Raw genomic sequence first — 72,089 nt, forward strand, 5'->3', positions numbered from 1 at the left:
GGAATGCTGACATTCCTGTTTTCAAAGTCTGGTCTTAGCAAGTATGTAAAAGAGTCTCAGGATTATCCCATCATGGGTTTTGTATTAGATATCAATGCAAGTTGCAAAGAGGAAACTAGCCATGAGCAATTTCCTCTAGACGATGAATGGAACTCTTTGAGCAGTCATTGGTTATTCTAATCCAAATTAGTCTCATTGCTTTATTCCAGGAGCTGGCCTATAGTTGTGCTCAGACAAAACTTGTCACTCTCTCAATTGCTGGAATGGGCTATGACCCGTAGGTGAGCAGATTTCTTGAGTTTTTCTACTCCTCACAACAGGGAAGCTGAGGTCATAATGTTTGAGAATCATCTAAAGTGGGGGCCCACAATCTTGCTGAGCTTGTGGGCACTTTTGGAAACTTGAGAATGGGAAGTGGGAGCAACCACAAAATGGCTGCCATTGGAAGGGATGGCAAATTACGAAATGGCTGCCATGGCATGCTGGGGCCACCTGTTAAGAGGGGGCAAGCCAACCGTCCTCCAACAATGGACGCAGCTGTTTCTGAATGGTTGCTCTATGCCTACACAAAGGTGTTGCCTCCAAGATTCTTATGAAGCACCTCCTATGAAGTGGAAGAAGAAGAAGAAATAATTCCTATGCAGTAATTGCTTTAATAGGTGGATCTACACATGAAAATACTATGAAAAATAGCATAAGATATAACCTTATAAATAGGGTTGCCAACCTCCAAGTACCAGCTGAAGATCTCCCACTATTACAACATTTCCAGCCAATAGAGATCAGTTCACCTGGAGAAAATGGCCATTTTGGAAGGTGGATTCTCTGGCATTATACCCCATTGAAGTCCCTCCCCTCCCCAAACCCCTCTCTCCTCAGGCTCCAACCCAAAAATCTCCAGGTATTTCCAAAACTGGAACTGGCAACCCTACTTATAAAGGAAAAGAGAGACAAATCACTGAACAACGTAGACGCAATCATTTTTTGCTGGTAACCTGAATGTGTCTTTCTTGTGCTCTCTGGAGGTGTCATTGAATATACTAAGTTTGCCCCCACTGTGGAACTCCAACTAAAACTGTCTACTGAGCAAAATTGTCTCCTGCTTTCCTGAGACATATAGTGAGCATTAAAGTAGCACTCCCTAAAAGAAGAAACGGGGGGGGGGAGTAGGGGGAGGGAAATTAAGCTGCTAAAAGCTAATGTCAGCGTTAATAATTAACAACTGTCTTCCCGCAATTCTATTCCAAAATTTCAATTTCACATGTTCTTCAGGGTGTTTTTCTAGCTATTACTTCTTACATTTTCTTCTCAGGTAGTGTGTTACAAAATTATTCTGGCAAACTGTTTGCACGACCAATCGTTCTGGGAACCAGTAGCAGTTCTTTCCCCTTGCTCTGAAGGCAGTCACTTTAACCATGTTTCATTCTTGAATAAAAGGTTTTCTGAAGTGAGTGCGTTAAAAAAAAATCTAAGTGTTTAGCTTATGACCTCAAGTAGTTCCTAAGAAAATGACCACTTTGGTATGGGACTGTGAAAGAAATTATTGTCAGGGGTGCAACTAGGAACAAATTCACTTTGCATGAGTCCTGTGTACATTCCAAATACAAAACAGCAAAATACAGACAAAATGCTGTTTCTGCAGAGCAGGCAGTGATTCCCATACTGCCGCTCTTCATTCACAATGGGATTGTCATATGAATACCAGAGTTTCTAGAAATATGCATCATCTAAGGGTAGAGAGGGGCATACTAGAATCATGATAAAAAGGGGTGCCCTGTGCTGACATCTCCTTACTGTGTCTTTCCTACAAAGTATCTGCACAACATAGATATTTTCTAAATCAATAAGCAATTTAACATTTGAGCTGACAACTCATGGAGTGGCAGCAAAAGTTATGAAATGTATGTAGGAAATAGAAGTTTCCATAGAGGAGATCTGTCATCTTAAGAACTCTTTCCTGAGAGTAAGCCCTACTGAATAGGCTTGAGTAGGATTCTGTGTAGACTGTAGCTAATAATAAAGGGCTATGTGGATAGGCAAAATGGCCAGCCACAGCTATCATGTTGGGTTCTGCAAGCCTCGTGAACCATGTTGGGTTGAGTACAATTTTGGTTTGCTGTAGTGGCCCAAAATTGTACACAAAAACTCGAGGGGAGGAGGCACTGGTGAAGATGGTAAGGAGCGGGTGACAAGGAGGTGGGAAATGAGAGTTGGTGCCAAAGCCAGATCTGGCAGCAAAGAGATGGGGCTGGCAGTGAGGGGGAGAAGCCAGGGTGGTGTGAAGGACAGGGAGAGAAACAATGAGACTCCCACCCACAATTGTTCCTGGATCCCCCGACTTAATAGATCTCATTAGTCACACCTGCTTGGAATCTCTTTTTATTCCACCTATTGCTACTTGCAACTATTTAATCATTATCTAAATGCCAATTTTAATATAATAAAAGGCATGGCCCTTGCACTGTGATTTACATTCTTTTATTCACACCTATCTTCTCAAACAGCAGTTGTTCATGCAACAGAAATGGATGAGTGCCTTCCATACCTTACTGCTTTAAAGCTCCAACTACAAGGATTATCTGACATTTCTGTCTTCACAGTATCTCAATCATCCCTGAATTGTCAGAATTGCTACAATAGTCCCCCAACCACCCACCCATGCATTGAGATCCATCACAGAGGGAAGTTTTTCAAAGGCAACTTTGCTGAAAAACAGTTGTCTGTTTCACCCTGAGAAAGAAACTAGGGGGGAAGAGGAACCTAGGGTGGTAAATGAAATTGTGAAGAAGGATTTGAAGGAGGAAAGGAAGGATGGTGATTAACCAGTACAGCTCCCAGCTTATGGTTGAAAGTTACATGATCCAGCAAGCATGATGAAGTGAAGTAGGCCTGGGTCTTGTCAGTGACTTGATGGAAGACATTCCTGGAACCCTACTATGTTTTAAGCTGGAAGAAAGGCATGATATAAATATAAAAGGCAGTGCTTGGAGAAAGATTTGAAGGCTACCAGCACAATAGTATTTAATGCAGCATTATGCTTATAGAGTGATCTCCCATACATCACATGTGTACCTTCCAAGGAGCTTGAAGCTGCATATATGATCCTCCCTGCCTGTTTTATTCTTTCAGCCACCCGGTGTGGTAGCTGAGACTGAGAGATAGCGACTGGCCTAGGGGTTCCTCATTCTGCATCATGGCTGAATCAGAATCTGAGCCAAAGTTTCCCAGTACACTACCCACTACACAGGCTGGCTTTTAGTGGATGGTCAGTTAAGGGTCAAAACTAAGCAACACATTTTGAGAGGCAGTAGACATTGGAATCTTTCCTGAGAAAAGCTTCGATTCAAATGAAAGGAGGAGGGAAACCATTGGAGAAAGGGAAGAAGAGGACTGGGTAAGAAGCAAGACCAATTCATGTGACGTCGGAGAATTTAGAGATGAAGAAAATAACTGAAAAGGGGAGAATGAGTGAGTGCGGTTCTATTAACCCTGAACGCAAAGGGAAATGAAGGAGGATGCTGAGGGATGAGATGCCAGGAGTCTCTCGGATCAGCACTCTAAAGCAAAAGGATAGGATGCTCTGTCAGGAACTGCAGTGCATCTTGTGATATTAGAGGAAATGATGTGTTATTTGTTGTTGTTGTTTTTAAATTGAATGTTATACTCCTGATTGTAAAAATAATCCTAAATGTGAATCAGCTAGAGTTCTGTATGCTTGCTGACAATGAGGATGATTGCTGGCTATGATCAGTCATCTTCTTCACAAGTGTTGCTACCAAAATTCATTCAAAGTGGAATTTTAAGCAAAGGTAGAATACCTTAAGCAAAGGTAGAAACCCTAACCCTGGTATTCCTTGAGCTGGAGCAGAGTGCTTTCCACCACACATGCTCTGTTGCTCTACTACAGACTACCATATAAGGACTTCCCCTTCCAGGAGGCTGAGCATACTATTTCATAAACAGTCAGTTTTGAGTTTTGTTATATTCTATATATCTAATTTTACCATCATTCTCATCTCTAGAAAAATACGTTAAGATTGAACCTATTCATTAAGTTCTACCATCATGTCTTCATGTTAAAACCTTAAAAAACAATATATTGTTTACATTACATCATTACATCTTAGTCAGCATAATATACCCTTGGAGTATAAAGTGTGGAGAGCATTTCTGCACTTGAAGTCATTGAAAAGGCAGGAAGTGCTGCGAGTACTCTGCTCTGTAGTCTTTAAAAAGGCAGGAAGTGCTGAGAGCACTTTGCTCTGTAGTCATTGAAAAGGCTGGGAAAGGTCATTGAAAAAGGCAGAAAGTGCAGAAAGCAAATCTGCACTGACACTTAAATCTTTGATATTCTCTTGTAAAGAATATCCAGGCTCTTTTTCCTTTTAGAAGGAAAATGAAGCCTCTGCTGTGTAGTTTGGTGAATACTTCTGCATATGTACAACACTAATACCACAGTTCATACATTCTAATATGTCAAAGCCTGTAACAAGACCCAACAAGAGATGGATTGACTCAATAAAGGAAGCCACAGCCCTCAGTGTGCAAGACCTGAGCAAGGCTGTCAAAGATAGGACATTTTGGAGGACATTGATTCATAGGGTCGCCATGAGTCAGAAGCGACTTGACGGCACTTAACACACACCCATAGATTGAAGGAAGATGTTGCCACTGCTATAATTTATTATTGATTGAGTGCACTAATAGAAAGATATTGGGGAAATCCAATCTCTGTCATCCTTTCTCATAGGGGTGGGGCTCCAGCTCCTTTATTTATTAATTAATTAAAATATTTACACTCCACCTTTCCTCATGCATCAAAGCAGGTTTTGAAAGACACCTTGAAGCTGGAAAGTGTTCCCAAAAAGGCAAACCAAATGAAACAGGGGCTGGACTCAAGGAATGTCTAAAGTTTCTGGGGCTTTTCAGTTTGGGGGGTGGAAGGGATTAAGGAAAAGAGATGGTAGAGGTTTTAAACAGTATGCATGCTGTTCAGAAAGTGGATAGAGAGAACTTGGAAAGGGGATAGAGAGAAGATATAGCAAGAAGTTCTATGTCATATGGAACAGACAATGTTAAAGTTTCAGGGATTCCAGTCTTTGCTGAATATAGTAACTTTGCATTTCATTGCATTGTGATATTAGCTATGTGACCCCTGAGCGACTGTAACATATATTACATTGAGTCAATGTATAGAAGAGATAAACAGGACAGACCTCTTTGTTTCTCTTTATTTGTTGTCAGCTTGTCTCACTGATTGCTGTATAAATAGTTTGTCTTAATGTGTATGTTTATTTGTATTCTGCCTGACTCACTGTGAATGTAATAATTTTGTTTTTAGAATAATGTGTGTGCATGTGTAAAGTGCCGTCAAGTCACAGCCGACTTATGGCGACCCCTTATGGGGTTTTCATGACAAGAGACTAACAGAGGTGGTTTGCCAGTGCCTTCCTCTGCACCTTCCTTGGTGGTCTCCCATCCAAATACTAACCAGGGCTGACCCTGCTTAGCTTCTGAGAGCTGACGAGATCTCCCTCATTGATGTGTGAGCTCCTGATCAGACTGCCTAGGTGTTTTCTGCTTTGTACCTGCTACAAGGCTGGAGGTTGTCTTACAGGGTCAGGTTGCATATTGGTAATAAGTAACCTACTTGTGCTGCAGCTTGCAGCTGCTTTCGTGCTAGCCACAGGCTCTAAACTAAATCTTCTCAATTACCAGTGAGGTCACGGTCAAGTCTTTCAAGTGTCCTACTCACCCAATACAGAATCACTCACAGTTCATTTGTCCTTGCATATACACAGATGGATGCATCTTTTAAAGAACTCTTGTGTGGATACTAGTGTGTGCAGTCAGATACTAGGATGGGAAGCCAGCCCCCAAAGTCATCCAGTTTATCCAGCATCAGATTGAGTAGGCTATATCCAAGGCAATCAAAGGCTTTCTGAAAACACCTCCTGGAACTGTCAACATCATGAATGAATTGTTGGGAATTTAACCAAACCTGCCTGCATGCCTCCTGTTCCCTGGAAAAAAGAACCTTCCAGAGCACTTAGCCCAGTGTCTATTCAGGAGAGCTGCCTGGGCCAATCACACATCCTTCTCGGAGGGGAGGGAAATTTTAAATGGCTGCCATTTCGTGTCATTTGTGTTGTGTTTCTCCTTGGAGAGATGGGTCCAGCTTGGGCTACACTGGACTCTTTTCTTGACAGACTAATTTGATTCATTTTGATTATTATTACTATCAGCTAGGCTCCATCCTTTTTCCACAGGGACTCATGACATTCAAAAAGAGGACCACAACTGATTTTATTTTTGCAATCAAATAGAGAAAATGTCCAAGGAAAAAGCCCTTGAACCCTACTGTCCTGCTTCCAGACTTTTTGCCTTGCCTTTCCCAAAAAATGAATCCGGCTATGCATTATTCTTATTTTACACAATTGGTTTCTTCAATGACTGCCCTACACTGGGGTGGGGGGATGTACTAAAGTGAATGACAGGCTAGCCCATTAGAAACAATGGGAGAGGCTACACAGCCCATTTAAGAGAATAGGAGCCTGGAGTGTCCATACATTTGCATGGGCTGCAGAGTTGCAAAGAAAGTGTGGAATGGATTTTCCAGCAAGGTCTCTAAGCCCAGATACATGACTCTAGGACTGGAATGACAGCCCCCCAAGTGGATTGACAGCCCCTGGGACTAGCACAAGTGTTTGAGGGCTGGATTGACAGACCCACAAGTGGATTGACAGCCCCTGGGAAAAGCACAAGTGTTCTGGGGCTGGAATGACAGCCCCCCAAGTGGATTGACAGCCCCTGGGGCTAGCACAAGTGTCCTGGGGCTGTCATTCCCACCCCAGAACACCTGTGCTAGTCCCAGGGGCTGTCAATCCACTTCTGGGGGTGTCATTCCCACCCCAGAACACTTGTGCTTGTCCCAGGGGCTGTCAATCCACTTGGGGGCTGCCATTCCAGTCCCAGAGTCATGTATCTGGGTTTAAAGACCTTGCAGGAAAATCCAGTCCACATTTTGCAATTCTGTTTGGGCTGTCATGTATTTCAATAGAGTCCATGCAAGTCTATGGACACTCCAGGTTCCTATTATCTTAAATGGGCTGTGCAGCCTCTCCCATTGTTTCTAATGGGCTAGCTACCGTGTCATTTGTTTTAGTGCATGGGGGGGGGGGCTACTTTTCAACGTCAGTCCTGGAAATTGTCAGGAAAAAATAAAGGCCAGAGTGCTGCTGAGCATGGACAAAAGACAGTGCTATTGCTAGTAATTTTAGAAATTTTTTACCCATTCTTCTTTTTTTACTGCTACCAGGAATCCCCTTCACTTCCTCCTGAGCTGTTTTCACACATTACAAAAATTAAACGCAAACTTACAATCAAACACGTAGTCCATTTGCTTTACACTTGACTACTGTTCATTTGAGCCTTTTTCACGATGACAAAATCTGGATACCCGGAGCGGGTTTGGCATGGAAAAATGAAAAAAATCGCCACGTCAGACCGCACTCCCCTACCCAACCCATCACTCGTGTTCGAGAACCGATCCTTTGCGTGTTCAGATTATGCAAGCAATCGGGACCACAGGAGGAGGGGGGGGAGCATGGTCCTTGATCAGCCGGAACAATCAACGTGCGCATTTGCTCACGTGTCGCGTCTCTGACCTCCGTAGGCTGCGGGCGGGGCACACGCCGATTCCTTGAAGCAGCTAGAGGCGCGAGATCGGTTCCTGCCTGGGAAGGGTCCCTTCCCTACGTTACCGCAGCGGCCATCCCCGGTATGAATCTGCACGTGCGAAGGAGGCTGGAGCTGCGCGCCACCCAGACCCTCTCCTCCATGGACGCGTTCGCGAACGGCGGTTCCTTTTCCCATTTTAGGCATGCCCGGCAACCATCTCCGGTGCACGCCTACCCATGTAACGTGTGAAGGCAGGCCTTGGCCAGACGGCTTCCCCGCCCGCCCCGTTCCCCCCAGAACCAATCACGCCTGCAGCGGCCGAGGAGCCGAGGCGCCTGCCTCCGGCGCCCTCCTCCTCCTCTTCCTCCTCCTCCTCCTCCTCCTCCTCGCGCCTCTCCATCATGTAGGCAGTCGGGGCCGCTTCCCTCTTTGCATGGAGCTGGCCTCTTGACGTCAGCCCTATGAATATTGCACGAAGGAGCCGGCTCGCGAGCGCGGCGGCGGCGGCTCGGTGTAGGCCAGGGCTGTTCCCCGCGGGGGAGCCCGGCGCCGGGCAGGAGGCGCTCATCGCCGCCGCTTTGGAGCACGAGGAGATCCGGCGCTTCCTGGCCCAGGGCGAGCGGGCGGCGGGAGGCCGGCCTGGCGCGCGGCCGGGCTCGGCGCTGCAGGGCGAGGAGGGCGTCCTCGGCTGCGCTTTCCTGCCCCACCGCCAGGGGCCCCCCGCGGAAGGTGAGCTCGGCGGGCGGCACTGGGGCAGGAGCCGCGGGAGGCTGCCGGGGAACTCCTGCGCCGCCGCCGCCGCCGCCGCCGCCAACGCGCTGCAGCCGCCGCCGCCGCCGCCGCCCGCCGCCCCCCTCCTGCCAGCCGGCATGGCTGCGAAGGAGAGGCAGAAGAGCAAAGTGACCAAGGAGAGCGTCACCCTGTTGCCTTGCTTTTACTTTGTGGAGGTGAGTCCAGCCCGGAACCCGTGGCGGTGGTGGTTGGAAAATCGGTTTCTGCCTTGTAGGGAGACCCCCGTTCGTTTCCCTTGCCATCTCCTTGCTGGACAGCTCTAAAGCGCAAAGATCACTTGTATGCTGGTGTGGGTGTGAGAGAGAGAGAACTGACATGTCGGTGTCAGTGTTTTACTACTAGGATTTCAATTGGGGGGGGGGAGATAATTGGCTGTGATGTCTGGCATTCATGCCTGAAAACAAATGGTGTCTCCTGATCTCATCTTTAGTTGGCTGGGAGGTGGGAGTCTTCTGTTAAAAAAACAAAAAAAATACCAGGAGAGATGCTTCAGCCAAGGCCATCCAAAACCAGCCTTGATGCGTGTCATTTTCCCTTGGGAGAATGCAGTTCCTAAAAACTGACGGGAATTTTGCAAATGGAGGGGGCGGGTTGGTGGGATCACGTCACGTGCGCAGGATCATCCCGCTAGGAGGGCATGGGGGTATAGGCGTACCTGTACCGAAAATGGGAACATGGCCGGGTACCTGGGTAGTCGCAGCTGCACTGCATAAAAGGTATTGTGTGTGTATGTATCAGATCTGTTATGGCTGCTGAAGGCTAAAGATCCGTTGTAGCTGCTGTTTGTTATGATGACACAAGCAACTCCATGCCTTCACTTTGGCTGCTTCTGACGGCACAGTAGGTTGAAGCACTTGCTGCAATGTGTGTGTTTTTTTTTTTACAACCAAGAGGCCATAAAAAGGCTCTCAGATTTGTTGACAGCTCAGTAAGCAAGTGGAGCATCCTTGTGAGGACAGGGATCATGAGAGAAGAAGTATGTATGTGTGAGTGATTCAATCTATTTTGCTTTAGAGGCAAATCAACAGCAGACAAGTCAACACCTCAGGTCATATCCTGCCTCCCTTCAATAGCAACCATGTTGACCTGTCAGGATAGCTCTGTCCATAATAGCAAATAGCCATTTCCAGAACCTGAGTGTCACAGGTTAGTTGCAATGATCACGTGGCGTTTAAAGCCGTTTGAATTGGCAGCTGGATCCCAGCATCTGCAAGTAAAGGGTGGTATTAGAGGAACAAGATTTAAGGTGCTAACCACTGATTCTTTAAAACTTGGCCCTGAATAAGTACAGTCATTCTCATTATTATTCAAGTAACACAAGATTGTCATAGCTACCTGTCAAAGCAAAAATACTTAGCTGAAAAAAGATGACCAAAGGGGTGTGTGAGAATCATCCCATTTCAGAATCACTTTAATGAATTATTCCCCCTAAAGCTTCTATTTTAGTCTTTTTTATTTCATAAACTAGACATTTGAAAACTGTCCTTGGAGTATATACAGAACATTAACTCAAAGAAGACAGAAGGGCAGTTTGTTACTGAACGTGGCTTGTGTGGTAAAATGGCGATAGAACGTTCTAAGTAGGCCCACTCATGGTCCTTTCCTACCAGTCTTATGTGATGGGAATCGCAACTACCCACACGATGTCTCCATACGCTTCCAACGCTGAGGCAGTGGGCCCTGAGGTGCTTTCAAGGAACATCACAGTAAGGGGTGCTTGATTTGTGAATCATCAGATCCATTGCTTCCAGTGCTGCTTTCACTCAACCAGGTGGAGGAGCCGTTAAAGAGAAATTGGAGGCCGTTGCAGTCTCATGGATTAATGCAAAATTAATTCAAGGGCTACTTCCACACAGGGATGATGTTTTGGTTAGGAGCTTCCACACAGCATCATCTTTGTTCAGAGAATGACTCCTGGGGCTTTTCCTTTTAGGATGAAGCAAACCCCCCCCCCAAAAAAAACCCAACCATACCCCCAAAGCTTTGCTCTGGTTCAATTGGCAAGTGGACTACATATTTAATTGTTTTACTAGGTTGATAACTGCACACATCTTATATGGGAGGCATAAATAAACCAGGATGTTTGTGTAATTGGTAATATATTAAACTGTATATGTGTATATATATGTATATGTGTGTGTGTGTGTGTGTGTGTATACATATATATATATACATATATATACACACACACACACACACACACACACATATATATATATATATATATATATATATATATATATATATATATATATATATATATATATATCTGTAAATGTGTGTATGTTTGACATGGGTTTCAATTGACCACTATAGGCCGAAACGCATCTGGCAGGTGGTTATAGATATCAACCTTGAGGAATGCCATTGTGCTGTTTTAATGTTTTTAAATAATTTTTATCTAGACATAGCGCTCCAAATAAATTATATTTTCATTATTTTTATATTTCATTTATCCAACCCAACCTTGGTTACCCAGCTTCAATTGGGAAGCTGCAGGGTGGCTGTGGGTGGATGGGATGGAGCTAGAGTTTGCCTTCAAAATAATGGAGCTAAGCTCTCCTTTCCTATCTCGCTCTCCCCTTTAGCCCGTTATTTTTTTTTAAATTTCATAGCTGAGTCACTATGTAGAGTTTCACCTTGTGTCAGCTGTGAAGGAGAAAAGAAGGGGAGAGGGGTTGTTTGGGGCTGTTCAGGGCTGTGGGCCCCCCAGAAGGATTCTTGTCAAATGGGCACTTCTCTGCTGATGTGACAAAGGGGGTGGGGATGGAGTCAGCAGGAAGTGGCAATGGAGGATATGGACACTGTCCCTGCCTGCTTTCACCCCACTCACTTGTGCTTCCTTGTGGAAGTGCCATTTTGCACCCCCATGTGGAAGCGGTCCAGGACCCGAACAGCTTTGCCAAAATTAAGCATGATAATATTTTATATTAGTCTTGAAGTTGTTCGCTGATTTCAAAATATCCAGTAGAATATGGTGAAGTTATGCGATGAACAGAATCATGGAGTGCAACTCTTTCTAAACAGTATCGTTTGAAAGTATAACTGGACGATATGGGGGACATGACAGATAAAGTGCTACTCGACTCAAATCTAAGGGACATTATGTTGCCTTGCTTCATGTTTCCCACCCCCTTAACTGGCAGCCAGTCAAATGGACAGAGGAAACTCAGAACACAATGATGTCGTATATCGTGCATTTCCTTTCCATACATATATGATTTAGGAAAAATAAACAATAGACATAGAATGTTGACTTTCAGCGGCAGTGGTGCATCCTTACCATTGTCTAGTTCCCACCCCCTCCGGTTGTAAGATTGCATTTTTCAGTGGTCTCTATAAAGAATGTCCTGTACATAGTCATACAGTTCTAGAGTGAGAAGGGGTTGCAGGCCATCTTGCCCAACCCCCTCCTCAATCCAGGAAATCAAAAGTGACAGCATCCCTGATGGACTGCTGTCCAGCCTCTGCTTGAAAAGAGTTTCCCACTCTCCTCAGTAATTTGTTCTGTGGTAAAGTCGTTCTTACCATTAGACAGTTTCTCCTAATGTTCAGCCAGAATTTACCTTCCTGTAACTTAAACCCATTAGATCTAGAAAACTAGCATGTCAAAAGAAAGTCTAGTAGCTGAATGTTCTTCCTTACATGGCCCATTTACATGGGTAAGGAGGGGGAGTTACATATGGGAGGTAGTATTGAAACCCATTAGATCTAGAAAACTGGCATGTCAAAAGAAAGTCTAGTAGCTGAATGTTCTTCCTTACATGGCCCTTTTCCATGGGTAAGGAGGGGGAGTTACATATGGGAGGTAGTATTGAAAGAGGTCCACAGTCTGGAGAGGTACAGTCTCAAGAAAGGTAACCTGTGCAGATTATTTTGAGATACAATACAGTTTTACCAGAGCATACCTGGAACTCACTATCACTCTGACAGAACCCCACAGAATCATTCTAATACAGCTTCCGAGAAGCCGTCTGTAGCTTGCAAGATTGTATACAATTGTATAACTTGCATTGAACAATGAAAATAATTATAACACTGCTGACTGCTATGTAATGAAAGAGAGCAAGAGAAGGAAACCAGTGTGGTAGTTAGAGCAGTGGGTCCTTCAATATTTTGAGTCTGTGGGTACTTTTGAACTTTTGGGAAAGTGTAGTGGGAGTTGCCATGGGAGTTGTGATGAATCACAAAATGGCTGCGCTGTGAGGGGGGATTACAAAATGTTGGGAGGTTTCAGACTAAGTGTTCTTTTTTGATGATGGGGATAGCTATAATAAAAAATGATACTCTCTGCAAATCCAAATATGATCTTCTCAGGTACCTCCTGTTCCAATTAGTTAGAGAAAAGACAGAATTAACTGTTTGTTTTTGGGGAAGAAGCAAGTGGGTGCTAGGAAATACATCGGTGTGACCACTGTGTCCATGGTCGCCATGCTGGAGATCATTGAGTTAGAGTGTTGGACTAGGAGTTAAGGTATCTGGATTCAAATCTGGCCATTCAGTGAAACTGGTTGGTTGATCTTGGGCCTGTCATTCTCTCTCAGACTAACCTACCTGGAAAAGTTGTTGTGAGAATAAAATGAGGAATGGAGAGCCATATAGACTACCTTGAGCCAGTGAAAGAAAGTTTATTTAGTTGATTTTTGCCAGGCCCCTTTATTCCTACAAGGAGCTCAGGGTAGCATCTCCTAATTTCACCCTCACAACATTCCCAAGAGATATATTAGGCTGAGAAAAGGTGACTGGAGTTCATCTAGTGAGCTTCATGGAGAATTGAATTCTGGTCATGATCAGATACCATAACTATTATATCATGCTGGCTCTTGAAAACACAAAAAGTCAAACCAGTGCTGTTTTGGTGCAAAGAAAGTGTTCTTTTAAATTGGGTATTTCAGGAGCAGAATAGTCTTGAATTATTCTGGACACTGTCTCAGTAAGAATTCTCCTTTTTGGATTTTGCAGATACTTGTTCCTCTCAGAATTGCTCTGGGATCATTTTAACGGCATTCCTGAGTCAAACTAGGTCAATCAAATTTTACTCTGGGGCCTAATTTCTTTCACACACATATACTCACACATATCAAAAGTACCTGCTTCTTTACATTTGGGAAGATGGGGGTTCCAGGGTACACACAGACAGCACTCCTGAGTATGAAGCCCCTTCTATTAGGATTAGGGACTTTTTGTAACTTTGCTGGTTACCGGTATATACCGAATAAAGGTTGTCTAAGCCCTTTCTTATTAAAATTTGATGGTTTACCAAATTCCTAACTAAATATTAAATCATCATTTGCGGTTTTGTGGATTTGCCAGAGCTTTATACTGTCATGGATGTTAGAAGTTAAATTTGTTTAGAAAAATAGAACTATATTTCAAGCATATAAAGTACATTTGTAAAGTATATAGTCTCATTGAGGTGGTAAATTGATATCTGCAATATGCCATTTCTGATGGCAGGTGAGGGATTTGCATTATTAAATACTCCTCTGTACAAAATATTTCCTCCATGACTAGATGTTGGAGAAGGAATCTAGCCTAGTCTACTTCATGAAATGCTAGTTTTCTGTATACAGGGAGAACCATTCAGTCATGGGAGCCCCCACCTGCAGTCTGAAGGAGAACCATCATGACACGTTTGCCAGCACAGTGAGAACCTGACCTAAGTAATCAAGGAATTTGGGTTCATGTCATGAAAGTTTCAGTGTCCTAGCCAGATCATCTGTTTGGGTTTATCGATATGCACAACCCTAGTCCTGGTTTCACTTGAGGCTTTAGCACTGGGGTTGTCCCAGGATATTACATGTTAGGGGACTCGGTAGCATAATTATACAGTGTCACCACCCACATGGGTTTGTCAAGAAGGCTCAGAGTGAATTCAAAGGGAAGGCACGGAACAGATGAAAGAATTGTTCGATGCATGTTCATGAACAAAGAGCACTGACAGCCAGGAACACAAAACCCCTTTGACACTATGCAGCTTTTACAAGCTAAAATGATTACAGGATTACTATACAAAGGAAGCATATTCATTACAAGGATATAATTGTGGATGCATTCAGACCACTAACTTTCTCTCAGGAGAGGGTATTCTGCAGCTGCTGTATATTCATGAAGCAGAGGTTTCAAGAAGACTAAAGTGTATCCAACCCAGACTCTGACCCATTTTAGGAACCTGACCAGCTGAAAATGTGATTGTTCCAGAACTAGTTACATGTAGAATTACCTGCTGTCTGGATATCTGCAACCACCTTCAATTGCTTCAGTATTCCCAAAGCTCACTGGTAGCCCAATGAACTATACTCCTACCTGGCCCTTTTAAAGTCAACATCCATCTACTTCTTCCCTCCAGCGTAGCCCATCTCCCCTGTAATGCCTCAAGGCCTGTGCTATGGCCTTGATTCTGGTTTGGTCTTGTGGAGAACCCCACTCCTTTCTAGAGTCAGTCAATGCTGGAACCACAAGCCCCCTGGAATGACTCCTAATGATTGTATTTTGGTAGATGCCATGTGGAATGGACATGCAAGCTAGCCAGATCTTCTACAAGCCCAGTATGGTGCACCATATCTCAATCCTTTGATAGCCACATGAAAGCAGAAGTTGGACATTTGAGCAGGCAATTCCAGAACAGAACAGTATGTGCCCCTTGCTTTTGCTTATGCCTGCTTCAGTGTCCAAAGGACCTCCACCACCTGTCCTTTCCATGTGCCTGGGAAAATTCATGAGGGGGAGACTCACTGGGAACCACAAATAATGGCTTGGCTGCTATGCCAAGCCACCATCCGTGGATCCCTGCTAAAATCTTCTAAGGGTTAACTGGGTGAAATCAGAACTGGTATACAGGTTTCTTGAAAAATCAATTCAGCTGAAGACCTGCTGCCACCACTGATCTGTTTTGAGCATTTAGGATCCAGTTGAGCATCGTTAACATTTGTTGGAGGTTTGCACTTAAATCAGTGAGACTAAAGTGCATCTAAGCTAGTCTTTGAGTGGAGATTGACCATGAACTTTATATTTGGGTCAGGACATCTCTCTCTCTTACTGTGTATATAGCAGATCTGGTAGCATCTTAAGCCACATCTACACTTAAATATTAGTTTATATTTCCCTCAAAGTGATTCTGGGAACTGTAATTTGGTAAGGATGTTGAGAATTCTATAGAAGCCTCCAGCTCCTAGAACTGTAATTAAAAGGGGAAAAAATAGCTGTTAAACAGATTTTAAGTCTGTGATATACACTCTGAGCAGCACTTAAGTGCCATAAATATATTTACAGATGTAGAGAAATATTGCAAGTAGTGAAAACATATAATTCATACTGCCAAGAGAAATGCCACGGTTTGTGCAGTTCATTTTATGTGAATTATTAGCTTTTTGCCCCCTTTTACCCCTTTGCTACTTTTAAAGAAAAAAAACTATCCTCTTTATGCAGCACTGTACCTGTACTCTATAGTTTACCACTGGAAGTATGTCTCATTGATATGTGTGTGTGTTAAGTGCCGTCAAGTCGCTTCCGACTCTTGGTGACCCTATGAATGAAAGTCCTCCAAAATGGCCTATCTTTGACAGCCTTGCTCAGATCTTGCAAATTGAGGGCTGTGGCTTCCTTTATTGAGTCAATCCATCTCTTACTGGGTCTTCCTCTTTTCCTGCTGCCCTCAACCTTTCCTATCATGACTGTCTTTTCCGGTGACTCTTGTCGTCTCATGACGTGACCAAAATACGATAGCCTCAGTTTAGTCATTTTAGCTTCTAGGGTCAGTTCAGGCTTGATTTAATCTATAACCCACTGATTTGTTTTTTCGGCAGTCCACGGTATCTGTAACTCCTCCAACACCACATTTCTTCACTGTCCAGCTTTCACACCCATACATAGTAATAGGAAATACGATGGCATGAATTAACTTAATCTTGGTGGCCAGTGACACATCCTTACACTTCAAAATCTTTTCTAGCTCCTTCATGGCTGCCCTTCCCAGTCTCAATCTCCTTCTGATTTCTTGGCTGCAGTCCCCCTTTTGGTTGATGGTGGAGCCAAGGAATAGAAAGTCTTGAACAATTTCAATTTCCTCATTGTCAACCTTAAAGTTGTGTAATTCTCCTGTGGTCATTACTTTTGTTTTCTTCAAGTTCAGCTGTAGTCCTGCTTTGGCACTTTCTGTTTTAACTTTCAGCAGTAGTCGTTTCAGATCTTCACTATTTTCTGCCAATTATATAGTGTCATTGGCATATCTCAAATTATTAATGTTCCTCCCTCCAATTTTCGCTCCACCTTCATCTAAATCTAATCCAGCTTTCCTAATTATTTGTTCTGCATATAGACTGAAGAGATAGGGAGATAAAATACATTGATATCGGTTCATCCTATTAATGTCAGGTGCAGGTTACATATCTGTAGGCAGAGTAAAGTATGTTGGCTGTGTTTTGATATGCATACGTGTATCGAATGAAGAAAGGTAATTGCTTTTTATTAAAGGTTGTCCTAACCATAGAGCATTAAGGAAGCATGCACTGTTTTGATTATACATTATCATGAGAAAAAGAAAGGCATCCTTTGTTCTTACTGCTTCATGTCATGTTAGAATGTGGGGGGAGGGTCTGAATTATGCAGACGTCTGCTCCAGATGGACTGGGATTTAGCCCTCATGTGTTGCAAGGACACAGATTATTAATATTATTTATTTCGTTTTTTGAGATACAGGCTGAGGGGGAAATTATGTGTGTAATCCTTATGCTCCCAGAATCAGCTTGAGGTAATGTTCCATTTATTCTACCATGCTTAGCATGGGGTACGGAGGAATTTCAGAACCAAATTTGAATGTGGTAGCTCTTCAGCATGTGTGACAACCCTTCGTATTTTTGTTGGAACCTTCTGCTTGCATTTTTCCAGGGCTTTTTTCAGCAGTAGACATCTTGAAATCCATCACTATGTCAGTATTTGAGTAGATACAGGTTTCAGTTCCAAAACAGTACCTGAAATGTGTAATGCATTATAGTTCTGCTAGAGTTCCTCTGAACATGCACAGAGATCCTCATTCCCAAGAATAGCTGTACCCTATCCCTAGCTGATTATCTAGCATGAAAATGTCCTCTGGACGTAGTTTGGCTGGATCCTACCTGGATTTTCCAGAAACTTTCTGTAGAATTTTATTTACTGTTACCTGACATACATAGAGACTATCCAGGTTCAGAGATGATGTTTAGGAAGGAGCATTGTCCTTCCCCTTAATTTAGACTACATATGATTAAGAATACTTGTAATTCTGACTCACACTCATTCTATACATAGAATAACTACTGAAACCATTAAAGGGACCTGTGTGTCAGATCTGCATTAAAAAGGAGCCGGTTGATATGTGTCACTAACATGTCACTAATATATGTGCTGTGGTTAGTGGGAGGTTCCCCCTCCCTCCGAAAAAGGATTCACAACCAGTACTTTTAAAACAATCAGTTTTTGTGCAGATTCACAAGGGTTAGATTCAAGAACAGCCGTTCATACCTTTCTGGAGAGAAATTGTACCCCCTTCCCAATCTCTGATCGATTCTTGACTGCTTTCAGACATCACAATAAATGCATCCTGCTGGTGGGATGTTATAGGTAGGGAGGGAAGTCTATGGAGATCCAAGCACCTACTCCTTACTCTTGAGTAAGTATCCTTACCCCTCACCCTCATTTCCTGATTTCAAAAACCTGATTTCAAAAATCATTCCTGGATTCAGCCCAGTCAGCTGTCTGCAGCACGGCACAAACAAGATGGATGCCAGGAGACCCCTTTTTGTCTCTGGCTGCACAGCACTGTTCCATCCTTTGCACACTAGCTTCAGTCCTGAACACCTTGCGGGGTGTCCCAGGGTAACTTTGGGCCTATTCGGATATCATAACACCCCAGCTGAGCTCCTTTCAGGTTTTGGGGGAGTGGAATTTGCTGAGGAGAAGCAGTGGTAGCATTGCCAAGCTCCAGGTGGGGCCTAGAAGTATCCCAGAATTACAACTGATCTTCAAATTACAGAGATCAGTTCCCCTTAGGGCTGCCAAGCCCCCAGTGTGGGCAGGACATCCCCTGTCCCAGAACCAACTGTCAGAAGTGATATAGCGCTGCAGCCAGCATCATGGGGCCCCCATGTCCCTGCCCACAACCCTTCTACCAGTTCCCTCGTTCCCCTAGAGCAGTGGTTCCCAACCTTTTTTTGCCCAGGGACCACTAGGACTTTTTGGTTCGGTGCAGGGACCCCAAGGTTCAAAATAAAAATTCGGAGAATTTGAAAATAAACTTTAATCATAACTGTTAGTTAAACATTAAACTTAGAATAATATTTGAATATATATATATTATAATAGAGAACTTTTAATTGAAAATATTAATTTATTATGGGTTTATAACTTTGTTTCGCGGACCTTAATTTAGTTCTCGCAGACCCCTGGGGGTCCACGGACCCCTGGTTAGGAACCAGTGCCCTAGAGTAAATGGCTGCTTTGGAGGCTATAGTATTATGTTCTGCTGAGGTACCTTCCATCTCCAGACTCCATTCCCCAAATCTTCAGGAATTTTCTAGCCCAGAGCTGGCAACCCTAAGCAATTGGTAGGAGGAACAGTTAAAACCACCCACACTTTCTTCACTGCAGATGCCTTCTGAATCCTCATATTAGTAGTTCTCTGAGGAAAAATTAGAATTGGAATCCTCATTGCCCCTTTATAACATCTAGTTTGGCTTTTAGTTCTGCACTCTACAAGGAGGAATCTGTTTTAATAGGAGTGATGTCTAGTTTTCCAGCCCATTTTCCTTCCATTTTGCTTGGGTCATTTTCTAGACCATATATCCAGTGCTTGTTTGACTAAAATATCAGCTTGTATCATACCACTTCATTCAACAGCGTTTGACATCTTGAAATGCATTAGAGGCAGGCTCCTTAGGCTGGAGAAAGCCTTCTAATGTTGCTGAGCAGAGTGGTAGGATACAGGCCATCATCTTCAATTTAAGTGCACTGAGATTTATAATCACCACATTGAACAAACAGTGGGAGGAGAGAGGGTATTTAAAACATTCTTAGTGTGGGTTGCCTAGTGATGAATCAGTGGCCATTAACACATGGCCGCTTTCTCCCTCTTTTCTCCCAGGAATGCAGCGAATTGGCAATGTCCCCACGCATGTGCTTTGCACAAGCTCGTGTTGACCTCTTTCGCTACATTCCCGGGAGAACTAATTCCTCTGTTATTGCGACTTAAATAGGAAATTTGTGCAACAGAGGAAGGAGCTCGCCCATGCGTGCTGGGCGCCCGGATCGACTCCCCACTGGGAGACTTCCAGGCCCCAGCAGCAGTGGCAGCAGCTCCTTTCCCTGCCGGGAAGAAGGCACTCCCCTGCGGGGAGAGCAGCAGTGGTGGCAGCAGCACCTTCTCCCCCCCCCCCCGAGCCGGTGTTTGAAGCTCACCTCCGAGCAGCCTGCTGCCTGGGTCCCTGCCGTCAGAAGGGAAGTGGCTTCAGTGGCCCATTCCGGCGCCAAGGCTGTGTGCTTCCAGCCACCCAGCCTCTACCCAGCAAAAGGTTGCCGGGTGGAGGTTTGTGGCGGCTGGAAGTGCGCGGACCTGGTGCCGCTGCTGCTTTCCTGGCCAGGGCAGGCAGTGCTTTCTACTCAGCGGGGAAAGCAGCCGAATTTGTTTGCCCCTGGAATATGTCCCCATGCGTTCAATTTTTTTTAACGCGGGGACATAAAACGTGAGATAGGCCAGGGACAAACACATTCGATTATGGCCATGCGTTAATGGCCTATGACTGATGTACTTCTCGTATATTCTACTGACGCCAATCAAGGACAATTCTGTAAGGTCAAGAAAATTAGTCTACCTAAGTGACTACCTGTCAAATTATGATTTGTGTATATATTTATACTATCCTTAGTATTGGTTTGTTTTTTAAGTGGGTCACTATAATAAGTTGGTCGGACTTCCTCATTTGATTCTTCAAAAAGAAAAGACTTCTAAAACAAACTCCTGGTTTCTTTTCTATAGTGTTTAGCACTGTTATTACAACATTTAGAAAACACAAAATGGCAAATATTATAGCAAATATTATAGCACAATTTATTGTTCCCAACACTACTATTGACTGACATTGTGTGTGTGTGTGTGTAAATTAACCTGTTCTGAAGGAGACTGCTCATCTGCGTGGGTGAGGAAGTCTCCTTCGGAAGCCTGGTGGCGTGAGCAGCTGTCGAAGCCGGTTCTCAATGGTGGGAAAGAGTTCCTTAGCATTTCCTCTTTGTCTTCACACCTAGCCCTGTGATCTGGGTCACTGCAATTCAGATGGCTACTTCCCTCCCCCACCATTGAGAAGCATTGGGAGGGGTTTTTTGCACAGCTCCTGGGGGGGGCATTTTTGCAGGTCAAGGTCCCACATTTTCAGAGTAGCTTGAAGGGTCTCTCCCTGCAAGAACCCCCAAGTTTGGTGGAGATTGGGTGAGGGATGCTGAAGTTATGGGGTCTGGAATGGGGCGCCCCCCTTTCTCCATTGAAACCAATACAAACAGTTTTTAATGCGTTCCTATGGAGAAAAGGGGTCACCCCCTTCCAGACCCCATAACTTTGGCATCCCTCACCCAAACTTCACCAAACATGAGGGTTCTTGCAAGTGGAGTCCTTTCAAGCTCCCCTGAACGTTTGGGACCTCTACCCACACAAATGCCCCCCAGGAGCTTTGCAAACAAAAAAGCCCATGGCCTTAAATTTTCCCAGCCTGTTTTCTTCTTCCCTAACAACTAATGCTACCCCTACACAACCACCAGACAACAACATCACAACCTAGCTATCTAGAAGCAGCACAACAAACCACATGAAGAGGACTATGGAGCTGAGACTCTTAACAAAAACCCCTAAACACAACACACCACAACAAAATCAAAAGTGGGGCCCCTTTTGCCCTCCCCTACCTAACCTACACTATGTGCTGAGTGGAGGCTAGACACAGCACCCAGGCACACTCTGACGGCACACTCCCACAAAACCCACATCTAGCCACATGATGTCAGGTAGCTGGAGGTCTGGGGGCACTGCTGCCAGCCCAGATGTGGTGCCAACCAAGCCAATCTGATGCACAGTGCCAAGCCCAACAACAACAAACCAGCACACAATAAGGATACACAAACCCACCAGCAGCCAAGTTAAATGGATCACACACACACACACACACACACACACAAAGAAACCAAACAGGCAACACTTAAACAGGAACCAAACCAACCTTTAACACTTTTAAAGAGGAATCAAAAAAGAATTAAACAGGAATTTAAGCAGTTATGAGCTATAACAACTACAAAGTGTTGAAACCAATGTGAATTCAGTCCCAGAAACGCCTCCCCTTGCTTGCATGCAGCCAAGTGTAGGGGGGTGGGGAAAGCCCCAAATGAAATAAAATGATAGGGTCTCAAACTGCTAGATATCTTCTCTTCTCCTCCAGGTAGCAGACAGGAAATAATCCCATGGAAGCAAGCTGTAATCCACCAGGTCCACTCAGGATGAGGCAGCAGGAGCAAAAGCCAAGGTTTTTGCACCAGAACAAACTCTGTCTCTCTGTGAGCAACACCCAAACTAGGTAGTATAGCCTTTGGCCAAAACACAGAAAAGAATCCAGCTTCTGTGATTGGCCAAAGAATACTCTTCTCTCAGGGCTAGTCACTATCTGGAAGTTAAATTCCTCTTTCCCTCCCCCTTGTTCAGCTGTCCAGGCAAGGTAGGTTGCACCAAGGAGAGCTTTCTCCTTGCAAAAACACAGGAAATAGCTTCCTCCATTAAAGATACATTGTATCTCTATGGAGGAGCCAAGCAAATCCCCCCTCCCGTTTAAAGCCCAGCTGCTCCATTGTGATGCACAGCAAATATCGCTCTAAAGAATCTGCCTACAGCCACTCAGTGCTTTTAAACGGAGGAAGATGGGGGCGACCCCTTCCAGACCCCATAACTCCGGACCCCCTGATCCAATCTTTACCAAATTTGGTGGTTCTTGCAAGGAGAGTCCCTTCTAGCTACCCTGAAAACGTGGGACCTCTACCTGCACAAATGCCCCCGCAGAAGCCACAGAAAGATGTTGCTAAAAAAGCCGGATATTTGGGAATGGCAAATTTGGCTTTGCCACCCTCCCAGATTTTGTGGATTTGGTAAACCTGAACCAGAAATTTGCCAAATTTGCATTTATTCGGTATTTTTCCACTTCGGTTTTTCCCGAATCAACAGCCCTAAATAAACTGAAATAAATTCATCCAAATATATTGGATAGAGAAATTTCATTATAAATTGAAATTATCTCATCTTTTTATGATTTAAAATTTCTTACTGATAGTCCCACGTTATAATAATCTGTTCTTATCTGAATACTGAGATTCCTACTACAAAATGTTTACCTATTATTATTTCTTGATAAAATGCAGTTACAGCCACTAGCTAACCCCCCTTTTTAGGCAGATGACTAGTAAATAGTCCAGGATGGTCAACCAGTATTTCATCAATGGGAACAAATAGTTAGGATTTAGTCTCCTGATAATATGGTCCATCTCTGTTGAACAACACATTCATCAAACTTTAGAGAAGATAGCACTCTTCCTGCTGATGGGAGAGGGTAGATATGTGTACATGAAAAGAGCAGTTTGCTGTTCAGGAGATTGAGAAAGACAAAAGAAAGAGAAATGTCAGTTGAGTGAAAGGTATGTATGGTCTGCCTCAGCTGATCTAATTAGGGAAGTAAAAAAATTTCTCATGTTCGCTGGTTCAATTTGGACTTTGGCTGTTTAAGTAGGTCCTCTTAAGCGGAGGGATGAATTTGCAGCTGCTGAACGTTTTCACCTGAATGACTAACTTCTCCAGAATAAACAGACAACAATATTGATAGCTGTTGTTATTAAGTAGCTTTTGTCTAACCTGCACCTTTGCAGACTGATTGTTCTTCTATTATGCTGATGGCTATTTACTGAGTGGATGTAAATTGGGAGATACAAGGAGCTGGAGGCTGCAAAAAGTGAAAGGATTTATTTCTTGTCCAGAAAGCAAGTGGAATGCTTCCAGGCAGAGCTCTTCCCCCCTTCATAGCATTTGGGTGGAGGGATGGAGGGGGGGGGAGTCTGCACAGTATTGTTGTATTATCCACCTTCCAGGCTTTCCCTGTCTCAGCTCCATAGTTATCTAAAGTTGCTGTGGTACAATCTTTTCTTAAAGGAGATTTGAGAAAAGTCTGGTTGGGAAGCTGAGGATTTTTCCACTTCTCCATCCGTTAAAACCCCTCTTGTATCTGAGATTTATTGACGATACTTTCATCATTTTGACACATGGGAAAGAAGCACTGGATAAATTTCACCAGGTCTTCAGCAACTTTCACCCCACCACTGACCTGACCATGAACCAATCCATGCAAGAAGTACACTTTCTAGACACCACTGTACAAATATGTAATGGACGCCTAAAAACCACCCTATACCAGAAACCTGTGTGTGCGTGTGTGCTGTCAAGTCACAGCTGACTTATGGCAACCCATAGGGTTTTCAAGGCAAGAGACGTTCGGAGGTGGTTTGCCATTGCCTGCCACCATGTCATGACCCTGGTATTCCTTGCAGGTTGCCCATCCAAATACTAACCAGGGCCGACCATGCTTAACTTCTGAGATCTGATGCGATCAGGCTAGCCTAATCACCAAATTTATCTACATGCTTCAGTCACCATCCTAAACACGACAAACGATCCATTGTCTACTGCCAACCTCTGCACTACAGCCACCTCTGTTCAGATGCCTCAGACAGAGATTCCCACCTGTAGGATCTACGACAGGCATTCTTGGAATTACAATACCCACCGGAGGTAATAAGGAAGCAGATCAACAAAGCCAGAATGATACCAAGGGATAACCTGGTACACGATAGGCCCACGCAAAACAACAACAGCACACCACATACAGCACGCAGCTCAAACTGGTCCAGTGTATCATTAATAACCTATGCTGGACAATGATACTCCTCTCTCACAGGCATTGGGAGGCAAACCTTTTCTTGCCCACAGACAGCTACCTAACCTTAAACTTCTTACCCACAGCAATACCCTTCCAAACATGAACACGAACTCTGGGACCAGGGCCTTCAACAAACCAAGATGCCAGCTCTGTCCCCCTAGCCACTCTGACAACACAATAACTTGACCTAACAACATCTCAGGTTCATTCACATGCTCATTTTCCAATGTTATATAGTCCATCAAATGTCAGCAATACCCTTCCATTGTCTACAATGGACAAACAAGTCAGTCCCTATGCAAAGAATAAATGGACATAAATCCAACATTAAAAACCGCAACACTCAAAAACCATGGGAGAACATTTTAATCTTCTAGATCATTCCATTGCTGACCTAAAAGTGGCAGTCCTCAAACAAAAAAATTTCAAAGGGAAATTACAGCATGAGATTGCTGAACTTGAGTTAATTCACAGGTTCAGAACAATGGACACCCCCCACCCCCAGGGCTGCATAGGGACATAGGATTCTTACCTCGCTACAGATGATAATTTTCTGCCCCCAAGCATTTCCCCTCTGCTCTAATCAATCTGATTACAATATATATTGTACGTTTGCATCCTTTACAAGCAGTCTTGACAATACCCCTCCCACTTCTGACTAGGATAAAGGGACTCAGATCTCCACTTCTGTTCTACTGTGTCTGACGAAGGGAGCTTTGACTCCCCAAAGCTTATACCCTGACTCTCTTGTTGGTCTCTAAGGTGCTACTGGACTCAAATCTACTGTTCCACTTCTCCACCTACATCTTGAGCAACATCCAGTGCCATTTCCCTTCACACTCATAATTTTTCCTTTGCCCACTGCCTGTGAACTTTTAAATCAGTAGCAGATGTATGGCTGTAACATTGGTACCCTATAGCCGTACAGCTGTTACCACTGATTTTTTTAAGCGGGCAAAAATAATCTGGCAGTAAAGCAGGGATAACAGGCACAAGGGGGTACAGCCTCCTGTGGAAGCTCCTTTGCTGTTAGGACTGCCTCTGCATCCACAGAGGCAATGAAAGCAGAATGGGGAATTGTGTGGAAGCAACCTGGGATGTGGATGCCCAGTCGAAATGAAGTAAATAGAGTCTGAGGCTCACAGAGCCTCGAAAAGTGTACCAGATAGTGCCACAAGTGGCAGATGAAGGGCAATAAAAGTGACTGAACAGGTCTTTGGACACCTGATTATGAGACTGGGTTGAGTGTTGCTGCTGGAAGCAAGGGAACATCCACCAAGGCATTAATTTTCATATGCCTTTTCATATGGATGCATCTGTGTGGTGTTTAACGCTCTTCATAGTTGTTCTGTTTTCCTACGCACAATTGTTGGAATGCTGGAATACAAACCTGGAGACCCAGTTGCAATCCTCATTCAGTAATGATGAAACTCATTGAGAGGATTTAGGCCAGTCCTGCTATCTCAACCTTTGCAGAGTTGTAGTATGGATAAAAGGGAGGAGGGTCTGCACCACTTGTGCACCACTCTGAACTCCTTAGAGAAGGACTGGGGTAAAAGTGAGATAGAGGACTGAGGGAAGTTTGAGTCCTAGAGAGAAATGGGACACTCTAAACTGGAGAACTAGGTTTGATTCCCCACTCTTCCACATGAGTAGCGGACTCTAATGAGGTGAACCGGATTGTTTTCCCCCTCCTCCACATGAAGCCAGCTGGGTGACCTTGGGCTAGTCACAGCTCTCTTAGAGCTCTCTCAGCCTTACCTACCTCCCAAAGTGTCTGTTGTGGGGAGGGGAAGAGAAGGTGATTGTAAGCCGGTTTGATTCTTCCTTAAGTGGTTGAGAAAGTGGCATATAAAAACCAACTCTTCTTTCCTGAAGGGAAAACAGCTGCTACATCCATGTGCTCTCTTCTGTTCTTCAAGGACAGAAGAGAAGGTACATGCAGGGCAATGCCCAGCTGTGCTCTCTTGCCCAGCCCTTGACTTCAAGAGAGAGAGAGAGTGCATGCTGTTTGATCTCATTCAGCTTCTGACTTAAGGACATAAATTGCCTTGCTGGCTTAGACCAAAATTCTCCATAGCCCAGCACTCTTGTCTCCACAGTGGCCAGATAGATTAAAAATAGCAAAGAGGACAGGAGGGGGTGGACATCTCTTGTTGTGTTGCTTTTCAATATGGAGACAGCTCTCTTAGTTTCAAAGTCATTAATTTATTTATCCTGTATGAATTTATTCAAGCTTTTAATAAAAGCCAGTTATGCTAGTTGTTATCCTTTGGTAACAAACCCTGCAGATGAACTATTCATCTGGTGCCCACTGAAGTGTTAGCCAGCGCCCAATTGCTTTGTCCTCAAAACAATCCTGTTTTTCCTCCACTTCATTGGAGTAGAAGGTATTTTGGAAGAGGCATCATCTTTGTGCTTTCAGGGAGCACTTGGTTGGAAACAAACACATTCACTACAGACTGACATGTGGTGTGAAGACTTCTAACATTTTTTCAGACCCTCCTCAGTGTTTTGTGACGGGTTCCATTTCCATTGCAGTGGTTTTGTGATTGGTCCCACCCTTTTCATTGGTCCAAACAGCCTTCCTTTGATGTTTGTGTAGAAGAACCTCTTCTGTCAGAAAAAGGCTTCTTGTGATAGAGGAAGGTCTCCAACTGCCTAAGCAGAAAGGTTGGACACAATCCATTCATTCTGTGGTTTATATACTTATTTATATGGTTGTTTGTTTGTTTTTAATTCCAGTTTGGAACCAAAAAGGGAATTTCTGCTGTGCAAATTAGTCCAATGCACACTATGCCAGCTAATTATGTTTACATGTTCAAGGTGTTTGAAGTTAATGCCTAAAATTGCAAGGCTGCTGCTTTCCAAAGCAGCACACTTGATAAATATGTATTAGCTCAAATAGCCACTTGTAGCTTTTGGGTTGTGGACCATATATCCGTTGAATTCTCTGACTCCCTTCCACTAAGTTGGATCCTATGACTGCATTCTTGCAAGTCTTCCAACAACAAAGAAAGATTTTCTTCAACAATGGAAGACTTTTCTCCATCAGAGGAAGCCTTTCACTGTCAGAAAAGTCAGTCTTTTTTTTACATTTTTAATTTTTTTATAAAAGAAAGGGTACAAAAAGAAAAAAGGGGAAGAGTAAGGGTTTCCACAATGTAATTGAGAAAATAAAAATAAACATATCAAACAGATTGCATTGCCATAATGGCTTTTCAGAGCCATTATACAATCAAATAATTACTCAAATATGAGAAAAAATAAGAAAAAGAAAATTAGTCTAGCATTACTAATCATATAATCAAATAGTTACCCAAATTATATAAAAATATTCAGACATTGCTGATCATGTAATATAATAAAAAAATTATCACCAACTTATCTATCAGGGGTATTTAATATCTCTACAATTAACATGGTTATCTAGATATAAAATAGGATTAGACGTCACTACTGAAAGTTTATTTTTGTTTTTTGTTAAAATTAAACCTCAACGTATTTATAAAATAGTTTCCATTTTTCATGAAACAAGAAAAGTCAGTCTTTACTGGAGGAAGTCTTTCTTCTTTGAAGGAAGACTTGGCAGGAATGACTCCTCATAACCAACCCATATGTTTCTCCTCACCTTTTTTTTTAAGATGTATTTTTTTATACCAGGAACAATACCTGGACAGGGTATTTTAAAACAAATAGTATGTTAAAGAATTCCACATAATTATGACTTGTAATTTGACAAATGGTAACATTTACTTGCTTTTTTCCTGCATGAAGAATTGCAATGTAATCATTTCCTCTAATATCAATGAAGCAGTTGGCTTGTGCTAGTCACAAAAGCACACAAAACAGGGGTTTCTGGGTACGTCACAAAAACAGACAAAAGCAGACAATCACAAGAGCAGACAAGACAGGGGTTTCTGTATACTTGAATATACAGACAAAGATGTTGTTTAAAGTAGCCAAAGGAAAAACCATCCAAAAATGACCTGACGAAGACTGAGCATGTCCCAGGAAGCCTGGATTGTTGAGAGCAACTGAGACTCAAAGTAAAAATCAGAAAGAGATGAGCAAACTGTCCTGCTTAAGCTCCTAAGAGCTTGCAGGAGACTGGGAAGGGAGAAGATTTTGATGTGGGGGAATTTCTATTTTTGATTGTTTGGATTTTCTATTTTTTATTTTATTCTTATTTTTAGCTTTAAGAAATTAGAACCGGGATTCATTTAAAAAAAACACACACCATAATTTGAAGAAATTCTATAGTGTAGGGACAAAGTAGTTGGAAAATTTCAGCCCTCACCCTTGTGAACAGTTCTCAGCTTCAGAGTGGCATAAGCATAAGATGACACAATTGTTGGCTTCACCCAGTAGCTAGCCATTATTTGGGATTGCCACTGACTCCTCCTCTCCTCCCTCCCAGTTTTCTGGTACTGGAAGAAAACTTGGAGGAGAGTAAAGTATGGGTCAGTCTGTCACTTCAGAGTTTTCTCCACTTTGGTTTGCCAGCAATTGGAGGGAGACTCACCATTGGGGGGCACTTTCTGGCAACATAATAATGTCACCATAGACTTTTGGGTGAATGCTAGAGTGTTGCCAACAACATGATGTTGTCACTTTTGGTTACACCGGAAGTGACATCAGCATGGCAGGATGCCGGCAGTTGCTTCCCCCATCCCCCTCATTTTTTCCTGCTGCCCAGGAAACAGTGGTGCGAAGGGCCTGTGGGGGACTGGAGGTCTCCCACTCCCAGTGGGAACATAGAAAACCCTATCTTCACCACTCTTCAAAACCCACCAGAAAGTGCTATGAGATCCAAACCTTCCCCTGAATTCCCTGCATTTCCTATGAATTCTTTGAAGGACAGAGACTTGTCTCTCACACCCATTTAGAATAGAGTGGGAATCCTCTCATCCAGCTTTGTGCTGTTTAATGTACAGAGGATTCAGGAGGAGAACTAGGGTTGCCAGCTTGGGTTGGGAAATACCTGGAGATTTTGGGGTGGAGCCCGAGGAGGGCATGGTTTGGGGAGGGGAGAGACTACAATGGGGTATAATTAGTTGCCAGCTCTGTATTGGGAAATACCTGGCGATTTTGGGGGTGGAGCCCTAGAAGGGTAGGGTTTGGGGAGGGGAGGGACTTCAATGGGTATAATTCCACAAAGTCCACCTTCCAAAGTGGCCATTTTCTCCAGGTGAATTGATCTCTGTCGCCTGGAGATCAGCTGTAACCCAAGGAGATCTCTAGCCACCACCTAGCAGTCAGCAACCCTAAGGAGAGGGGAATCTCTGTGGGGTTCAAGAGAGTGTCACCAGGTCTAGCAAGGGTATTTTCCCCATGTATTGGGTAGATGTTCCCAGACAGCTGTATTCAAAATAATTTTGTGCAATGTTAATTGCTTTTCTAAGTATATGAATGGATCATGAAATGCTGTGTGTTATGATACAATCCTAGAAAAGCATTTGATTCAATCTGTCAATGAATATCTTTGAGTTTTAATTAAAATTAGTCTTGCAGTCTAAAATTGGTTTGAAGGTTTTTTTTTAAAGAGAGAGGTTGGAATTACCTTATATACTCGCGTATAAGCCGAGTTTTTCAGCCCCAAAAATGGGCTGAAAAAGCCGGCCTCGGCTTATACGCGGGTCAATACGGGGGAGGGAGGGAGGAGGGAGGGGGGAAACTTACCGCCGCCGCCGCCGGGCCCGTGCCGCTTCTTGCTGCCGGGTGCGGCCTGGGGCAGCCTTCCTGCTGCTGCAGGATGGCTGCCCCGGCCCCCTCCGCCATTTTTCCCGGGCGGGAGGGGCCATGGGCAGCCATCCTGCGGCTGCAGGAAGGCTGCCCCGGCCCTTCCCGCCCCCCCCCCGCCATTTTTCCCGGGCGGGAGGGGCCTTGGGCAGCCTCCTGCAGCCGCAGGATGGCTGCCCAAGGCCCCCCCACCCCTGCCGCCATTTTTTTCGGGCGGGAGGGGCCTTGGGCAGCCCTCCTGCGGCTGCAGGAGGCTTCCCAAGGCCCCCCCCCGCTCCCCGCCGCCATTTTTCCCGGGTGGGAGGGGCCTTGGGCAGCCTCCTGCAGCCGCAGGAAGGCTGCTCCGGGTCCCCCTGGGCCTCGGCGCCGCTTCCTCCCGCCGGGAGCGGCCTGGGCAGACTCCTGCAGCCGCAGGAAGGCTGCCCAGGCCCCCCCGGGCCGCGGCGCCGCCGGACCCTCGCCACTGGAGAGCCCTGTCAGGTAAGCCTGCGGGGGGGGGGGAGGGGTTATAAGCCGACCCTCGGCTTATACGCGGGTGCCTAATTTTTCCCCATTTTTGGGGAGAAATTAGGCACCTCGGCTTATACGCGGGTCGGCTTATACATGGGTATATACGGTAGTATGTGTCAGGTAGATCAACACCACAGTGATGAAAGGATGAATATTACTTTACCCTTGTGATTAATTTTGTTATTGTTTTAACTCAAATGTAATGTATTGTATAATGTGAGTGCATTCTAGTATGTTATAGTGTAAACCATTCTGAAGGTCCCCGGCGGACCAAAAAAGCAGCAAAGAAACGCATAAATAAATAAATACATGCTGTGGTTATTCCCTATACCAGTGTTGCATCTCTCAGTAGGCTGATGACACTAAATGTGGAAGGTCACCCTATAAGCTGAGCATGGCTATAAAAAACAGGAAGATATGCCAAGGCCTGGCTTCTTCTGGGAAGACTATTCCCAGTTGGGCAGTATCTGGTGATCCGCTCTAGCAGACTGGCAATAAGTGCAGAAACAGTGGGGACAATGTAGTTGGAAGCTTGACACTTTTTTCAGTTCTATACAAAATAAAATTGTATTAACATTACAAAATAAATGAAATAACTTTAATGCAAACATATTTGAAAATATAAGTTTTGGATACTTTACAGGCCTGTTAACATTCATCCAACCCTACAGTATACTTCCATTTCACAGTTTACCAGTGGAGCATGGGACCATCTCACCATGCTGTAATGATGATATAGGAATTGTCTCATGACTGTTGCATTGGTAGAGATGCAACCTTGCTGATGCCACTGTTTGGAACTCTGCATGAGTGGGATGTTTCACACCTGGGGTCATTTAGTGAAAGTGAGGGTTCCTCCATGGCTTTGACCTTTGACTTGTTCTTCACTGTGGTACACTTTGGGGGTGTTCAGCTTGTGCTTCCAGTCCCTGACTCTCTTGCAGTGCCATCCTAAGCAGAGCTATACACTTATGAGCCCACTAACTTCAATGGACTAGGAAGGGTGGAACTCTGCTTAAGATTGCTGTCTTGGTCTCTCGCCCATGGGGCTGGCCTTGACACTGATGAAGTCATGCTTCTGCCTTCTCACGTTACTGTCATGTGGCTAATGTCACATAGCTTCATACCATGTGCTTTCATGTAAGTGGGTTCAATATGGGATAGTTCCCAGGTATGGAAAAATTGAAGACCACAGCCTGGTTGGAACAGTGAAATGATTTATGTGACATCTGAATTTTGCCTAAGAGGGCTTGGAGGACAACTGGGAGCTCATCTGAAATATCAGTAGGGAATGCTTGGTCTGGATTTTAGCAAACTTAGTGAAATGATGAGAAGACAGGATTCACTGGAAAAGACAATAAGGAAAAGTTGAAGGCAGGAAAGGGCAAGACCCAACATGAGAAGGATTGACTCAGTCAAGGAAGCCATAGCCCCCAGTTTGCAAGACCTGAGCAAAGCTGTTAACAATAGGACAGTTTTTGGAGGACATTAATTCATAGGGTCACAAAAAGACAGAAGTGACGATGGCACTTAACACACACCATGAAATTTCTCTAGCATATCTTATTCATCCACCCTCAATTGTAACCTTTATCACCTTAGTTGTGAGCATTTCTCTGAAATTCTCATGCTGTCCTTTTGGTGCTTAGAATGCTTGTAATGCCAGAAAGCCACGAGTTTCTGGAATGTCTCATTTGGTAGTGGTCTACCATAAAGTAAATAAAGTGTTCAAGTGAGCATCACACCTTACCTAAGATCCAAAAGAACCTTTGTTCATGTCTCTCTTCAGCTGTAAACTGCAAGGTGGTTTTAAGCAGACAAGTATTTCTCAGCCTTGATTTTTCCTGCGTGAAAGGGAAATAACATGAATACTAGTCCTGATGCATACCTATTCTCTACAGTATCAGAGGAGCATGCCCATTATACTGTGTGTTAAGTGCCATCAAGTCGCTTGCGACTCATGGCAACCCTATGAATCAGTGTTCTCCAAAGTGTCCTATCGTTAACAGCCTTGCTCAGATCTTGCAAATTGAGGGGTGTGGCTTCCTTTATAGGGTCAATCCATCTCTAGTTGGGTCTTCCTCTTTTCCTGCTGCCTTCAACTTTTCCTAGCATGATTGTCTTTTCCAGTGACTCTTGTCTTCTCATATATTATTAGGTGCAGTCATCTTATTTGTGGGCTTCCTAGAGACAACTGGTTGGCTACTGTGTGAACAGTCTTGATGGGCCTTGGTCCGATCCAGCATGGCTTTTCTTATGTTCTTAACACTTAATGTGGGAATAATAATATTGGCCTGCATTACAAGTGTTGTATGAGTAATGTGTGTTTAATTCTTTAATCACTTTGGAAAATTTCTGAATAAATACTTTAATTTTCACACTGGGTATAATGTAACTTTAATCATACCAATCAGGTCGCAGGTGATGTAAAATACCTCACCCTGAGACCCTAGAGAGCTGCTGCCAGTCAGAGTAGACAATATTGACTTTGATTGACCAGTAGTGTAAAGCATCTTCTTTTATTCATGCGATTTCAACAGGAAATGTGTGCAAGTGAAGGGCCCATGGCTTAGTAATAGAATATATTTTGCATGCAGAAAGTCCTGGGTTTGGTCCCTGGCCTCTTCAGCTAAAGTTCCTTAGCTGAGAGCCAGTGTAGTGTAGTGATTAAGAGCAGTGGTTTGGAGTGATGAACTCTAATCTTGTGAACCGGGTTGGTTCCCCCACTCCTACACATGAAGCCAACTGGGTTACCTTGGGTTAGTCCCAGCTCTCTTAGAGTTCTCTCAGCCTCACCTACCTCATAGGCCATCTGTTGTGGGGAGGGGAAGGGAAGGTGATTGTAAGCCAGTTTGATTCTTAAGTGGTAGAGAAAGTTGGCATATTAAAACCAACTCTTCTTCTTCTTAGGCAGCAGGTATTGGCAAAAACTTTTCTTCGTTTGAGATGGTGGAGAGCTGCTGTCCCTCAGAGTAGAAGATGCTGAGTCAGATGTATCCAAGATCTGACTCACTGTAAGGCAGGAATATACTTAACTGTTCCTTTATTTACATCAGTTGGATTTCATTGTGTTTCAATTGTTGACTCCCTTATGATTTCAGTATTAAATTATATTGCAAACTAGACCCATGATTTACGAATTGCCTTCAACAACTCCTCTATGTTCTCTCTTCCCAGTTGCCCATACTGGCGTCTTCTGTTGTTAGCCTCTATTTTCTTGAGCTTACAGATGTCTTCAAGCCCGTTCACTCTGGATTCAGCTGCTATGACAGGAGCCTGAGTATGCCCTACATCGAACCTTCGCAAGAGGCTGTTCCTTTTTTGATGTTGCTCAGTTTGGCTTTTGCTGCACCTGCCATTACAGTGAGTGAAAGAATCTGATACTTCTCCTCTGTTATTCCCTTGTTACAGTTTTATTTTCAGAGTAGGCTGTGCAGATCCTCAGAGGACCAGATGCTAGGGTTCATGTTTAACCACTAGAATAAGTCAGCAAATGTTAAGCGATGTGGCCAGATTTTGATATTTTCTTTTTAAAAGAAGCTACCCCACACAATGCCCAATTAAAACTTTTAAAAGTCCACATCAAACTATCTTTGAATTTATAAATTCAGCTAATCCAAGTTGCCCCCGCCTTTTCCCCTTTCCCCAAATTTGCCTTCCTTTGTTTGCCTTGGTAAATTGCATTCTCCAAAAGCTTTCTGGTGGAAAAAACTGTGACCTTATGAAGGCCTGAGCTGTAACTCTCAATTTTGCGTCCCTCCACAGAGGCCTCACTATACGATAAACTTTTCTTCGATTTGCCCTAGATACTCAGGGGCCTGATTCAAATGAGAGCCATGTTGCATAGGAAGAGGGGGCTTGGGCTTCCTCCCCCCACATGCATTTTCTCAACCTGAAATGGCTCCTGGGAGCCACTAGTTGGCACACTGGGAAATGTAATGTGTAGTCTAGCAGTACATGTAAGTTTTTGCAGTGGGCCAAATATTGGCTCCTGGGTCCATAACTGGCATAGTAAGAAGGCTAAGACTCTTCTTCTGGTGTGCCATGGTCCCAGTCCTAATAGAGCCCCTGGGAAACACTCTCAGACTATGCCTCTTGACCCAGTACAAAGACATACCCCAGACAAGCATATCACGTAGGGAAGCTGCCAGCCATTGTTGCTGGAATGATAGTTGGGGGGGGGGGAAATAGGGGTCAGGATAGCACAAGGGAATTGAGAGTAGGAGAAACCCTACCAGGAAAACCGAAAGGAATGTGAGTACCTTTCTCCTGAGATTTAACAGCTTGGTTCACAGTGGCTGGGATTTGCTGAGCTTTCAAGAAACACCTAGGAAACCTCTGAGGTTTTTGTGAGTATTTTGATCAGAGTTTCCTGGAACGCAACTTACAGGACAGTTTCACAAGGCTTCTAAAACAAGCAACTACAATGTAGGTGGCGACCAGAGACAGGGCATTTTCTGTGGTGGCATCTCACCTTTGGAACACCCCCGCCCCCCAATTGAGGCTTGCCTGGTTCTTACTTTACTTAATTTTCGGCACCAGGCTTAAACACATCTTTTTACCCAGGCTTTTTATATGGTTTTAATCTTATCTTTTTAATAGCCTGCTTCTATTTTATGGATCGTTTTTATACTGCCTATTCCCAGTGGCTTATTTTTAATGGATTGTTTTTAATATTGTGACATAGTTTCAATTGTAAGCCACCTCAAGCAGGACTTTGAAGAGGTGTCATAAAAATATATTAAATAAATAAATGAGATGATTGATTTGTGGGTGCCTTGAATGTTAAAGTTTTTTTTCTGGTAGAAGTTTTAATTTTTTTTGTTTTCAAAATTATGTTTATACTGTTTTTATTGTTGTTCTCTGCCTTTGGTCCCAATTAGCAGGGAGGAAGGTAGGCTTATAAATGTTTTAAATAAATAAGTCAATTTTATGATCTACAACAGTGATTCTTAACTTTAATGCATCACTGCCCACCAGCTAAACATTATCATCAAAGCCCCCAATTCACAAGTAAATCATTAGAACATATAAACAGCAAGGCAATTTTATTTGTACAGGTATATTTATGATAAATGCATTTGATACACAGATGTCAGACAGACGATCAATTAAACCTTGGTGCCTGATAACCATCAGTCAACTACTTGATGTTAGGTTAGATTCTTGATTGCCACTTGTTAAAGGCCTTCGGGGAAATATGAGATTTTATCCTCATGCCATGGCGGACAGTATAAAACAACTGGCTGTCAGAAACCATAGCAAGTAGGGAGAAAGGGCTGCCTCAAATCTTGCATACTCTCTATTTGCCCCTAACATTGTGAATGCCCCCCAAGAATTGTAGATCTTCCAGTGGGAGCCATATGGCTTCCATTAAAAAAGAGGACACTCCCATAGAACGTGTGATTTTCTAGAATGGCTGGCATATCTATACTTCTTTCCCCTCTTCAGTATTTCTAGAACCAGGTCACTCCTGTAGTGAGCCTTTGTTTGGCTGTTCTGGTTCACAACAAGAGGGTGTGCTGGAATTTAATTTCTTTCCCATATTGCTCTTCTAAAATTGAAGAATGTTCTCTTCTATGTGGGCTCTTCGTTCACAGCAGCCAGTGAACCTTCCAAAAAGCAGTGGATGTTGTACGTGCTTTATTTCTTATTTCAATAAAAAAAAAATGGGGGGCGGGGAAGCAGTGGCGGATTCTGCAGAAATAACTGTGCTCTTGATCAAAGTCCCTTCGTTGTAATGGCTAGATTGAGTTGTATGATTGTTAAAGTCTGTTTTCTGCAGCCTGTAGAATTCCCAAAGTCCCCTTTATCATCTACATTCTCCTAGAATTATACAACCTTCAGTGCCCTTATTTTGCTGTAGGGGGAATAAGAAAAATCCATTAAGATTACATTGTGCAGCTGGAAGGAGGTTATCGGCCTTGCAGGGATGTCAGACCACTGTGCTGTGTTATCCACATCCTGAGAAGTCTGCTGTATCAGCAGTTTTCTACTGATTCCTATGTTTTTCACAGAAGCTTTACAAATAAATTTCTTGCCCTTATAGCTTTATACTTAAAATGTTTGGGAAACAAACTCAGGGGATAAGTGTGAAGAATCCATAACTCACATACACCCAACTCAGCGTTAAGTGCTTCAGGGTTGTTCACAGATGCAGGACATTATTTGATGGTTGGAATTTGCAGTTTTGCATTTAAAGGACATCATGTTGTATGTGACTACTACATCCTCCATGTAGCTGGTTCCAAGGATCCTTCAGTTCCCATTGCTCTGATGATGTGAAGAGACACCTTAAATTCCTATCCCGGCTTCTTGTCCCCTCCCAAACTCAGTACAAACTCAAAGCTTTCCATGGCTTAGCCTCCACTCTCCTATCTTTGCTGCTTCTGCTCCATTGCCCTCAGTCCAAGGTCTTCTGCTACTTCAGACAACTCTGCTCTTTTCCCCTTGCGATCCCTTATGCCTCATACTGTCTCCCAGAACACCTGTAGGAAATCACATATCTCACTTTCTTCAAAATCTCTCATCAAAACTCACCCTTTTTGATTATGCTTTTGGCACAGCCATTTAATATACCTTCTCTTCAGAAATTACATCTCAAGTATTTCTTTCTTTCTTTTCTCATGAACCACCCCTCTGCAGTTGAGGATGGGTAAAAGAGAAATTATTGCCTTTCTCTGTAAATAATTGAGGCTAAGAACAGTATAGGCATAGGGTTACAGACTCAGGAATTGGGTAGAATGAAATCTAACCAATGTGAGTTCATTAATAGCACATGGCATTTTCTTTTTACTTCCATGTGACACTAGTTCTTGTAGTAACCACGTTTATATCATATATCACCCTATTGGTTCCCTGAACTCACAAGAATTCACGTCATAATTTTGATTTGGTTTAACTGGTTTCTTTTTGTCCTGTGCTTTTATAGTTCACATTTTTTTAATTAGCCTTGAGTATCTTTGCTGACTGAAAGGTGAGATAAAACTGTTTAAAATACATAGGAAATGAATGCACCAAATATTCTCCATTTCTGAAATTTGCCTTAAAATTAATATGGTTCATGCAAACAAATTTACACACACACACCCCTCACTGAACATATCCATTATTCCAGTGCTGGTTTTGTTCCCTCAGCTCTTTTCAGTATGACCCACACATGATTTTGTTCATAAATGTCCCTAATATTATTATATCAGATATCTCATCATGATGTCACCAATAAAATCACATAGGTTTCCTTAGCCAGTGGAATTAAATGGCAGTTAAGGGCAAATGACAGCACTGAAGGAGAAGAAGAAGGAAATTGAAGCAGAAAAGAACAGCAACATGTATGTTTGCAGCAAATGTCAAAAACAGGAGGTGTTGTTTGGCATTCACAAAAACAATTAGTGATGCAGAGTTTCCAGTCAACTCTAGCATAATGTCTCTCTGGAAAACAAAGTTTTTGTAAGACTGTAGAAGTATGGTACGTGCTCAAAGAGTATTCATAAACAAACAATGCCACCTACTCCACTGCCCTCACTTATAGAAATTGCATTACATCAGTGTAACGCTTTTACTAACTTAAGTAAATGGTTATTCTCTTACAAATTCGATGTGAGTCCTTCAGATCAAATGATGGTGTGATAAATAACTGTGACAATGACCCTGAACCCTTCATTTGTCACTGCAGATCATGGTGGGAGAAGGGATTCTCTACTGCTGCCTTTCTAAACGTCGAAATGGGATTGGAGCTGAGGCTAATATCAATGCAGGTGGCTGCAACTTCAACTCTTTCCTTAGGAGAGCAGTCAGATTTGTTGGTGGGTTGCCTTTTTGCTGAAGAATATCTGATTTTGATGAGAGCCATATTCATTCTTTGGACATACTTCTACTCATACTCAGTAGGGTTATGCATATTGATATACCTGAACCAAAAATAAACACAAAATTAGCCATTTTGGCAATATTCATTTTTTGGGTAAACTGAATACCCAAACCTGGGAATCTGTCTGAGGCCGAATAGGCAATTCCCGAAAAAGCCGAATAGATATTCAGCTTTTTTGGGTTTGGCTATTCATCTTTGCTCAGATGCATGGGTCTGTGCTTTCTCCCATTTTTCTGTCTTTTGACTGGTTTTGTTAGGGCCCTTGTGAAGTAGGGGTCATGTAATTGGAGCCAACTTGGTCTGACAACCATTCAGTGGGTTGATCTGCATCTATCATAAGGGTTATTAAAAACATGGGGCTCACCCAGTCTCGTCCAGAGGGATATACCCTCCAACTAAAAAGAACTGGCTTTGACAGCTGCTTACACCACCAGGCTTCCTTACCCTCGCAGATGTGCAGCCTCCTTCAAAACAGCCCCCGTGGTTGAGACTTTGGCTGGCTCCCTCCCCATGAATACCTGCTTTCACAATGAAGGTTGCCCCAAGTAGTGGCTTCGTTTCCCTGCACCATGACCATCTCTTGAAATGAGATTTTTGATGACTATAATAAAGGACTGTTCACAGGATGTCATTTGCCACCAAAAGAAATGTATTCTGTGCCTTATTTTTCTTGCATTTAAGCGATTTTCCTCAGTTTGGAAGCTAATTTGCATGGAAAGCATGCTATGCACCCCAGATACAAAGGGAGCCCCCAGACTTTGAGGAACCAGCCTGCCAATCGGCTCTTTCTGCCAGTCCTTGGCAATGCCGAACTTCTGAATCTGAAAACCGATGGACAGTTTGGCTTGCAAATGCCTGGAGGATGGGGGCGACCCCTTTGCTGGCCCATAAAATTGGACCCCTTTCCCAAAGTTCACCAAACTTTGCTGACTAAGGAAAGTCCCTTGCAACCACAGAAATAAAGCCAAAATGCACCTTTACCGGTGTGGATATTTGGGTTATTTCGGGTTTACAAAAAAAAATCAGGCTCAATAAACCTGAACCCAAAATTTACTTTAAAAAAAATGTTTTGCACAACCCTAATAGTCAGTGTCAATGCATAAATCTGAAGCACTTGCCATGTTTCCTTTTCATTGTGCTATTGAAGTTTTGAACAGCTACCTTTCCATTTGCACAGCCCCATGCATTTTTCTTGCATTAAACAAAGAAATAAATAAAATACTCTGTTGACTTTTCAGTAATGAAAGCCAGAGAAGAAGAACCCCAGTGCAGTGTAATGGTTAGGGTCTTGGGCTAGGATCTGAGAGAGCTGGCTTCAAATACTCACTCTGTTATGAAGTTCTCTGGGTGATCCTGGGCCAGTAACTTGCTTTCAGCCTACCTCACAGGATTGTTGTGCTGCTGAAATGGGAAAAGGGAGAACTATGTATGCTGCCCTGAGATCTTTGGAGGAAGGGCTGGATAAAAATATACTAACTAGATAAATCAGTGGTCCCCATAGTGATACCTTTCCTGGCACTCACCAAGTGTTTTTAGAAAGTGTACGGGGCCAGATGGGGCTTTTCTCCAGCAAGGCTTCTGAATGGCTGTGCAGATTCTTTAAAATGCTGCCTTGGCAGGAGCTGCCACCATAGCCCAAGTCATTTGGTGGCAGTCGTTTTGTGGTTGCACCAGCCACACTGTGTCAACATTCAAAAAATGTCAGCAGGCTCAATAAGGTTGGGAACCCCTTAGATTATCTCACACAGCTTACACCCCAATGTCAACAAGTTACTTGGAAGAAAGTCCTATTAAAATCATTGGGACTTTCATCCAAGTTATATATTTATGATCATATTTGTTAACTTTAGCTAGGTTCCAGTTTTTCATTGTTAATTTTGCTTTGCTCTATTGGTAGATAAGGCATCTTCTTTATTCTGGAGGGCTAATGTATTATCCAGGCTATAGTTAAAAGACTGGAAGTGTATTTCGCTACACAATTGAACCTTCCTGGTGTTGATCAGCTTCCATGATGGAAATGGCATCATCTAGTGCTTTACCTATGAAATCTAAAGGGAGGTTGAACGTTTAAATGTGGAGCACTGCTTTCTTAAAATCTGAAACCAGCAGAGATTTTACTGCACCCTTAACATAGATGATAGGGCAACCAAAGGCCAAATAGAGTGGGGGTCAGATTTGGTGCTGAATACCATGGAAAAATTCCAGTGACAGATTGGGTGGGGGGGTAATTTTAGAAGATGTTCCCAGTCCTGCTACTAACGTCTGACTAGCCCTTCCTACTGTTCCTGGGGCTCAGCGGTCTGGAGATCATCTTGGGCTGCAGTGGGAAGGGTGATGAGGAGTTCCCACTTTGCTGACAGAAGTCCCTTCGTCAGCAATTCATTGGAAGATCCAAGCCACAGAACCAAATGGAATACATCAATACGGTAGCATTTCTAATGAGGCAAAGCATCTCACAGGTTCTCCTGCTTCTTTTAGGTGTCCATGTGTTTGGCCTTTGTGCCACAGCTCTCATCACTGACATCATACAGTTGTCAACGGGGTATCAGACACCATACTTCCTGACTGTATGCAAACCTAACTATACATCCCTAAACGTATCCTGCTCAGAAAATTCTTACATTGTGGAGGATATTTGCTCAGGACCTGATCCCGTCATCATCAGTGATGGAAGGTAAGACACAGAAATGCTCTTTCTTGGACTGTGTTCTCATTCAGCATTTATTATCTCCATCTAGACTTCGTTGCTTGCTGGTTGTTTTTGTCCAGTTCTCTGTACATTCACTTCTTGATAAACTCAGTGTTTTCATAAGACTCATAGATGCAGTATTTTGACATGATGTATGACCAAGAAGTAAACTGAAGTCATATGTATATGCAGACAGCAGCAGATTCTTCTCTCAGTAAATCCTTTTCAGATTTTAGGCATGAAGTAAGATGGCGCCAGTCAGTAAGGATGTTGGTTATTCACCACCACCTTCTGCAGCCACAAGAAACTTACCAACAAAACAGATTCCCAAGTGACTGACAGTGCATTCCTAAGCAGAGTTAGACCCTTCTAAGACTTAAATGGACTTTGATAGGTGTTAACTCTGTTTAGGATAGCACTGCAGATTTTCTTTATCTGTTTCTGATTAAAATATGCCTTGTGTTTCTTAACAGCCAATGGTTGCATTGCTGTCGTTTGCTCTTAGACCATCTCCCAACAGACACACAATAATCATCTGAGAAAGATAATGCCATCACAATTTGATGGGTGTTTTCTAAAAACTTGTATTGACTTCAGCAGGAACTATGGCACATGAAAACACAATGACCTATAAACACATATTCAAATGAGAAAGACTTATCAGTAGCTGAAATTTAGGCCAAGGATTTCACGAATTATTCAAAGAAGACTAACATAGGTCATTTATGCATGGGTACTTCGACTCACATTCACCTCTGTTTTGACCCGATTATTCATTTTGATTATGCACAACTTTCCTTTGCCTCGAGGTTCAACTCAGTTCTACCCTTGGCTTTCCTTGCATTGTCCTGATCCTGTTTTAATACGAATTTAATTTCCTATCCAAGTTTTACACAGGAATTTGTGTGCATAAGCCAAATTGCGGGCTTCTCCACACCCCAAGATGCCCACCAGCTTGTTTCCCTCTCCCACTCTCCTCTCCCTGTCCCTCCTTTACCACCCTCTCCCATACTTCCGCAAATTCCCGGGACCTCACAAGCCATCTTCCGTCTCCTTCATTTCTCCCCCTGTTCTTCCCTCCCTCATCCAAGTTGCACAAAATATTTTTTTCATTAATGTAATTGAATTATCTATGATTTGATACTTTGAATGTAGTTCTTGGCCATCCCACTTTTGTTATCTTGGATGTGGGGAGGTTAATACACACATATTTTGCCAGCAGTGGCAAGGCCACGAGGGAATCTCCCCATTTCTCCCTGGTGTTTAGAGCAGTCTAGTTTTGGGTTCCCCCCCTCTTTTCCCAGGAACATCCCTCTTGCCTTGCACCCAAATGTGTTGAATATGAAAGCAAATATACTGCCACACATTGAGACACATTCTGTTGTTTTTCGTGGCATTTATAACTGATAAAAAGCTGCTTTTATGCTACTTTTGTTGATGATCAATATCCACAAAGATGGCATGTGTGATGGGCAACATGGGGGGGGGGGGTTCTCACAGCAAGATTTCCTGGGCTATGGAAATGGAATCATTGTGGAAAGCAGCCAATTACAGATCTGAAAATCACCTTGTGACTCACACTGTCTAATGCCCATATTACTGGTGCCTGCTGTGGGCATGAACTTTGCGAGGCTTTGAGAACTGCTTAGAAATGGAAGGAGACAGATATACTGGCACCATGAAACAAAACAAAAATCAGTGGCTTTTCCAACATACACAGACCACACAGAAATAAAGCATCCATCAATAGACATGTTTACATTTCGGCCACAGCCAATCAGGCATAAGGGGGATGAAAGGGAGAGGACACGAGCTGCGCGTCACCAAGGACATTGCTCAAACCACTCCCCCACTAGTCCGCATTTTGGCTGGGGAGATATGAATGGGAATGGCACTCTAACATCTAACTTGGGATTTCCCAGAGGCAGTTAGTTCCCTGTGCATATCAATTTGAGAATTTGGATTGGAAAAGTGGATGTCAACAGAGCGTCAAACCCAAGGTAAAATTCCCATGCATAAAGACCATAGAAAAGCTAACACGGCCAATATGACTTGATCCATGTTCCTTAAAAAATGCATCCTCTGAACAAAAGCTTCTTAAACTGTGGGTCTTGACCCTCTATGGGGTCGCATAACTGAATGTGGGGGTTGGGGGAAAAAATAAAATTTTAAAATACATTTCTTTATGATTTACCGTATTTTTCACTCCATAAGACACACTTTTTTTCTCCTCAAAAGTGAGGGGAAATATCTGTGCATCTTATGGAGTGAATGTGTGTCCCGAGACGGACCCTAGCTTGGTCCATCCGGGGCAGGAGCCGAGCAGCCTGGACTGCCCGCAGAAGCCGGGGAAGACCAACCGGCTGGGCGCGCTGGAACTATGTGAGCAGGCGTTCTCCTGCCCGACGGCCAGCTGGGAGGCAGGCGGGGCCGCACAGAGCCGGCTGGGCACACCGGAACGACGCGAGCAAGCGTTCCCCGTCCCGATGGCCAGCTGGGAGGCAGGCGGGGCCGCACAGAGCCGGCTGGGCACGGCGGAACAACAGAGCAGAGGCTGAGGAGGAGAGCGGTCAGGAGTCCTCTAGCTGACGTCAGTCAGAGTGAGAGACCCTGGCTTCCACAGAGGAGGAGAGCAACTCAGATTTTTTCTTGTTTTCCTCCTCTTAAAACTAGATGTGTCTTATGGTCAGGTGCGTGTTAAATAAAATAAATACGATATTATCAGTAAATGTTTGATTTGTATACCTATTTTATATACCTATATACCCGGGGTCGAGTAAAAAATATTTCTTGGGCCAAAAGGGGTCGTGAGTGGAAAAAGTTTAAGAGGCCCTGCTCTAAACCATATTTTTTAAATCCTCCAACTTGCACAGACGAGGGAAAATCCTCATGTGAAAATCCTCTCTAGCTCTCTCTATTTCTCTCTGTGTCTCTCTCAGCTTATCCTATCTCACAGATTTGTTGTGAGGACAAAATGGGGAAGGAGAGTCGTGCATAGTACCTGAACTGCTTGGAGATAGGGTGGGATTTTAACAGAGCTGCCAGACATTTAGTAATGCCCTTAGCAATATAATGAATCTGGTCACAATTACTAGGCTGTGGCTTGTGTTGTATTACCTTAGGCACAGTGCAGCTTCCAAAACTATGGCTTTTTGTGTCTCATAGCATTTCAGACATATCCTGTAATGCAAATGTTTTGTCTTGAGGTGGTGAAAGAGTGCATATATGGGATTGCCAATTTTCAAAACCCACAGGATTTTAATGGTTTCATTAGTCTGTATATGGATCACATTCTACCTGTTCTAAAGAAGTATATGGTAGTTTGGGCCGGGTGAGTGCAATCCAAACTTCCCATACTGCTGCCAGTTCATCACTTGGTGGTTGCGGCACTCAAGTGATGAGTTGCATATGAGAATGGACCATTAACAGATCTAACACTACAGGTGGAGCTTCCCACATTTTGCTCAGGTCACCTCAAATAATGTGTGACTCAGTGAAATCAGATCAGCTGAGAAATCATCCAGTGCAGAGAGATGAAGTATAAGGAATCAAGTGATAGATGTGAATCTGCCTTACATTTGGAAATGATCACATTCAGAGAGTTATTGCCATTATGCACATAAAGTACTTTCCTCTTCATGAATGATCGTGCCAGAGCTCCTTGGAAGGCAACATGTGCACGCTCAGACCAACTGGAACGTGGCCTTCAGGTAGATTGCCACACACCCAAACACCTAAATGGACTAGTGGCTGCAAAAAGAGAACAACATACCATTGAGTAGTAGACTGCGGGGGGGGGGTGTTCTTCTGGTTTTGCAACAGTTGGTTCAAGGTTTAGCTTTTTCCTTTCCTCCGATGACTGTTGAAATAAAAAATGTACAACTACGTATCTTATCCCAGGTATAATTGTACTTTACTGATTCATGTAATTGTAGAATTTCCTCCATTACTGTAAAAAAAACTCAAGAAGTAAAATGACGAGATGAGAAATTTAATCTTTCCAATCAAAATATGTTATTTGTTAATATGGGATATAGCAGCTATTCTGGAGAGAATCGCTCCAATTCACCAAAAGTAAATGTACAAAAATAACATAACATAAAACAAAATTAAATAAAAACAACAACAACTTTCCAGCAATCCTATTTTCATTTCCTTGATTGCATCTTGTACTTTAAAAGGACTGGACCACCCAGTGCTTGGGCTATTTTTAAAACCCAACCTTAGCAGAATGTATTTTAAGTGAGAAATTTAATTTGGGTGTCCTTCCCTTGCAGAAAGTCATTCCCTTCGGAACATGCTACTCTGGCAGCCTTTGCAGCTGTGTATGTTTCGGTAAGTAATTAAGCCTCCTCATAAGAGTTTCTACAAGGGGAAAGTCAAAATGTCATTTAATGTCAATTTTAAAGCAAGATGGATTAAAACTAGTGATGCCAGAAAAGGTGAGAAAAGACTGGATTATTTCTAATCCCCCCCTCATCCTGGTCTAAAATAAGAAGAAAGTGGTAATTTTTAGAAAAATGGAAAAAGAAACCCTTTCAAGAAATATTTTCTCTCCCATGCTTTTTAAACCAATGTTTTAAAAAACACTATTTTATGCAACCAGTTCAAATGACTACAAATCCTTCATATCCAAGAATTAATAGACCCTTGGTAATGATAATGTTTATGTTTGAGTGGATTATTAAACAAGCAGCCGCTTTAGGCTTAGATGTTGGAAAACTACTTTTCAGTCTTTGCAGATTAGAGACTGTCTTCAGGTTTTGGTACAGCAGTTCCATACGGCAGTGCCAAGCAAAGTGCCGTGGCTTTTATTAGAAATGGGCTCAGATTGGAGTAAGGCTTGGGAAGGCAAATCTATTAGGCCGTTCCTAAATCCTGTTCTGAGCTCAACAAGGACTGGGAAGAGTCCTTGCACTCTCTCCCTCCCCTTCATAGTCCCTACTGATGCTAGAGTTGGGCAAGCAGAGTGTTTCTGCCTCTACCCCTACTGGTCTCCCCTTCCTTCACAAGCAGCTTCTGAGGAACCTCTGCTGCCCTCTGGGATATATAGCCCACAAGGTGTCCACTCTGTGAAGGTGGACAGGGAAGGGAAGAAAGAGGCTTCCCCCTTACTGCTGTTTTCTATTAGCAGGTAAGTGGGGGCAGGGAGGAAGACGAAGTGTAGGTATTCTGTGGTTCTGATACAATCTGAGCTGGAGAAGAATTCAAAATGCTTTTTTGCTGTATTTCAGCACCACTACTGTAGATGGTCAGAGGTAGCATTGTAGCTACTAGCTCACCAGGGATCAGGTGATATGAGAGGACCAGCTGGCCCCTGTGAAGCTGATGGGCTTTTCAGTTAGAGCAGCTATTGGCTGAGCACTGACTGAAGTATTCACAGACTGCCTTGCCTGCCTTCATCCTTGGCTTGACTGCCAGCCTGCCTCAGGTTTGCCAGCCCTGACAAGAGCTAATTTGTTCATTACCTTTTGCTACTAATACATGCAATTAGCAGTTCTCATGAGTGGTTTCCTTATGGGGCCAGCACACACACACAGGCCAAGGGATTAAGTGCCCTACACATTTCAAAGAACTTCTCACAAAGATTAGCTACAGAATACTTATCCATAGCTGAATATTCTAAGTTTTATAACAATATGGGAGAGATTTTATATATTTGTACCTCTGATTAAGATTTCTATTCATAGTGCATGCAGCACACAATTCTGGAATTAACCACTGGAATTAACCAAAGGCATACAAGCCTTTGGCCCTTCAGTTGGTGTTCTTTGCTAATGAAGGGATAGACCTTCTTATTTTATAAGACTAATTAGGAAGAGGCTTTTGTGAGGCCAGTCCTTAGATCTCCACATTTCCAAAAAATATAGGCAGTAAGAACTGAAGTGAGTTTGGTGACTGGCTTGCAATACAGTCTTAAGCAGAGTTACACCCTTCTATGTCCATTAACTTCAGCGGCCTCCGAAGGGAGGTAATTCTGCTTAGAATTGCAATGCCAGTTACTTCCATTTTTTTTTACTCAAATGTTTTTTTAATGTATTTTGTTTTAAAGATGTACTTCAATTCTACTTTAACCGACTCCTCTAAACTTCTGAAACCACTTCTAGTCTTTGCATTTATCATCTGTGGGATTATCTGTGGACTAACTCGCATCACCCAATACAAAAACCATCCAGTTGATGTTTACTGTGGCTTTTTAATTGGAGGTGGCGTTGCTCTTTATTTGGTAAGTACAGTGCAGATGTTCAAAATAAATAATATTGGCTAATCAATAAATAATATTGTTTGCAAAATATCTTACAGTTAATTGACAATACAACGTTATTTAACCCTTGCATCTGAAAATAAACAGATGCATTTGAAAAATATAAGGGGGTCTAACAATCCAAACAGAAAAAACACAGGCTGGAGGCAGTGAGGCATACAGGGAGAAGGGGGGGAAAGGTTAGGAAATCTGTACTCCAGCATCCCAGTTATTACTCCAGGATACTGTAAGGAACTTAAGCAAACCAGTTTCCTCATCCCTCTGACAAGGCTCTGACTCTCAAAAGCATGTTCTGGAATAAATTTAGTCATTAAGGTGGCAATGGACTTGTATATACTTGTGTATAGTTTTGCTTTATGTATACATAGACGTTATGAGGTACAACCCTGTTCTCCATTTGTGTAAGGTCAGGGTGTGGCGGTTCTGTGTGTGGGCGAAGAGAGCAAGGAGCGGGGGATATGCTGAGATATGCTGCTCTTGCCTTCCGTCACTGACACAGATGAGGGAAAGAAGGGGGGGATGAAAAAGACCAGCCCAACATATTCCATCTGTCCCTAACCATTCCAAGTCTACAGGCTCTCAGATGCACAATCTCTGCTCGTAAGAAACTTAGTAGCTGTGGCCCTATCATGCACAATGCTTACTTCTAGTTCTGGAAGACATGGTTTGAATCATGCGCTCAGCCTGACCATTGGATTGGGGATAGCCAGGGCTGGAGTGGGTAATGGAAATACCCCATTCAAATGTGAAGGGTTTCACCACGGAACTTGCAAATGAGAGATGGTCGCAAATGAGCTCTTTAGGGATACCATGTCGAGCAAACAAAGCTTGCAACTTGGCCACCATTGTGTCACAACTTGTCCACCACTATGTCAGCCGTCCTGTCAGGGAGCAGCATAACTTCAGGGTATTTAGGATAATCGTCAACAACTATCAGGTAGGACTGGCCAGCAATGTCAAAAATGTCAGTAGCCAACTTGTACCATGGCAATTCCGGGATTTCATGGGAGATCATGGGCTCCTTGCAGTTGCCAGGCTGAAATTCCTAAATACAAACAAAGAATCCCCTAGGCTGTACTTAGTCAAGCTTAAACAAAATGAACAGCACGTAGCTCACAATTCTTATGTTGAAACACTATCAAAAATTTTACTGTAGTAAACTAAAGAGATGAGATATAGTCATTAGATGCAAAAAAAACCTCACAAGGTGCTGTACAATAAACCCCCATCAAAACACATACAGAACCCCTACTGTGTCTCCATATATACAAGAATGAAAGAATCCAAATCGTAGCCTGAGAAGGGCCGGTCTTGCGCTAGTAAGCAAAGATGTACTTTCGGCTATTGGTGAAAGACTTTGCTTACTAGTCGGCATATAGAAGTTGGCATATAAAAACCAACTCCTCTTCTTCCTCCTCTTCTTCCTCTTCACCTTCCTCTTCCTCCTCCTCTTCCTCCTCCCTCCCTCCCCGGAAAGGTGGTGTGCTTCAGGGCCGTGGCGGGATGCCAGTATACGTCGGCTATGTTGGGGGGCCTCGGAGCTGTCACCTGCTCCTCTGCTGGCAGTCAAGCTCCAGAGCCAGCAGTCCGGCTCGGAGCAAGCTCCGGTGCTCCGAGCCGGCAGTCAAGCTCCAGAGCCATTTGGGGGGCTGACTGGCCTTGGCAGACATCACGCTCATCCTTTCGGGCACTAGCAGGGGGGAGGGAGACCCGAGCCTGTGACGGAATGCGCCAGCTCGGGACAGTTTTATTTTGCTACAATAGACTAACATGGCTACCCTTCTAGAATTAAGCTAATAAGGTCAGCTTTAACAGCAACAATCACATACGGAACCATGGTAGAGTATGCAATACAGTGAATATGAATTAACATTGTAGTATTCCAACTTTCACAGGGGTGTGGGTGTAAATATACATATATAAATGGGTCATCAAATGTGTAAACAGAGTGTAGCCGAAAACCACACTGTGGTTCTGCACAAATTGAAACTGAGGAATTTCTCTCTTACCTAGATATTGCATTCCAGGGTTATTAAAGCAGTAGAAGGTTTCAGCCTTTGAGCTGAAAATTAATTAGGTCAAGGCAAGGATTAATAAACCAGGTTGCAAAGCTGTCAAAGTAGATGCAGAGGATAGGAACTGCTTTTTTAATTACTGTTTTGATCATTGATGGTGTAGGGCTGCTTCTACATGATTTGTTGTTTTTAATAGTCTGTTGTCTCATTTGTTTTAAAATCTTTACTTTTAAAACCATTTAAGCAGTTTTTTAGTAGGAAGGTGGGAGTAAACCAAAATTCTGAAGAAATAAGTAGGATGACATTTGGAGACAATTGCGCATGTTGCATGCCGTCTGTATTGGTTTCTCAGAACACTAGAACTGCACAGGATTTTTTCATGTACTGCTTTTGAATGGCTCCTACCAATTTCCCATATTGAGCAGCTTAAGAAAATGGATAGAGGTTGCTGATCATGTAGCAAAAGATTGGCTTTGAAAGGCAGAGTTTTATGTATGGTTGGAAGGGCATAAATTGATTATAGTGAAGCCTAGCATATCCAAGCCTGCCTGGATAGGAAAAGGGTGGGATATAAATGTAGTTAATCATACTTCCAGTTTCCTGCTGCCTGTTTTAGAATCCGCAAGGGAGCAGAATCCTTTCCAACAACAACCAAAACAAGTAAAGAGGGAGAGAAGCTCTCAGGACTGACTTACTTGCATGCCCCTAGAGAAGGAGGAGCTGTTGCACACCAAATAATGTTTAGAGCCACAATTTCCAGTTCTTTCTAACCTGTAGTACTTTATATCCTCTGGCAGCAGCTGCTCTTTCCTTGCTATTAGCAAAAGATAGCTTCTGTCAGAATCAGTGAGTTACTGTTGCCTTAGAATAGAAGGGGGTAGCTGTTCTGAGGATGGCATGATGTATGACAGCTCGTTGTCCTTCTGTAGGAACACAGAAAAGTTAAAGATCCTGTAAACCCTTCCATCTCTCTTTGCCTATTCAGTTCTCTTCTTGGGCATCCTTAAGCAGGCAGATAATTCAAAAGACTCATTAGAAAGTCCTGTATGAATGGTCCAACAGAAAATTAACATCTGAGCATACATAAGAGCATTTTGGTAGTGTTATATTGTGGCTGAAATACTGCACATGAGAAGCTACCATGATTAAAGCAACTATAAATACTTGTTTTGCATAATGGGATCCTATTTTTCTCCTACTACCAGGGCCTGTATGCTGTGGGGAACTTTCTGCCAAGTGAAGAGAACGTGTTCCATCAGAATCAGCACAGAGAACCGTTAAGGTCTTTGACCGACCTGAGCCAAGATGCCAGTAGAATTTTGCCCAGTAAAAATGGCAGTAGCAACGATGCTATCTCCACTCACCATGCCGAGAGTTTGTTAAATAGGAACCACAGAGAAACCGGCTCCCTGACTAACCTCAAAAGAGCAAATGCTGATGTGGAGATTATAACACCACGAAGTCCGATGGGAAAGGAGAACATGGTAACTTTCAGTAACACTTTGCCAAGAGCCAATACACCCGCAATGGAAGAGTCAGCTCGTCGGAATGCAACAATTCACGCATCTATGGATTCGGCCCGCTCCAAGCAGCTTCTCTCCCAATGGAAGAACAAGAACGAAAGTCGAAAGTTGTCCCTGCAGGTAATAGAGACAGATTCTGGACAGTCATCACCTAGAGCAATTGAAATGAGGTCAAGCTCGGAGCCGTCCAGAGTAGGAGTTAATGGGGATCATCATGGGCCTACCAATCAGTACCTGAAAATTCAACCTGGTAGTGTGCCGGCCTGTAACAGTGCCGGTCTTTCTGGTGGGCCAAGGGTCTCTATTCAGTCACGCCCCGGTTCTTCACAGCTTGTGCATATTCCTGAAGAGACACAGGAGAACATCAACACATCTCCAAAAACTAGCACAGCTAGAGCTAAGTGGTTGAAAGCTGCTGAGAAGACTGTCGGGTGCAGAACCAACAGCCAGCCAAGAATCATGCAGGTCATAGCCATGTCCAAGCAACAAGGGGTGCTTCAGGGCAGCCCTAACAGCTCTGAGGGCAGCACAGTCACCTGTACAGGAGCCATTCGATATAAAACCTTGACAGACCACGAGCCAAGCGGTATAGTAAGAGTGGAGGCCCATCCTGAAAATAGCAGGCCTATAATTCAGATGCCATCGGAAGGGGAAGGGAGTGGCTCCTGGAAGTGGAAAGCCCCTGAAAAAGGAAGCCTTCGCCAAACATATGAGCTAAATGATCTGAACAGGGACTCTGAGAGCTGTGAATCTCTGAAAGACAGTTATGGATCCAGTGACAGAAAAAGGAGCAACATTGATAACAGTGAGCACCACCACCATGGGATAACTACGATAAGGGTCACACCGGTGGAAGGCAGTGAGATTGGTTCAGAAACCCTGTCCATTTCCTCTAGCCGTGACTCCACACTTCGAAGAAAAGGTAATATCATTTTAATTCCTGAAAGAGGCAGCAGCCCAGAAAATACCAGGAACATCTTCTACAAAGGAACATCTCCAACAAGAGCTTACAAAGAATGAAAGCTGATGACTCCAGCTAAGCAATGCCACTAACAACCAATACTGTTCGGCACGAGCTTTTGTGCTCTCTTTATTTTTGAGCTGATGCTGAAATAATCTCAATGTGCCAAAATATCAACCATCAGCCTGACTGGTTTTGGATGTTGCTGATGTGTAGTGATTGTGCATGAGTTTGTGGATTTCATGTCGCGGGGTGGGGGGAAGCACAATGCAAGAACCTAACTGACAGGAAAGGTTTCCTAATAGGTCTTCGGTTTGGGATTTGTTTTTATTTTTGTTTGGATTCCGGTTATTTCTCCAGTGGGAATGATGTCAACAAAAGCAGTGATCTTAAATCTAGACACCTTATTTCCTGAATGTGCCAATGTTTTTATTTATATATAGCTACATATGGAGGTCCAAGGACAAATGGGAGAAGGGTTTTTTTAACAACAAAAGCTGTACCAGTGTTGTATTGTTCACCTTTGCGGGTTTTGCACCAAAATTTAATACAAGTCAGTGCTGATTCTACCTTAACATTTTTGGAAAACATACATACCTGTTCGGCTCTACAGACACATGACATTTGTTGTAGTGGATCTTTCACATTAGAAGGTTGCAAAGGTTTTGTGTAGTTCTTTGAAATGTTTACCAGAACAAAAAATGTGGGTAATGTACCATGAAAACAGAATAATTTTATCTCCTGGTAAGTTTTGCTGCTGCTCTCCAAACAGTGTTTAGTTACAGGTGCTACTAATGAAAATGGCACTTCATAGTGAGCTAACTGGGAACTGGTTTGAATTGGGGGAATATATTTTCCAAACAGGAGATTTTATTGCACTTTTTCACAGCCTATAGTTTTTTAACCATTTTGAAATTTGTCTTATTACTGATCTTTCCTTTTTTGTTCATTTCTGACTAGCTAATGCTCAACAGTGATAACTGCAACCATGTTGTAAAGATGAAAATAATATTACAACTCAGGCTGCCTAGTGAATGAACTGGGCTGATATTAGGTAGAGGGAAATCCTTGACAAGCTGTGAGCCTGTGCATAAGTTTGCATGCCCTCCTACCCTCTTCAGTGTTCAGGATCCATCCTCTATCTCTAGAGGTTAACCTAAGCATGACTGGGGAGCATGATCAGAGAATGTAAGGCAATCAAAATACCCTCCCTCAGCACCTACGGACAGGGCCTGAAATGAAATAGCAGCTGCCAAGATGCTGGATATTCAGGTTACCATGTTTTTGCCCTTTTACTCACTCTAAACAAAGTGGCATTTTGCTGATACTTTTTTTGTTGTTGTTACATCCTTTTACCATTGTGGAACTTCTTAAGGGAACAAGAGCCATATCCCAGATAGAATATGGCAACTTTAATGAGGGTAGCAGCAATGGCTCAGATTTCAGGAAGCTGGCTACCTAGTTATCCGTATAGTAGTCTTGGTACTTTGGGCAAATGTCCTATCCAATGGATGGGCTGGCCATATCAGTTGGGGCAAACTATTGATTAATCAACCAAGCTGTCACCCAACCATCGTTGCCTCACTTTGCAAGGGATATGATGACCATTTCCAGCTCATTTGGGTGATCTTTATTTTAAAATTTTAAATGGGTTTTAATGGCAAAATCAACTTGCAAATGCCTCATTGTATGATGGATCGCATCATATTCAGCAAACAGCCTTATTAAACATTGTTTTCAGTTAGGGATCTCAACAGTGAAAACAGTTTTCACCTAGGTTCCCAGGAACTCATTTTCAGTGAGATGAAATTGTGATGGCATTATAAGGAGAAAATCTACTAATTTGGAAGCAGTACAATCAATGGAACATGCAGTGAAAGGAAACACATAGATTCCTTAAGTCATGGTTAAGGAATGTAGTTTTCAGTGATGGTATGCCCAGTTGTAGATGTTGAAAATCATAGGAACAGCCCAAGGTAGGTTCCATAGGTTTCGGAAAGTGTGGGCTTAAAATATTTTTGAACAAATCAACCATTTGGGGAACCTGTAGCCAATTCCACAACACAATAAACTCAAAAGATATAGATACAAAGCAGCTTCATTCTTGTAACAAGAATGATGCAAAATCAGCTTCAGTTATTATGTTGTATTTTGTTTCATACTCTTTTTCCAAGGAGCTCAGATGGTCACATTATCCTTACTATAACTGTGTGCAGGAAGTTACGCTGAGATCGTGACTTGTTTAGGTGCATCCAGAGAGCAGGGATTCACACCCGGATTTCCTATATCATGTCTATTCTGGCTCTCCAGCCCAATCTAGCAGTGATTCTCCAAGGTCTCAAAGTATTTTTCAGTCCTGTTTGAGATCACTTAGCTAGCCATTAAGTTGGTGTAACCTTGGATTTGGTACCTACAAATTCATAGAATCATAGAGTTGGAAGGGGCCATACAGGCCATCTAGTCCAACCCCCTGCTTAATGCAGGATCAGCCTAGAGTATCCCTGACAAGTGCTTGTCCAGCCTCTGCTTAAAGATGCAATTGAGGGAGAGCTCACCACCCCCCTAGGTAGCTGATTCCACTGTCGAACAACTCTTACTGTAAAAACTTTTCCCTAATATCCAGCCAGTACCTCTCCTCCCACAATTTAAACCCATTATTTCAAGTCCTATCCTCTGCTGCCAACAGGAACAGCTCCCTGCCGTCCTCTATGTGACAGCCCTTCAGATACTTAAAGAGAGCAATCATGTCCCCCCTCAACCTCCTCTTCTCCAGACTAAACATTCCCAACTCCCTCAGCCTTCTGTGCTCTTCCACAAAAGGGGAGTGTATTTTAATCTAAAGAGAGTCGTGTGGAACAATAGGTTAAAACTGGGCATTGGGCACAGAGAAAGAACTGGAATGCATATTCTTGTCAGTAGTGGAAGGTAGATTGGACGATACTGCAAATTCACACAATTTTTGACATGTTGGAATGCCCATACAGATCTGGATATATATCCACATACCATATCCACTGTGTGGGTCTCTATACATGTGGTCCCCAGTCCATCACTAAGAACCAATACAGTTCTGGTTGCTGGATGCAGGCATCCAGCCACTGGTTTTCAAGTCCAGCATCTTACTGCACCTACAGATCCCAATCCAGTATGGCAATCTTTATGCAGATCTTCCTTACAGGATATGGGTAATTATTTTCCATTTATACTAACACTCATTTTTTAACAACAACAAAAAGTGACTGAACACAAATTTGTAAATGCTTGGCATTTTGGATTTTTTTACACTTGGATTGATGGGTTATAGCTTAGTTTAGCAACACCACGTAGAAAGAGTTTTCACAGAGCAGGTAGAATGCAATCACAACATAACTAGGGTGTTGGAGACAAGTGATAAGAAAGGCAAATGGAAAATGACAATTAAGCAACTGCAATAATACTAGACTAGATATTAGCACGTCTGGCAAAGCAGCTTATTTTGTCAACAGTACATGTGTTTGGGGGTGGGAGTAGTTGCTTTTCTTCTTTCACTTCCTTTGAGTTAACTTGCCATATCAAGGTATCACGTGTTGCTTTCGGGACTCTGGAGTTCACTGCATTCTTTCAAGTGCAGGACGCTGTTTTTCCTATCTCAACTTTTCCTACTTAACTAACAAAACAATTTTAAAGATCTTGCAAAATCATTGTGATTGCATTCTTTACATAAAATATTGACAATACTCTTTTTTAACTCAGAAGTGCCAAAGGCTACTCTTTTTAATAATGGCTTCTCAGAAACATTATTACATTAAAGAACTGGAAATGTAATAAGATATACATTGGGACTATGGACTTCTCTATGTATATCATTTTGGAGCCTTTTGTAAAATTAACCTTTGTTTACATTCCACTGATACCTTAATTTCAAACAAATCAAATTAATTGACCGGTGGCAACTTCTAGTTTTTTCTTGCTAAAACAGGGCACCAATTTCTTTGTCAGGCAGTGCTTTACTGAGAAAAAAAATAAATTGGATAAAAATATGAACTATGTTTTTAAATGAGAATTCTATATAAAGTATTGTGTTCTAATAAGATGTTATGCATTGTTTTAAAATGAAAAAAACTATTTGTAAATTGTTATAAATGTATTTTGTTAAATAAGTAAAGAATCAATGCTACTATGTGAGTTTATTGTGCTAATATCATACAAAAATAAAGATAAAATTCCTCATTGAGACTGGGAGCTCTCATCTGTCCTGGAAGACTTTAGGTTTTCATTTTGCTGCTGGCTCTTTACATATAGTATGTATAATTCTGATGATGGATAGTAGGTGTGCTCGTCACTATCCTAGTGAGTTTTGTGCCTGAATGGACATCTGAATGAGGTCTCCAAGGCTCTACACCGCTATGCCACACTGGCTTAAAACCTGTGTGCTTTTAGCATCTGTTCAGAGTTGGGGGAGGGGGACTTTGCTTGCTGATGTTGGTGTGATCCTTGCTTATTCAAGGTACAAAATCTGTCCATAAAAAAGAAGGCAACCGTAGACACACCAGCCATGAAAACACCTGAGAGTTACATAAGGAGGTACTGAAAGCCTAGGTGAACATTTTTATATGAGAAGTAGTTGACTTAAACAGTGAAAGACTTTTCCCCACACACACACACAAAAGGTTCCAGCTAAGAATTGTCTTGCTGAATCAGGCCACAAATATATACCACCCATTGATTCAATTTTTTTTCCTTAAATCAGATACCACCAGTATATGTTGCTAGATCTTTGCTTAAAAGGCCTTTACAGGCATTAGTCAAGGAAGTTAAATACCAGTGTGTGCTGCACATTTATCAGAATGGTGATAAGGTCCAGGACCAAAGCAACTGGGCCCTGGTTTCTTTGTACTATTTTGTACAAATAGTTTCTTTGTACTATTTTCTTTATTTACAAATATGCAAGAAGTAAACTACAGGTGGAGACAAAGAAGCACTTCTACAAGGCTACAAGCCCACAATCCTACATTATACCTTCAGAAAGGGAAACATCTCATATTGCTAGGTGCTTCATCTTCAGCCACGGCTTTGTTTCCCAGCTTTACACTTCCTCTGTCCCAAATTCCTAACCTGCTTTTTTTCCCACACTTGCGTTCACACCTGATCCCTCCCCTCAGCTGGGGTGTGTGCCACATTCTCCAAAGTCTCGTTCAAGAATAATAGAGCTATTAGTAGACCCTCTGCTAAAAATTATTGAGGACATAATCCACAGGCATTAAAGAACATAAACTCAGTCTCACATGCTTGCTCTGGAATTAAGGGCAGCTGCACAGAAAGATACCAGCGGTGAGGAGCCAGATTGTACTATAATTCTTTAACAACGCATATTTCGAGTATTTTTCATATGGCAGACAAATGAACAATTCATGAGCCCTTTTAAAGCTCTTAACAAGATGCCTGAGAAAAGGCTGTGAGGTTTGCCCAGTTTGACAGCTCCCCATACTGTTCTTGGCTCCCCTTTGGATATCTTAAGAATATTCCTCAGCTATCCCAGATATCCTAATGGTAGCCATATACAAGTTATGGAAAACAGAAGCCACAAGTAGAAAGGAAAGCTTGCAAAATGCAGTTGCTTGCATTCCAGAACCTTATGGAAAAGCAGCAATGCAAGCAGGTTTTCTTCAGGAAAAAAACACGGGGCAAGATCTTGCAGGTAGTGTACAAGGCCTTCACCATAGCATCATTGTGCGCTTTGACATTTGTGCTTAGCGAGATAATTTGAGTGTCACCAAATAAAGCCGCTCCTGTAATAACATACATTTAAAATTGTTCAGTCTTCCCACAGTGTGTGCTGCAATAGCCCTTTGTACTTCTGTAGATGTTCAAAGGCATCTAACAGGCCACAGTAGAAAATAAGATCTGAGCTAGATGAACTCGGGGGCTCTTCTTACGTTCTTAAATGCCCAGCTACACCAAATACGTAATGTTATTCCATTATCTGAAATATGTACATATGTTCTGGCATTGGTTGCCCATATAAACTCAGAATAGTGGGTCTCAGATTTTAGCAGCTAGTCATAATCCCTAATGTACGTTTCCTGAGTTTTTAAACTGAAGCCATAGTGAGCTACCTCAGGACTTGTTGCAGTGCACACTGAAATAAATGTGTTGCATTAAATAAGAACAGGACCCTATTATAAAAACCCTGCAGTATACTACAGATGTCAAAGCGAGAAGGTGTTGATGAGATTGCATGTTCTCAGAAGTTCATGCAATCTTGTCATCTCGCTTTGACATCTGTAGTCTACTGCAGGCCAAGGGCTACTCCATCCAACATTCTTCACAAGAATCCTAGCAACTAGCGGGTCCCACTGTCCCCCTGCAGTCTGTCTTCTAGTCATCTCTGCTTTAGGAATTGACTTTCACTGGGCTTCTAGATGAACACCTGTTTGTTGGGCCACGATCTAATATGGTGGATTCTGGTTGCAGGATAGGGATGCCAGCTTCTAGGTGGGGCCTGGGGAATCCCCTGGAATTACAGCTCATCTCCAGACTACAGAGATCAGTTCCCCTGGAGAAAATGGATGCTTTGGAGGGTGGACTCTATGGCATTTTACCCCACTGAGGTCCCTGTTCTCCCCAGGCTCCATCTCTAAATCTCCAGGAATTTCCCAACCTGGATCAGGCAGCCCTAACCCCCCTCCCCAATTTATCACTAGTGGCTAGGGGGTGTCCCGGCAACCCTACTGCAGGAGCTGATCTCTTAAATAGACACTCTTAAATAGCACTGAGAATGGACAACTATAGGCAACAAAAATACGCAATACTGTTACAGATGTTCAAACTCATTGCCAAAGCAGTCACCTGTTGCTAAAATGATAAGGCAAGAAACCTGTTGCCATAGAAACAAATTAGCATGAAAGGAGCCTGGAATATACAAGGCAGTATTGCCATCTTGAGACAAATGCTACTCAGTTTAGTTTGATAGCTTTGTTGACTGCAGGTTACAATTCATAATCTCAAATTGGCTGTTGTTTAAAATGTTATGTTCTAGAATACTGTATTAGATACCCACAAAGCCCAGATGCTCAAATTCTGAAGCTTAGATTCTGCTAATTAGAAAGGCTACACACAATCATTGCAAATTTACAGGATGCACTCTAGTTCCACCATGAGATTTTTGTGGGTTTCTTTTTCCAATATGGTTAAGGATTGGAGAAAGACTAGGATTTAGACAATACCAGTTAGGTAGAAATCAGAAACACTGTAGCAACAGGAGTGATTGCTTCTGGATTACGTTTCGTTTTCATAAGATTGCACCACAGTATTTTCAGTTTCTATGGCAACTGCTCCAGTTATCTTCTTATCAATAGCCGTTTATACTATAGCTTTATGGAAATTCAATTTTTAATCATGTTTCTGCATCAACGAGAAAAGGAGTGCTGCTGGAATCTAAAAAGGCATATTCTCCATGGGAACTTGGGAGCAGAGGCAGTTGATATGCTGACTCCCTGAGGGCCTAGTTGATGCAGACACAGGAATAAAGAATTTATATGCAAAAATGGGCATGAGAAATATTTAGGATTTAGATCACTGATAAAATATACATGGGTCTTTTTAAAGAATTTATACACTTCTGCTATAGTCATAAGCGAAACAATAAAGCAAGATCTCACATGGAGGGAATTCAAAACTGCCTAGGCATGATTGCTACATGCCAACCTGTTTCATGTGTACTGGCTTGCTGCATGGATTGTTTCCTATCATGTTTTTCATCTCCATACCATATCTATTCCTGCTGGTTTAAAGGTTATGCTGGCCAAAGCACTCACTCATGTAAATAATTTTCTGTGTACATTTTGCCATTTTGTCTATGTGCACCCTGCCCATGCGTGTGCACGGCTTGCACAGCAGCTCTTTCTAATCTGGCTTGATCCACCCTTGATACGTTAATGCAGCATATTAATCTGTTCAAGTGGCAAGAGATTTTAAACAGGAAGATGGTTATGTTCAATGGGTAATATGGCACTTCAGACACAGATAGGAAACTGAATGGTCCTTCAGGGTAGTTTAAATTGACTTCACCCTTTCAGAAAATTCCTGAGATTAGGTAACTTCACTGTTTTTATTTAAACTTTTACATGAAGCTGTATTGCAGTTCTTTTTAGAAAACAACATAAATTTATTTATAACAGAAAGGCATGATGAGGGCTGTCCACTGCTCTGTGAAGGCATAGATTTCAGCATGTGCTAGGGTCCTTGCCCAAAAGAAAGTATGAAAAACATAGGCTTGTCACAGTGACATTCCCGAAAACGCTTTCTGTATTATCAATAACCCAGCTGGTCAAGCAAAAGTGGAAGGGCATGGCTAAAGCCAGCCCTTCTGTCTCATTTTTAAAAAGAACATCCCCCTGAAGCCCTGTGCTCTCATTGGTGCATTTAAATGGCACAAGTATCTTGTGTGATTTTCTGAACAAATCTACATATGACTTCCTTCTGCACTCAGAGGAAAGGGTGCTTCAATTTTGTTTGTTACCTAAAATACAAATATCCCTGTCTTAGGTTGCAGGTCCATTTTAGAACCTATAGTCCAATATTTGGACCTTTTCCTTAAGCCCTTGGTTCAGAAGACAAGCTCCTACCCCAGGGACACTATGGATTTTTTAAACCATATAAACAATATCCAACTACATGCAGAGGATTCCCCCCACCCACTTTAGATGTGCATATATTCCACAGGACAAAGCCCTGGAGGTACTTCAAGATGAGCTAGAAAAAAGAGACCAACCCCGCCCCGCCCCCCAACATCCTTTCTCTGCCTTAAGATTATTTTTGTCCAGTTCCAAGAGAAAATTCTTTTTACAAATTTCAGGCACAGCTATGGGGTGCACATTTGCTCCAGAATTGGCCAACTTATTAATGGACAGATAGGAGAACAAATATATGCTCCAAGATAATAATGCATATTATAAAAATATTATTTTTACTATACAGTAGTGGAGTCTGTGGGGAGTGTTTTTGGCAAAGGGAGGAGAAAAGAGCATCCTTGATCAAGGTCTGGGGTTCTACAGGAGTCTGGACTACTCTTTTTACTTTTCACTGTTATAGGACACCTTTTACATTAGCTAACATAATACAATTCTTACATGACTTGATTTTTGAACTGCATATTATTTCTCCAGAACTGCACATTTTATGTTTGATTATACATTTATGCCAGTTGTGTCTAGGAAACCCTACCAATAAGCTTTATGGAAAGTTACTTTAGTTTCTCCCTCCATTTTAGCCTCACAACAACCCTGTGAGTTAGGCAAGGCTGAGAGAAAGCAAGTGACCCAAGGTTACTGAAAAAGCATCTGGACTCAGCATTCATTTCAATGGGGCTGGAACTTCCCATTTACAGTGCCAGTTGCCATTTTTTTTCATTACTTCCACTGTTTGGATTGAATTGTAAGAATTCCTCAAGGACAGCCTGCCTGGATATTGCAACAGCCCAAGCTAGAGGCAGACTGAACTACTTTCCTAATGGCTGCCTGTAGGAAGTGTGTGGGGGAGATGCTTCATCACCCCCTCTTTTTGTGTTGATATCTTTGGAGGTGTTTTAATGGCTTTGGGATGAGTGGATTACACAGAGATGTTTCCTCTCTTTTCAAAGCATGAATTGACCTTATCGCATCCTCACAAATGGCAGATTGCTGTCTCCCTTCCATTAATGAAAAGGCCCTCTGTCTTTCCAGAGGATGAGAATTCAATTACATTAAGAAGCTATTAATTCAGACGTTCAGCTATTTACTGGGTTTGCAAGTCTCACTCTGCTGCCAAGGAGATAACACTATTTCTGCAAACTGCTGACTCTTTCTATGAATCTCAGATCAGTCATTGCCCACCAGAAATAAAGACTTTAGTGTATGCTTCATTTTGCATGTAATATAAAGGAAATCAAACCCGGAAATATATACAGAATATATATGCAGAAGACAGTGTGCCAAAATCTCCCGTTAATTGCTACTGTTCAAACAAGAGTAGCTGGCCTGAGCTACATATCTCTGACACTCCTTTTCTCCAACAGCCATTTTCCAAAGCTGAATGTGCTTGTCAAGCAGCAAGCGTACTTTTCCAGGCCTGTTCTGAATCTAGATGAGAGATAGAAATGCAACCCTGTAAAGGTTAGCACTGATCTCAGATCTCCAGATCCACTTTAGCCCCTGAAGAAGCTGCGTCTGCAGCTTCTCAGGGCTGAATAAAGAAGCAGCTGTAACTTGCCACCATGGGCAAGCAGAAGACAGCTGATCAGGATCCAAAAGGGAGGCCGACGCCATTGCTTATCAGCTCTGATGTTGCTCTTCCTATGGCCCAATGTGGCAAGGTACCTGTGTGGAGTCTCCATGGCGCCACCTGGTGTTGATGGATCCAGGTCCTCCCTCTACCCTGGCAGGCAGTTGTGTCCTCACACTTGGAGAGTGGGGGATAAAGTATTCTCCTTCCAAAATATTGTCGAAGGCTTTCACGGTCAGAGTTCATTGGTTCTTGTAGGTTATCCGGGCTGTGTAACCGTGGTCTTGGAATTTTCTTTCCTGACGTTTCGCCAGCAACTGTGGCAGGCATCTTCAGAGTAGTAACACTGAAGGACAGTGTCTCTCAGTGTCAAGGGTGTAGGAAGAGTAATATATAGTCAGAAAGGGGTTGGGTTTGAGCTGAGTATTGTCCTGCAAAAGTATTGTCCTGTAAGTATCAAGATAATGTGCTAATGAGGGTATGGTATGTTAATATGGAACCATTGTATCCTGAAGTGATCTGTTAATGTGTGTAATCCAAAGCTAATCTGTATGGCTATTGTTGAATGTTGTCTTTGTCTGGAGGTTTTTCAGGGCAGGAAGCCAAGCCTTATTCATTCTTAAACTCTCCTCTTTTCTGTTAAAGTTGTGCTGATGTTTATGAATTTCAATGGCTTCTCTGTGCAATCTGACAAAATAGTTGGTAGAATTGTCCAGTCTTTCAGTGTCTTGGAATAAGACCCTGTGTCCTGTTTGTGTCAGTCCATGTTCAGCCACTGCTGATTTCTCAGGTTGGCCAAGTCTGCAGTATCTTTCATGTTCTTTTATCCTTGTTTGTATGCTGCGTTTTGTGGTCCCGATGTAAACTTCTTGCAGCTGTGGAGAAGTTTACATCGGGACCACAAAACGCAGCATACAAACAAGGATAAAAGAACATGAAAGATACTGCAGACTTGGCCAACCTGAGAAATCAGCAGTGGCTGAACATGGACTGACACAAACAGGACACAGGGTCTTATTCCAAGACACTGAAAGACTGGACAATTCTACCAACTATTTTGTCAGATTGCACAGAGAAGCCATTGAAATTCATAAACATCAGCACAACTTTAACAGAAAAGAGGAGAGTTTAAGAATGAATAAGGCTTGGCTTCCTGCCCTGAAAAACCTCCAGACAAAGACAACATTCAACAATAGCCATACAGATTAGCTTTGGATTACACACATTAACAGATCACTTCAGGATACAATGGTTCCATATTAACATACCATACCCTCATTAGCACATTATCTTGATACTTACAGGACAATACTTTTGCAGGACAATACTCAGCTCAAACCCAACCCCTTTCTGACTATATATTACTCTTCCTACACCCTTGACACTGAGAGACACTGTCCTTCAGTGTTACTACTCTGAAGATGCCTGCCACAGTTGCTGGCGAAACGTCAGGAAAGAAAATTCCAAGACCACGGTTACACAGCCCGGATAACCTACAAGAACCAATATTCTCCTTCCTTTCTCCTTCTCAGTCTTGGGTGTTGAGGCTTCCATCAAGCACACCCTTGGCTTCCTTCCTCCTTGGTCTCTGCTTTCTTCTTGGCCTCTGCCTTGGTTTTATGGGGTAGGCCCGCCCCTTACCCCACCCCCTGGCTGGCCCTTCCAGGGCATTTAGGGCCCATGGATAAGACTTCACCCTTCCCACAGCCATGCCCTCCCCTCTTGGCCTGTGGCAGCTCCCAACTTGGCCTCTCCTCCACAGGCTCTCCAGGATCACCACAGCCTGCCTTGCTGGTGTTTGGTCACCAGCTCACCTGCCCAGGCTGGGGAAGGCTGGGGTCTGGAGGCTTCTCTGACCTCCATATAGCCTGAGTGGGAGGGAGAGCACTAAATCTCCTGCCAGTCTTGTAGCCGCCTCGATGCTGTGAGAGTCCTCATCAACAGTGAGCGAGCCTTGCACCACCTCCCTCTGTACCCCTTTTTTCCTGGTGGCTAACAGGCCTCATGTCGCTGCGCTGCCCCAGGCATCATCCTTGGTGGCAAGAAGGCCACCTCTCTGTCTGCTGCTTTCCTCCTGGTACTGGAGAATCAAAAAAAACAGCAGTGATAAGCAAATACAATATTAGTATGCAAGTGTGTCAATTTTCATTCACAAAAAAACATATCTAGAACAATAATGTGCAAGGAACAAGGAAATATCATCAAATGCACATATAACAGCAATTCTTCATGAACAGATTCACAGATCACACAATTCTGTTACAGAGAATGTAAAGTGCAAAGGTTCCAACCGGACTGTGCCGTTTAAAGTCCCAATAAGAAAGGTTCAATATAGTGTTGAGCTTGTAGCCTTGTGATTTCAATATGGCAATTTGCCATGGTTCCTGTGGTACCAATATCGTCTCCTGGTGGCAGACAGGCCTCATGCTGCCATGCTGCCCTGGGCATCCCCCTCAGTGGAAGGGTGCCTCTCATCACCGCTGGTGTCCTCCCGGTGGCTGACAGGCCCCACATCGCCACACTACCCCGGGTGTCCTCCTTGGTGATGAGCAGGCTGTGCACTGCATCTTCGTCTGCTGCTCTTGTCCTGGTGACTGACAGGCCTCATGCGGCCACAATGCCCCAGGCATCCCCCTCTGTGGTGGCCGGCCTCTTGTCAATGCCAGTCTCCTCCTGGTGGCTGACGGGCCTCAAGCCACTACTCTGCCCTGGGCATCCTCCTCAGCAGAGGGCAGGTCTCCTGTCACTCTCCTCTTAGCAGCTGAAGGGCCTCGCGCCTCCACACTGCCCTAAGCATCCTCTTTGGCAACAGGAAGGCCCTTTGCCACCTCTTGCTTCAGCTCCGGTGGAGGCCTAGGAGAGTGGGGGTTGGTGCAGCAAGCAAAGGTGGTCCCCAGGCCTTGGGTGTTGGGTGGGGAGGGATAAAGGAGTCCCAAGGCCAGAGCTGCAGAGGCGGACTCGAGACACACCCCTCACGGGGACCCTGGCTCATCCAGAGGCGCTTCCTCAAAGGGACGGGACATAAAGTCCACATCAAGATGACGGGTGCCACTTCTGTTTTATATGGTGAAAGTAAAAGGGAGTAGAGACAAATACCATAGTAATACCTGTTCATTATGGTCCTTCATACGATGAATCCACTGAAGTGGAGCATGGTTTGTCACTAATGTAAACGGGTTATTACATAAGTAATATTGGAGATCCTCAATGGCCCATTTGACAGCCAAGACCTCTTTCTTGACAGTGACATATTTCTGTTCAGGGCCTGCAGCTTCCTGCTAATAAAGACCATGGGATGTTCTATACCAGGGGTGTCAAATATAAGGCCCGAGGGCCGAATCCAGCCCCTTGGAGTTTTTATCTGGCCCGCTAGCCAGCTGAGGCAGCCACCCACTCCCACTCTGGGCTAGCAATAGGGTTGCCAACCTCCAGGTAGTAGCTGGAGATCTCCTGCTATTACAACTGATCTCCAGCCGATCGCGATCAGTTCCCCTGGAGAAAATGGCCACTTTGGCAATTGGACTCTATGGTATTGAAGTCCCTCCCATCCCCAAACTTTACCCTAATCAGGCTCCACCCCAAAAACCTCCTGGTGGTGGCAAAGAGGGACCTGGCAACCCTAGCTGGCGAGGCATGGCCCGGCCCAACCAAGTGACGTTTACGTCATATCCTGCCCTCATAACAATTGAGTTTGACACCCCTGTTCTATACCGTCTTTGGTTTGGGTGAGGACTGCCCCAATACCGGAGTTAGAAGCATCAGTGTAAACCGAAAAGGGCAACGAAAAGTTGGAGTTCTGCAAGACTGGGGATTGGGATAAGGCGATCCGTAGGTTGTGCCAGGTGTGTAAACAGGCTTCCATTCAATGAAGATGGTTGGGCTACGATTTTTGCAGACAGTTGGTGAGGGGGCTGGCTTGGGTTGCATAGCAGGGTATGAAATGCCCATAATACCCGACCAACCCCAAGAACCGCTGTAGTTGTTTCTTGGTTAGAGGTTGTTCTAGTGCAGCCACCTTCTCTGGTGGGGTCATACTTGACCCTGGCCTATGATGAACCCTAGGTATTTTAGTTCCCAAAAGCCCAGCCAACTATTTGTGGGATTCATCATGAGGCCTGCCGTGTGAATCACCTGTAGGATGGCCCTTAGATGTCATTGATGGGCTTCCCAGTCAGGGCTGAAGAAAATGATGCCATCAGTATAGGCTACTGCAAAGCCCTGACATTGGGAGAGGGCTTTGTTCACCAGACTCTGGAACATGGCTGCCGCCCCATGCAGTCTGAATGGCATGACTCTGAATTGATATAGCCTGGGTGGGGTAGCAAAGGCTGTTTTCTTTTTATCCTGGGAGTGCATGGGTCCAATACCCCTTTGTAAAATCGAGGGCTGATAGAAACTGGACTTGGCCTAATTGGTCTATAAGAATGTCTGCCCATGGCATGGGGTAAGCATGAAAGTGAGCCACCTTATTTACTTCCTGATAGTCCACACAGAAGCGGGTGCTGCCGTCTGGCTTTGGCACTAGGACTATGGGACTCTGCCATGCATTATGTGATGGCTCAATCACCCCTAGGTGAACTTCTTCTGAACTTCCTCCTCAACAGCTTCCTATCACTTCCAAGGGATGGGACGCCTTATGGCCGGGCGACTTGTTTTGGGGCCATAGGAATGTGATGTGTCATCCAGGTAGTTAGGCCAGGGGTTTGGTCAGACATGGAGGGGCCATTGTCCAGCAGGTTTTCTAACTGGGCCCTCAGACCCGGAGTTAACCCAGGGTTGAGGGGGGGGGGTTCTCCACCCTCTCTCCACTTTCTCTCCAGGTAAGTTCCCTATCAGCTAACTTGCCTGGAGGGCTGTTGATTGCGCACTGATCAGGATCCCAGGGTACCATGCTTTTATGTCATTTATGTGCACCCATTTGCAGTGACACGGCCCAACACCACACTGGACATGGGTCAAAGGGGCCAAGACGTGGGTTACCTCCTATGGTCCCCTCCAAGGGTCTCTGCTGGGGACCCAGAAAATTTGATGGTTGACCATCACCTGGTCTCCCTGTCCTAGGGACCTGGGTTTTGTGCATTGATCATACTTTTCCTTTTGGTTCTGGTGGGCCTGTGTCAGGTTACGGGCAGCTGCCTCGCGGGCATGTGCCAACCTTTCCTGCAGCTGTTCTACATAGGAGGGGTGTCTACGCCTGCTTGTGGGAGCTCTGGGTTCCAGCCTGCTTCCACCACATCTAGGATGCCTCGAGGTCACCGCCCAAATACCAAATCAAACAGGGCATGCCCTGTGGAGGCTTGGGGAATTTTGCATACTGCGAAGAGGATGGGGTCAAGAAAGATGTCCCATTGGTGAATTCTGTCATCTGCTATTTTTCAAAGCATGGATTTCAAGGTTTGGTTAAAACTCTCAACCAGCCCATCCATTTGGGGGTGCGCTACCGAGGTGAACAATTGTCTGATGCCAAAGGTTTTACACAGCTGCCATGTGGTGGCGGACTGGAAGGAGGACCCCCTATCAGACACTAATTCTTGGGGAAGGCCAAAGTGTGTGAGAGAAAATGTATAAGGGCTCTAAAACCCTTGGGGGCATGTAAGGTCTGCATGTGGATGGCCTCTGGGTACCTGGAGGCATAATCCATTAGCACTAAAATGTATTGGAAGCCCCTGAGGGTGCAGGTTAAAGTTCCAAAAAAAAATCCATCCCTACCCATTCAAACAGGGTTTTGAAGACCAGTAACAGTTCCAGGGGTGCCCTTAAGGGTCCCCGGTGGGTCAGCCTCTGACATTGGATACACAATTTGCAGAACTGTTTTACATTCTGGGAGACTGAGGGCCAGAAAACCCGCAGGGACAATTGGGCCAGGGTTCCCACCACTCCTTGGTGCCCAGCCCACGCATGGTCATGGCCCATTTTCAAGAGTTTAATCTGATACACAAGGGAGACTAACAGCTGCTTCCTCTCCTCCCCTTTAGCCTGGGTGATCCTGTACCACAACCTGTGTTCCCTCTTGATATGAGGGACCCAGGAGGTCCTGCAAGTATTGAATACTTCGCCCTCACTCACAGCTGTCAAGTGTCATAATGCCTCAAGGGTTGAATCCTCTTCTTGGGTCTGTCAAAAGTTGGGGTCCGCTTCCCAAGCTGCGATGGCATCCTCCTCTTCTCGCCTAGGAGAATCTCATGAGGTGCCCTCTCCGGGGTCTTCCTCGCCATTGGTCGCCAAGGTCAGGTTGGTTCCCTTTTCCCCAGACTATAGGCCACTGGTTCCCAACCAGGGGTCCGTGGACCCCCAGGGGTCCGCGAGAACTAAATTAAGGTCTGCGAAACAAACTTATAAACCCATAATAAATTAATATTGTCAATTAAAAGTTCTCTATTATAAAAATATATATTCAAATATTATTCTGTTTAATGTTTAACTAACAGTTATGATTAAAGTTTATTTTCAAATTCTCTGAATTTTTATTCTGAACCTTGGGGTCCCTGCACCAAACAAAAAAGTCCTAGTGGTCCCTGGTCAAAAAAAGGTTGGGAACCACTGCTATAGGCGGAGGATCTCAGCAAAACACAGGGCATCCTGACCTAGCAGTATTGGGTAAGGCAGAGAGCTCACACAGGCCAACTCGAGCAGGAACACATTCCCCTTCCAGTAAAGCCGGACTTGCACCACAGGGTATTCTTCTCTGTTCAGGGTTTTGATGACCGCTGGAACCAGGCCCCCAAAATTTTGCGCACTGTGGGTAGATGGGATGGCAACAGATGCAAATGGGTCATGGAGAAGGAGCTCCTGCTATCCGAGAAGACGGTCAGTTCCCATCTATTGATTCGGATGTGGGTTAGGACCGGAGGGGGCCATGCTCCCGCTTGTTCCATGGGCCAAGCTTCATCCCTCCCAAAGTCGTATTCCATTAGGGGGCCCTCAGGCCTGAGATGCCCCCACTTGCTATCAGGCTGGCCTTAGTCTTTGAGGTCCCTTCTAGAGAAAGGGGTCCTGGATGGGGCCCTTTTGCTATCTTTCCTGCAGTTGCGGCTCCTGGTGAGGCCCAGTGGGGACAATTGAAACTTGTTGTCGGCATCCACGGACCTGGGTGAGCTTGTCCTCCCCTAGCCCCATCGGGATTTAAAGGGGGTTGAGGTTTGAGAATCGGGGGTTCGTTGCAACTTTCCCGTCCTTCCATCGCGATGACATTTTCAAAGAGGCAGGGGGCCTTATGGAGGTCAACCGGTTTATTATAGGAGATCCATTATTTTGGTGGTACCATGGATACAAACTGTTCCATAACCACCAAACTGGCTACCCACCGGGCCTCCATCATCTGCAGGGTCAGCCATCTTGGAGGGCTGTGACAAAGGCCCTGGGCCGGTCCTTTCTCTTCCATGCCAGGGACTGGAATTTCTGCTGGTAAATCTCAGGAGAGATCTCATAGCAGTCCAAGATTGCTATTTTTAGGCAGGCATAGTCATCAGCCTCCACTTTGGATAATGCTTTCAGGACCACTTGGGCAGGTTCCATGTGGTAAGGTCAGAGAATAAAGGACCATCGTTCCTTCGGCCACTCTGAAATGTCCGCTATCCATTCAAAGGCTATCAAAAATCCTTCAATTTTGTCGTCTAGTCCTAAGTTTGTGAGGGGGACCACTGGAAAATGAGGGAGAGGGGGGCACCACTTCCCCCTGTGGTCCCACCAGTCCCCATACCTCCTGAAAAGTGTCACAGCTCTCGAACCAGCGTCTCTTGGGCCTCTTGCTGCTGGTGGACCATGTCCCTAAACAGTCATTTGTCTCGCACTGCCAGCCATTGCCCAAACTGGATGAAATCCATCTCGGGATGTGGTGAAGCATCTTCTACATCGTCCCTCTCCCCCTCCTTGGGATCCAGGTCCAGGGACATCAGAGGGGTCCTGTGTGAGCTCTCTACCTTACCCAATACTGCTAGGTCAGGATGCCCTGGGGATCCCGGTCCAGGGACATCAGAGGGGTCGCCTGGAAAGTTGCTGGTCTTACCAGGTTGCAACTGCTGGACCTGGGCAGGGAGGGGGGAAGGAGTCCCAAGGCTGAACCCACAGAGGTGGACTCGGGACAGTACCCTTTGCCCTCTCCTTCACTGGCTTCAAGCCCATCACACAGACAGACTTTTAGTTAATTCTATTGAAAAGGGGAGAAAGGAAAACAGGGGGACCAGTTTGCATCCATAACAGCATGCCTCATATATTCAACTGACAGCACATAAACAGCAAGCCCCTGCCAAGTACTTTAAATCAGAGGATGGCGTTCATATGGGAAACCATCTTTCCTTTGCAATTTAGATGAAAGATGTTAGGAAGCATGTAATCTATTAATGGACAGATGCTGACCTGAATTCAAACCGCCTAAAAAGAATTATGGAGGTAACTAATAACAAAGATTTGTATTCAGGGACCCACGCAACACTGAGCAATGAAAACCACTCTACTGTATGAATATATGAATATTTAAGGGCAACACATGTTATATTTGTCTGTCATAGAATCATAGAGTTGGAAGAGGCCATACAGGCCATCTAGTCCAACTCCCTGCTCAATGCAGGATCAGCCTAGAGCATCCCTGATAAGTCTTTGTCCAGCCTCTGCTTAAAGACTGCCAGTGAAGGGGAGCTCACCACCTCCCTAGGTAGCTGATTCCACTGTTGAGCAACTCTTACTGTAAAAAACGTTTTCCTAATAGACAGCAGGTACCTCTCCGCCTGCAATTGAAACCCATTATTGCTAGTCCTATCCTCTGCTGCCAACAGGAACAGCTCCCTGCCCTCCTGTAAGTGATAGCACTTCAAATACTTAAAGAGAGCAATCATGTTCCCCTCAACCTCCTCTTCTCCCAACTGAACATTCCCAACTCCCTCAGTCTTTCCTCATAGGGCTTGGTCTCCAGGTCCTTGATCATCCTTGTCACTCTCCTCTGCACCCGCTCCATTCTGTCCACATCCTTTTTGAAGTGAGGCCTCCAGAACTGCACACAATACTTCGGGTGCGGCCTGACGAATGCAGTGTACAGTGGAACTATGACTTCTTGCAGTTTGGATGTTATGCCTCTGTTGATGCACCCCAAGATTGCATAAGCTTTTTATTGTCACTGCGTCACACTGGCTGCTCATATTTAACTTACGGTCCACCCGTACCCCAAGATCTTGTTCACACACACTACTACACAGAAGTGTATCTCCCATCCAGTATACATGACCCTTATTTTTGTTACCCATATGTAGAACTCGGCACTTATCCTTGTTGAATTGCATCTTGTTCACAACCGTCCACTTTTCAAGTGTGTTAGATTCTCATTGAATTCTATCTCTGTCTTCTGGTGTGTTCACTGCTCTTCCCAATTAGGTATCATCTGCAAATTTAATGAAGAGTCCCTCCACACCCTCATCTGGATCATTTATAAAAAATATATTGAAAAGTACCAGGCCCAGAACCTAAACATGTGGCACCTCACTGGACACCTCTCTCCATTCAGATGAAATGCCATTGACAACTACTCTTTGATTGTGGTTCTCCAACCAGTTCCCTATCCACTTAACTATCCTAGAGTCCAGTCCACAGTCCTCTAGTTTACCCATCAGAACATTATGGGGAACCCTGTCAAAAGCCTTACTGAAATCTAGGCTTGTAGTTTCCTGGGTCAACTTTCCTCCCTTTTTTGAAAATGGGGATAACATTCACCTTCCTCCAATCTTATGACACATCTCCCATCCTGGAGGTCTGGAAGATAATAGACAAAGGTTCTGCAACCTCTCTAGAAAGTGATTAAGCCGCTCCATCCACAACAGTAGATGAGAGGGGT

At 43.7% G+C, this 72,089-nt stretch overlaps 1 protein-coding gene across 1 annotated transcript; it reads left to right on the plus strand.

The window, feature by feature from the left end:
• Positions 1-8,519: 8,519 nt before the first annotated feature.
• On the plus strand, positions 8,520-52,326 carry PLPPR4 (phospholipid phosphatase related 4). The gene is made up of 7 exons (XM_056844222.1): positions 8,520-8,627; positions 33,885-34,070; positions 38,383-38,512; positions 41,056-41,251; positions 45,544-45,601; positions 47,319-47,492; positions 50,752-52,326. Exons 1-7 carry the CDS (start codon positions 8,550-8,552, stop codon positions 52,087-52,089), a joined length of 2,160 nt encoding a protein of 719 aa, XP_056700200.1. The 5' UTR covers positions 8,520-8,549; the 3' UTR covers positions 52,090-52,326.
• Positions 52,327-72,089: the final 19,763 nt, after the last annotated feature.

Source organism: Euleptes europaea, chromosome 2 (genome assembly GCF_029931775.1).
Source record: "Euleptes europaea isolate rEulEur1 chromosome 2, rEulEur1.hap1, whole genome shotgun sequence".
Taxonomy (NCBI): domain Eukaryota; kingdom Metazoa; phylum Chordata; class Lepidosauria; order Squamata; family Sphaerodactylidae; genus Euleptes; species Euleptes europaea.

Excerpts from the sequence above, each read along its gene's own strand:
- PLPPR4 (XM_056844222.1), top strand. The coding sequence starts at position 8,550 with ATGGCTGCGAAGGAGAGGCAGAAGAGCAAAGTGACCAAGGAGAGCGTC. Across the intron at positions 45,602-47,318 it reads TTGCAGCTGTGTATGTTTCG|ATGTACTTCAATTCTACTTT; the intron begins GTAAGTAATTAA and ends TTTGTTTTAAAG. Across the intron at positions 47,493-50,751 it reads GTGGCGTTGCTCTTTATTTG|GGCCTGTATGCTGTGGGGAA; the intron begins GTAAGTACAGTG and ends TCCTACTACCAG.